We start from the raw sequence: 63936 nt of genomic DNA, 5'->3' as shown, positions 1-63936 counted from the left end.
AACAATTAACATCCCATCTTAGGAAAGCTCACTCCGTCATTGAAAGTGGTTCCAAACGCTGTTAAAATAATAATAATAATAATAATAATAATAATAAAGAATACTATTTAATTTAAAATAAGAAAAAATATAGTATTATTTAATGTAATTATATGGATATGAATAGAAAATGGACATTCAAAACCTAAGTTCATCATTTTGAAACACAATGACAAATCATTTTCATAAATATTCACTACCAAACAAATAAGCTAGTATCGTTAATTAATGGCCAATTCGTCAAAAATCCATTGGTACAGAAGAGTTTCTGTTGGTGATACTCCGTCTATAATATTAACCTTAATAATTTTGATAATGGGGGAATACACATGGTAACACCGTTGTCACCCCATGTGCGTAAGGTGAATGACTTCACGAGTTGATTCCACTGCAAAAGTTTGCTACATAAAATTGATTCTTAAAGAATAAAATAAATTATTAATTAAATCACACATAAATACCAACAACCTTTCACTAGCTTTTTTTTACTAAACTTTCCCACCATTTTTATTCACTTAAACCTTCATCTTTTAGTTTAAACTTTCGTATTTTAATTTTTTTGTTTGAATTGTTGTATTTTATTTTTCTGACATTTAGTTATGGAATATTTTTAAATTTAGTGAAATTTTAATTTTAATTACATTTAATTGTTTAATTTTAAAAAAAGTTATAGGGTAATTGTGAGCTAGGGTGCTGAAAGTCGGATATTCGGAGTTTCGAATAGTGAATTTCACTATCCGAATCCATATCCGAAACTTCGGATATCTAAAGTTTGGATATTCAAAATTTCAGTAATTGTAGTAAATGCTCTTTATATTAAAAAGTTATAAATTATCATAAAGTGGGTATAGTTACCCACATGAGAAAATATTAAAATAAAAAGAAGAGTTAAGTGTCATTTTAATACCCGTGGTTTGTCAAATTACGCAATTTAAGTATTCTTTTTTGAATTTATTGCAAATAGCTACCTTACTTTTCTAAAACTTGCAATTTTAGTAGTTTTTCAAACCCCGTCTACTTTGTCCGTTAAGTCAGGGAAAACTTAGTAATTTCGATTATTTTATTTATTTTCTCTTTTGTGCTAACTGTCATTTTCATACCTGTTGTTTTTTTAATTATGCAACTTTAGTATCTTTTTTTGAATTTATTGCAACTGAATACTTTGATTAGTTTTTAATAGATAGACAAACCAAAATAGACATTACATATTACAATTAAAAGGTAATTAAAATACAATATAGAAAATGAAAAACAACCATAAAATGTATAACATATTTTTTAGCCTTTGGTTTTTTATTGCCAATTTACTTTTAGTAGCTTAAGATCCAAGTTTATGTTAGCTATTTTTCTTGCATTTTCTTTATGTACACTGATTTTTTTTTTCTAAAAGTTCGGGTATGATAACAATAGCTATTTAACACATCGAAGGATCAAGTCAAATAACAATCACACATCTTCGCACCTCTTAGTATAACAACAATTGAACATGTAGATGAACGACGGTTGACGAATCATAATGGCAAAAACACCATATCGTAATTCAATGTACTTGAAGATGAACAATGGTTAGGGTTTGAAGAAACAATGTAATGTCTCTATTGGTTAGCCTATCTATCCAAAACTAATCAAAGTATCCAGTTACAATAAATTCAAAAAAGTACCACAGTTGCGTAATTAAACAAACCATAGGAATGAAAATAACACTTAGCTCAAAAAAGAAAATAAATTAAATAATCAAAATTACTAATTTGCCCCTAACTTAACGGACAAAATAGATGCTGTTTGAAAAAAGTACCAAAATTGCAAATTTTAGAAAAGGGAGGTAGCCATACGCAATAAATTCAAAAACAGTTTTAAAGTTACGTAATTTGACAAACCACGTATACTAAAATGACACTTTTAACTCTAAAAAAGAATAAAGAGTAAAGTGCTAAAATCGTCCTTGAGGTTTACTCAAATATATGATTTTCGTCCAAATAGTTTGTTTTTTGCAACAAGGCCATTGAGGTTTCTCATTTTGTGCCAATGTCGTCTAAATCACTAACTCTGTTAGTTTTCAATGCACTCAACAACCGACTTTAGCATCTCAACTTCAATTTCAACGCACCACCAATCTTTTCGCTAGCCCTAAATTCGTCGTACCCACCACCGACTTCAATTTATTCATCGGCAAAACTCGATTCATTGTTCCTATCGCCGTACGATCTGTTTTGTAAGCCCTAAATTTCCTAATACCCACCTTAGATAATCGGAGATCTGTAAACGAGATCGGAATCGAGGCATCAAACGGCGGCGGACGGTGGTCTGTAGCAGTGATTGAGGTACAAACCCTTTCCCGACGACCATCAGACAAAGGCGTCCGTGTGAGCGACGACGATTGTTCAAGTGTAGGACGAGCAGTGTTGGTGGTGTGTCGGCCGGACCAACGGCGGCGATGTGGAGGATGAAAGGGGTTTTCTGGCGTACAAGTTGTGTTATGGTGGTGGCGCTGGTTGTGTGGTATCCAGTCATGGGGATGAGGGAGGAACTGATGATGGTGGAGGGTGGGTTGTAATTTGTAAATTGATGATGGTGGGTTTAATTATTATAGTGTTATAAATTATTAATAATAATTTAACTTAATTTGTTAGAATTTGTATATTAGTTTTTTTAAATACTAAAATAAACTAATATGTTAAAAAGACTAAAATGTCCTTGACTTAACACTGAAAAACTAACAAAGTTAGTGATCTGGACGATAACGGAAATAAATGGGAAACCTCAATGGTCTAGTTGCGAAAAACAAACTATTTGAACGAAAATCGCATATTTGAGTAAACCTCAAAGACGATTTTAACACTTTACTCAAGAACAAATGTTATCCAAACATGTATCATTTTTCTTTGGATTCCTTTGGTGCAAAACAAAAAACAAGACATTGTTGCACTAAAACGACCGTTTTACTCAACCGGGTTTACACTAGATCTAGATATACATCAGCCGTTAATATAACCCTGGAAATGATAATATAAATATCCTATCCTCCACCATCCATCATCAGAACATTAAAACGGCAAACAACCTCCTTTGGAAATCACCCAAAGGCCTTCTTTGGTCGGTAGATCTGATTTAGTTGCTCATTTGGACGGCTACGATGATGTATGATTGAGTTTCGTATGACGATGGTACTTTCTCTCAACAAAAAGTTTACTAGACTAAAAGTGCAATAGTCTGGTAACATTGTGGTGGGAGAAAGTATCATCATCTTTTATAGCAATGGAAACATGTATCATATTTTGTCATGGTACCATTTGTGGTGGCTGTTATTATGAGCAACGAAATCAGAGCTGTCGATCATAGAAAGAAACTTTGGTCTTTGGGAGACTGTTCAGATCTGACATTTTTATTATGATAATATTATTTTATTAATTTCTTTTTTTCTTCTATTTATATGTTTCGATATTGATCCATGGAAGATTTAATATTTTTATGTGGTATATTATTTGTTTTTTATTTGCTTTACATCTGAGAATTGTAAGCGAGACGATGACATGTTTGAAATTAATTTGGGTTAAATGTCTATTTGTTTCAAATTTGTACTTCAGATCCACTTTAGAAATTAAGCAAGAACTCTCTAAAATTTGTTTTTTGAAAACTGTAGTTTGTATAATATGTTTGTACCAAATAGAATAGGGCTGTAAACGAACCGAACGAACACGAACAAGACCTTGTTCATGTTCATTCGTTAAGTAAATAATGTGTTCACGAACACTTACCGAACGAGATTTTATGTTCGTGTTCGTTCATTAAGGAAATTAATGTGTTCACGAACGGTTCACGAATACATACGAACACAAATAAAATTGGCAAAGCCTAGAGATTGAGACTGATGTATTCATCAATGTGAATAATGAAAGCCTGTAAACGAATCGAATGAACACGAACAAGGGCATGTTCGTGTTCATTCATTTAGCTTTAAAAGAACACGGACACTTAATCGAACAAATATTTATGTTCATGTTCGTTTATTTAAAAATGGACATTTGTGTTCATTTGTTTAAAATCTAAACTAACATAACTGAATAAAGATAAACGAACATGTATGAACAAACGTAAATAAACATAAAATATAAACGAACTTAAATGAACACAAATTAACAAATATGAACCTTTAAGCAGATGATTTATTCAGATAATATTTAATTATTTTCTATTAATATTAATACATAAATGAGCATAAATAAACAGACATAAACGAGCGTTCATGAATATAAATGAACGAACGAAAACATGTGTTCATGTTCGTTCGTTTAATTAAACGAACACAACTTTTTTGTTCATGTTCGTTCGTTTATTAAATAAACGAACATAAACGAACTTCCCGCCGAATGATTTACGATAGTTCATCAAACGTTCGGTTCATTTACAGGCGAATCAAAATGGCTATGTCCTGTCTTCTTTTGAGATGAATAGAGTTTAAGGATTTTTTTTTTTTGATAAAATGTATAAAATAACGTGTGGAAGATGTAATGTGTGTTTTTGACGAACTAAAAGATAAGGTTAGGTTGTGGGACAACTTATTCTTTTGCTAACACTATGTTGTATGTTGTATAGGCGAGATTTCAAATGAGAACCACTTTGAGTTTTAAGAATTCAGAAGAATTTAATGTAACAATTTTTTTTACACATGCTTAATGTATGTTGGCTACATACACGTAAAAAAATTACAGATTTTTTACGTAGCGAGTCGATTTATATATGTGTAACGAACGTAAAAATTAATGTAATCATTTACATCTTTATTCTCTCTCCTATTTTGATTTTTTAATCATATTTAATCTCAACAAAATTATCTAATCTATTTAATTAAATGTGTGGCCAAGAATGAAATTTTTATGAATAAATTTCTTAAGTTTTTAAAACTCAATAAGGTTCTCAAAGTATCCCCCTATGTTGTATATGTATATATATATTTTTTGTATCGGCTATTTTTGAGTTTAGACACAACTTGGGGACAAGGACCAAGGAGAACAACGGCTCGGTCCATATTTGTTGTTTGTTTATGAAGCTGTGAATTATGTCTATATGTTATTCTCATTGTGAATTTGTTCATGAGGATAGTTTTATCACATATGGTTTTGTACGTTTTGAAATTGCTCCGATTTACAGAAATCCTAACCAAGGTTTTGTTCTAATTATGATATCTATATCGGAAATTATTGCAGTGACGGATTATTCTTTTTGATGTTCCCATTGTGTTATTACTTTTTCTGTCATATTTTGCCATGGAGGGATAGTCAAGGATGATATTTGAGAAAATAATGGGTTTTTTCCCAAATAAAAAAAAAAAGATGGGTGGTTTAGCTTTTTGTATAGGGCCACAGAGCATGGGAAATAGAAGAGTATGCCAGTGAGTCACATGAGGACAAGTAAAACATATAGGGAAAACTTTTTTAGTTTTAGCTGGCATTCTTTGATTGGAAGGTCAAATTCATTGTGGACGACTTGTTAACGTAGGGATATAATTGGAATTTTATGATTTTGAGGACGTAAAATAAATCTCTCTCTAATAAAAAAGCTATTTTGAGAATTATCTAATAATAATATGATTCGAGAATTTATTTTATATATTAAATGAAGAATCTCAATTAAATCTCTACATATTTCAAACAAGTAAAATTTTTTCCGCATAAATACAATTTATTCATACGTTAAATTTTTTTCTATCCAAAACCAATTTCTATCAACTCAATATATCAATATCCATCTACAAGTAGTTACATTGTGATGAATAATACAAAAAACCATCTTATATATTACGGGTGTTCTTCGAGTTATTTATTCGGGTTTCGGGTTGTTTGGGTCGGGTTGTTCGGGTTTGAGCTCAAAACAAATTGACCCAAGAACCGACCCAAATAAGTTCGGTTTGTTCGGGTTTCGGGTTATACGGGTCGGGTAAATTCGGGTTGGGTTTCGGGTTTAACCAATTAAAAAAAATTCCATCTACAAGTAGTTACATTATGATGAATAATACAAAAAACCATCTTATATATTAGGGGTGTTCTTCGGGTTATTTATTTGGGTTTCGGGTTGTTTGGGTCGGGTTGTTCGGGTTTGAGCTCAAAACAAATTGACCTAAGAACCGACCCAAATACGTTCGGTTTGTTCGGGTTTCGGGTTATACGGGTCGGGTAAATTCGGGTTGGGTTTAACCAATTAAAAAAAATTCCACCTTTAACAATATCATAAATTAAAAAACCGTATTCCGAGCCGTTATAAAACCATATTAAAGCCATATTCAACAATAGCAAATATTATTTAGCAAAACATGAAATTTATCATACAAGAATGCATTAGACGGGATGAAGGAGCGTCGTAGCATGTGGATTAATACTTGCGTAGATTGAAGAAACATGCTCAACAAATATTGGTTTAAATACTATACTATTTAGGTTTTTGAATTGAAGATACATTCTCAACAAGCTTTATGGTTATTAATACATTGGGATGTGATAGATCCAATATTAATTGGAGTCTTGAGAACAACCAAACAATAATACATAAGGTCACTGTGTTACTTCACCGTTAAACTACCATATAAAATTAGGGATACATGCATCGATGTATTATACTTCGGGTTATTCGGGTCAACCCAAATTTGGGTATTTCAACTCAAATGCCGACCCGAATATTTTATCTCGGGTTCGGGTTATGAGTTTAATCGGTTCGGGTGAATTCGGATTGGGTTACTTGGGTCTCGGGTCGCTTTGATTCGGGTTTCTGATTCGGGTACGGTTAAAAAACAAACCCCTATTATATGTTTGCATTAAATGTCAATAAAAAATTTACAACATACATAATATCCGACGTATGGAGGGCACCGAACCCTTATAATATCCGAGATATGTAGGGTGCCGGACCCTTATAATATCAGAGGTATGTAGGGCAAAATGCTCTTTAAAACGTAGAGGTAATACGAAAGTAATGTAAGCATAAGTAAGACAACATTAATTATGAAAGAATGTATGAACGTATGTATGTATGTATGTATGAATGATAGACGAACATGTAAGTATTTAATACGTATCTCCGGACGCGTATTAAAAAGTAAGTGAATGTAATGTATGCTAATTGATTAATCAGAACTCACTTAGCGTAGCTGACTTTTAGTATGCAAGCAGGTGTATAGATAGAGGCAGGTTGCTTGATGGAGACACGTGACAGTAAGATGAAGACTGACATCGTCAAGAAGAAGATTCATGTGTTATTTATATTAAATGTTAAAGACTTGTGTTAGGTTGTTTTAAACGAGTATTTGATGAATGGTTGAATGTATGACTTTATATTCCGCGATTTGTTTTAATTAACTCTGATTTTCGAATTATGTGAATGAGTAAATCCAACCCGTACGATTATATGGCTCCCGGGACCGGGGCCTTACACAGATATTATTTTCTATTATTTCTGATGGCCTAATTATGTGTAAACATATTAAATTATCTTAATTTGTTGATTAAAATTTCAAACAAAAAGTCTTTTTTATAAACGCTTTAAAATTATTATTAAAGTGTACACCATATATATTCAATTTCTTTGGTTTTAGTCAAGTCGAATAGTAGATGGTTAATTATTTAAAATTGAATATCTAACAACACAAAACTAGAATAAAACATATGTGCGTACAAAATTTGAAATTAGTGATTGCATAACAAGTTTAATGGTTTTTTTGGAAACAAAACATCAACTTATATTTATTAGGATGGTTCGTTTAAAAAAAAGTTGTAATTTGCGTATTTTATGTAATATGTATATTTTGTATTGTGTAATTTGTGTATTTCATGTAATATGTGTATTTATGTACCTTTTCTATTATATGTAATTGACAATTTATATAATTTTGTGTATTTTATGGTCGGGTTAACTAATGTAATTTGAGTAATTTGTGTATTGTGTAGTAATTTGGATAATTTGTGTAATTGGGACAATTTTCGTAATTTATGTAGTTTTTGTAATTTGTGTAATACATATAATTTATATAAATCATGTAATTTGAGTAAATTATGTGTTTGTGCAGGTAAGTTCTTACATGCGTGTAGAGTGTAAAAAAAGAAAAAAAAGATTATCCGAAATAATCCAAAACGGTTTTTAAAAAGAAAGAGAAGAGTTAGCGAATAATGTGTTAATTTGAAAGGATCAGCTAAAAGAAAGAGAATCGTTGTTGTAAGAGTTATAGAGAGTGTTTTTATTTTTTATTTATTTATTTTTTAGTAATAGTTTTAGGTATTTTTATTTAAAAAATAAATTTATATTAAATTTGACATTCACTTAATATAATATTTTACATTTTGATTCATTTAAATTTTTAAAATTTGCTATTTTTTGTTAGAGATTATTATTATAACTTGTATAACTAAAAACGAATGTCAAGTTTGATTTGTCTAAGAAAAATATATGTACACAAAATCTTATATAATTTTGTTTAGGAGATTTAAATATACGTTGTAATGTCTTTTTTATAAACAGTTTATTTTTATTATTTAAAAATCTATTCAAACTAATTAGAAAATAGAATTGAAAAATTGATAACAGAAAAATAATATGATGTCAAGTTTTTTGTCTTTTCTTTTGAATATTTTTACCTTTATATTCTTTCTCTATATAATACTATTTTTTCTCTTTCATCTCTAAATATTAAATTTTGATTTAATCACAATCACAAAATACAAATGAATTAATTAAATGCGTGACTACAATCAATTCTTAAACTTCTTAAAACTCAATTGGTTTTTAAAACATCTCTCTCTATATGTATATATATAAATATAAAGTTCTTAATAATGTTCTTAAGAACCAATCGTAGCCACACATTTAATTAATTCATTGGTATTTTGTGGTTGTGCGCGCGCACACACACATATATAGTTATTATTAATTATTGAACAATATTTCATAATACTAACCGCTCATAATACCAACTGTGAGGTTGTGTGACATTCGTCAATTTTTGATTCGGATTTGTATTTGTAAACTCGACCCGTTGGGTCATTTCGATGTATCAATTATTATTGATAAAAATGTTCCCGGTATTTGTCGTTCAATGTTCGTTGTTATTCAAATGTTTATAAATTTCCAAACCTTAAAGTAATCGAGCCGTAAGGGTTAAATGCATAAATTATCCAAAACCAAAAATTATATAATTCATTTATAAAAGTCCAAGGTTAGAAATGAAAATTTAATTAATAATTTTCAACTTAAAAGATTATGAAATTTGAGGGGCTTAAAGTGTAAATATGAATTTTAAAATATAATAAATATATTAATTAACCTTACCCAGCCCCCCACCCCTTCCCCCGTCCACGCTTTTCCGGCGGGCCTCCGGCCACCGGAATCCGGTGCCGGAGGTGGCCGCCACCCCCTTAAAACACATTTTGTAACCGAATAACTTATATAAAACTCGATAATCGTCAATATAACATCCTAACAAACTAATTAATTGCGTATTAACACCGCGAATAACCCGTGATACTCGCCGGAATTTCCGGATAATCAAATTAATTACATAAACGCGTATACGCTCCTCTGCCCAGTATAAATAGATGCCTAAGCTCCTAAACAACTCGTTCACTCCTCTTAATTCCCCTCTAATACACGGATTTTCTGTAATTGGGAGCTTCTTTATTTTATTTTCCGGCAACCGGGTTTCGGCCAAAACAAAACATATTAAGGTAATTGTTATGTGTATTATAATGTCGATGAACCAATAAACAGAAACCCCAAGTTAATTATAACGAACATGGAACAGAAACCCCAATTGATAAATTAGGGTTTATGTTTTTGAAGATGAAGAAGATGAATTCTTATTATTATATATATCTAATTTTTTTCAAGTATAAAATGAATTTGATATACAGCCCAACTGGTTAGTCACTTGGTTAACACAAGACAGAACCCGGGTCATGCACCCTTTCTTTTTATAAACTGTTATATATTATTATTATTAATTAAACTAATTAGTATGTAAATATAACTGAAAACCATATCATAATGGATGACTTTCCCAGAACACTTGGTTAAAACACTTGGCATTCACAGCCAAGACCCGGGTTCGAAACCCGGGTCAATCACTTTTTTTTTATTTAAATTTTTCAGTTTATTATAATAACTAATTTATCCTTTTTAATCAATTAAAAATCAAAATAAAATTTATAAGAACCTTTTTGAATTAAATAAAAATTATGTAAATTAACTATAAAATATATCTCGCCATTTTACATCTAAAAATCAAGTTCCTCGTTTTCGTAAGTCGTTGTTAAAAATCGTTTAATAAACGTAAAGTAAACTTTAAATTCCTAAAAATTGTTTTGCCAACGCAATAATTGTAACTATAACTTATAATCAATAGTTCAAGCTTTTTAAACATATAAACTTCGTTTTCTCGCCGTTAAAATATTTAAATCATATTAATAATCGATTTCCATTAAAACATAAATAATAATATTATAATCAAAGAATAGAAAATAATATAGAGTTTTCATTACAAGTTATACAATAAAAACACCCCGTATGATTATCGATTAAGTCTTGTCCTTACTTATTTTAGATCACACATTTCGGCTTTCGTGACGCGTTTGGTTGCTTGCATTATTCAACGCTTTCAAGCTTCTTTTATTACCTTATTCATAATGTGAGTTTTTCACAACCCCGTTTTAATGTTTTGGGGTAGCATATGTATCCTTACAAAGATTCAAGTATTATTTCTTCTATTACAAAACTATAATTCGTATATGGACTTGTGTGTTACTTGTATTACTTGCACGAATATTACTTGCACGATTGAGAAGGCTCATTAAGTATGATCATACGCCCCCCTTTGCACATCGAGTGGAAAATGGCCTCATTATCCAAGTACGTTGGTTGTTACCAATTGGAAAGGACCTTACTTGCACGATTATCCAAGTACGTTGGTTGTACCAACTGGAAAGGACTTACTTGCTCGTTTACCACATGTCTATGAATTGTATGGTTTTTATGTACGTATTTAAACTGTGGAAACTCACCAGCTATATTTATAGCTGACCATATTTTATACATATGTTACAGGTACCGTGATTAGAGGTTGAAGTATTGAAAACACTTAGATTACTTAGGGTATCTCAATAAAAGAACTATTGTTATGGTTATGTTTTGGTTTGAACTTGTATTGTTACTTTCGAACTTGTGTTACTTGGCTTATTAAATGAATTAATGTTATTATGGTCACTTAATAGTGCCACGTGTGTTTGAGCAATCTGTACGTCACACTCGGGCGTTTCCGCTTAAGCCGGGGTGTTACAGGTTGTCAGTCGAATCTCAAGCCCACTTGGGTTTTCGTCATACTTTGTGTTACTTTAGATATTTCTAATCTTGTGGCGGTACAACAACCGTCAAATGGCAGAATGGAAGTTGGCGGCATGATTTCTCGGGGGAACGCTCAAACCAAACTCTGAAGACAACGTGAGCCTGGTTAAGATAAAATAGTCTTGCCAAATTGGAACAACAGGGATCTAAAATCCGGAGAGTGCAGTGACTTAAACATAAAAAGAAAGTCACCGTTCTAAAAAAAGAAATATTTACCTAGACACCTCAAATCTTAAATAGTAGTTTCTCTCATCACTTAGTAGCATTTGAAGAATTAGATTCATCTGCAAGGTTATTTTATAAATGGGGAAAAAAATGAGAAGGGTTTTTGGTCATAAAAAAACCACTCAAAACAAATAATGAAAAATTAATTAAAAAAAATCATAACTCAAAATTTAATAAAAAAACAAAAAATATGAAATCACAAAAATGTTTCCACCGCCTTCTTCATTCACAAAATAATAATAATAATAATAATAATAAACTTGAAAAAGACATAATTTTGATGAAAAAAGATCATTGTCTTTTTATTTGTAATCGTGTATTTATTTTCGTCATTAATTGTGTCTTTTTTCGGTTAACACTGTATCTTTTTTTCTTAATATTGTGTTATATTACTCAAAATTGTATTACATTTTTTTCGGGATTGTGTTATATTTTGCGACATATTGTGTCTTTTTTATTTATCATTCTATTGTTTGTTCATTTTTGGCATTATGTTTTTTCAGCGTTTTTTTTAAAGGGCATGACAGGGGAAACATTTTGGTGTTTTTAAATTTTTTTTGTTTTTATTTATATTTTGTATTATGATTTTTTTTATTATTTTTTAAAATCTTTTAGAAATTTTTTATGTGGCCACAAATCCTTCTGGCACTTATTATTTTTGTCTCCATTTGCATTATGAACTTTTCCTTTAAGATTCATATGATATTTTATATTTGAATAACCTTATTTATAATAAAGCACTTACAAATAGTATATACTACTATATATTTATTCCTTTTGCTTTTGACATTTTTAATTTCCTCACGTCTGAAGCCATGAAGTTACTTAGTTAACCTGGGTCTTGCATAGCAATCCTTTAACTCAAAGATCAGTCAATTTAATTTTTTAAAAAATGGGTTTTTAAAATTCAAAAAAAGAAAAAATGGGTTTTTACAATTCAAAAAAAGTAACGTAATCACTTTCAGTTTTTTTTGAACGACTAATTTGGATCACTCACGAACCACTGAAGTATCATCGTGCCACCAGTGGTACCACGCGATCATATCCACCACCAAGCCACCAATTCAGGAGGAAACTCAATATTTTGAGAAAAACCACCTCTTGTAAGATTCAAACCCAGAACCTTATGGTCACTAAGTCTTATCTCACCACCAAGATACCATTGGACTAGAAGCCCTTGGTAACAAAAAGTATTAATTAGATTAAACCAAGAGATTCAAACAATATGACAATAACAAAAAAATATTATTTAGATTAAACCAACAGATTCAAACATTATGACAATAACCTTAATCTCTTGAATCTAACTTATACTCCAGTTTATTTAACACTAACAGAGTTATTCAAGTATCTAGGATGAACCGAGTACATTAATATGCAAAGGGAATTTTAAACAAAAGATACGAAAATACATTTTATTTTTAGTACATGAAATTGAAAACAGCTACTAAAAACACACTGAAGACCATACACTCTCTTCCACCTCCTTTCTCCTTTTATAAGCCTTTCTTTTAGATAAACTTCATGTCATTTCTTTTGTCTTCACTTTTCACATGTCATCACCATGATCTAGTATATTTCTTTTTTCACTTTTTCACATGTCATCTCCATGATCTAGTATGTCTGTTGAAAATTTTTCTTTCGTTTGTATTATTGTGAGCCAAAGGCGTCTCCGCTGGAAGGCACCAACGAGGGACGGGTGGTGTTTGCCACTGGCACCGCTGGCCACATGTGCCGGTTGGACTGCAAATCGGTACCCACTCCGTATAGTCTTAAGACTGATATCTCTTCGTCAGACTTCATATTAGATCAAAATGTTCTTTAAAAATCTTGTGAATTATATATAATTGATATCTCTCTTTATCGGACTTCATATTAATTAAATCAAAATGTTCTTTAAAAATCTTATGAAGTATATAATCGTATCTTTAAAGTGAAAGACTTATAAATCTTAATCCTCAAATCAATGTTTTCATAACCAGACCGGACACTGAACCGGACAGCCAACCGGTTCATAGGTTCAATCGGTTGGACTGGCCGAACAACTTTGGTAAAAAAAAGACGAGGTTTGGCTGGAAATATGATTTCTCAAAAAATAAAAAACAATATTTTTTTCATTGAAAACCGGTTCAACCGGTCCGGTTTCCGGTTTGACCTGTCAAACCGGTTCGGACCAGCCGGTTCTCTTGTAGCCGAGAGAATATATAGAACCAGACGGTTCGGTGGACCGAATCCCGGTCGGACCGGTTCGGGTCTCAACAACATTGCCTCGAATCAACATTGCCTCAGAATGTTTTGACTCTTGAGAATCAAAACTCATATTATCCTTTTGTTTGAAAAATCTTAATCCTCAAATGTTTTTGACTCTTTTTTTAAGTATCAACACTCATATATATATTATTATCCTTTTGTTTGGAACATGCTCAACATACAAAGTCGTTAAATCAAGTAGGTTATTATCTACAAAATTCATGATTATATCTATAAAAAATCTTGTAGAATTAAGAGAACTTTTTATAATCTGCAAAAAAGAGAAGGCTATATATGACACAAAAGAGATTTTTATTTTTTTTAATTTTTTTGCGGTGATGCAGTCTGAAATTTATAATTTATAAATACAAAATTTCAATGTTTAGATTACAACAAAACAGAAGACAAGCGGCGCCACTACACCTTTTTCATTTTTTAAATTGTTTGTTTTAAAACAATATTATTATTATTTTGTTAGGAGATAATGGAGTATTCGTAACAAATCTACGACTTTATCTAAAACCTTTTTACCATTAAAATCTATCAACCAGCTTGTTCTTAACTTTATAAATCTAAACAATACTTTTGATTTTTTAAGACAATTTTATTTCTTAAGGTTCTTGCTTCCTGTCAAAAGCTATTACTTATTTTTCTTAATGGTTACGCACCAGAGCATTATATACACATAGAAATCAGTTTCGTTACCTTAACCTGTCAAACTGAAGTTGACAAAATTCTCAAAAGGCACAGGAAGGAGAGGTGCACAGAGGCTCAGGTTCCTGAAACATCTGGCGATCGATCTAAGGGTTATATGAAACCAAATCGTCTAGAAATTTGACTGTCTCCCTTTCGTTGTAAAGGGAGAGATTGGGCTGATCAAGCAAAAGTAGTGATTCCGTGTAGGGAAACACGGAAAATGAACTCTCTACTCCATCAATCCCAAGATTATCTATATGCTTTGAGGAAGGCTCATAAACAAGAAGTTTGTAAATCCCTATACTATCTTCCCAAATTTCAATTATAGGTTCACCACTTATTCGGATTCCACGTACTTCGAATTGATCTCGTATGTTAACATTAACATTAACATTAATAATGAATAGCTCTGTAAGTGATTTTGAAATATCATCCTCCATCTTCCATACACGATAAATTGGAATATTAGCCTCTATGCCTTCAATCACAACAAGAGATTCCCTTAATTTAAACATGGACAAATTATAATGAGACTCGTGGGTTAAACTATCAGAGAGCTTTATTTCTCTAAATTCTTCACTTGTCAAGTCAAAAGAAATAATCAAATTACAAGACCTAAATCCACCATCCATGGTAATCCTATCAATAGGAAGCCAATAAAGTATTCCATCTAAAACTATCTTACAATAGCCAAATTGAATCGACTTGCGAGGGAGATTGCTATGTGAACTTCTCCAAACTCCCGTGCTTAATGTGAAAACCTCAACTTGATAAGGGATGTGAGTTATACTATCTAAATCGTTGCACCTCATAATATGTGTGATCTTGACAATCTTAGGGTCATTAGTCTCACGACAAACACCAAAACCTAGTTTAGTTTCAAAATTTTCATATGCTACATTAGGCACAACTGCGGCAACCGCTTTTTTAATTGAAAGATTCCTAAGAACAACCATATTTGTTTTAGAGTAGGGACCACCACGGCCCCTTGGGTAAACACCAAATAAACAAAACAAGCCGTGAGAGCAGCCGATTATACCACAAAGCATAAGCATGTTAGCGAGCAAGGGAGCGGTCGTAAAAAAATTATTTTTCGGGAAAGTATCATCATCAACAATTGAAACAAATTTATGCTTAAAATCATATGGATCTACAAAGCTTACAAGTAGATGTTGCATCTGTGTGTGCTGCTTGCTATAGAGAGCAACAAAATGAGAGCTATCGATAAGATTCTTCCATGTTTTAGAGACTGACCGAAACTAATCAACTGTTTGACAGGAAGCTTTTTGAGGATTTCAACTTGCATTTCGAAAGGTATGTTATCTGACATTTTGATTTGATTATGGTATGGTTTTCTAAGGTTAACGAAAGATGATGAATATTTAAGGATGCACTTCGGACAGGGGAGTGAGTTGATATATTGCTTTTGTTATGTGATTTGTCATCATTAGTATCAGCCAGTTTTTGGACATCGGCTCGGTGTTACCTTGCTGGCAACTACAATCTGCATCTTATTTCCATGTGTCACTTTGTTTGTCCCTGTGTCAGTGTGCACAACTGCTTAGTCAACTTAAAAATGACTTACATCACTGTTCAACCGGTTATGCGCAATAGCACAATTGCTTTGTTCATATTATTTAAAATAATTACATAATTCTATAAAATGTTTTGTTTTTTGCAAAATCCATAACCGAAATTGTTTCACTTATTTCAGTTAGTATGTCGGTTTTCAATGCGGTTCGTTTAAAAGATAGTTAATAACCAAAATCAAATTTAGCTAAAATTTCAAACATAAAAATCCATATCAGTTGAACTACTAGCAGCAGCAGCCAAAATACATAACATAAATTTTTGAAACTGTAACAACACTGAAATTATCATCTTCAATCTTATACAAGCCAGCATCACCAATAACACTACCAACACTCAAATCATATCACCAACATGCAAACTATCATTTCAAAGTGCATAGAGAATTGATGTTGAAACAATAAAATCACTTTTTGAGAATTTATCAACCAGAGAACACTGTATTATTGAAGAGGTAGGTCCCAGCAGAGCCCAGTTGGACCCGCAAGACTCACCTTGAAGAGGAATGTCTGCGCAGAAACCAACTGGATCCGCAGGACCAACCATGCTCAGAGACGTGACGTCCTTACGCGCAGTACGCAAGCTGGTCCCGCAGGAAATGCCTCCCAATGGTGAAGGACTCCGCCTGTTCCCGCAGCCTCGGATACAAGCCATTAGGGAAGGCCACCCGCGCAGCATGGCTACACGCACAAGGCACTTAGCTCTCGATCCTTCAGTGTCACCTGAAGGAATGAGCCAAGCCGGGAGCGATCCCGCACAGAGGCGGGAGGGGGAATACTCCCGCCAAGCCAGTCCGTATACTGAAGGATCTTTTACTGTACCTGACGAGGTATGGGCGAAAGATCTGATCAGAGATACGACAGCTCACTGATACAGTATGGCGAGCAGCATGCTCCTGTACTGTATCACTATTAGCCGCTGCATACTCACCAACTACTGTCATACCACGTGCGTAGCCGGCAGTTGGTAGAAAGGGAATAGTGTGCAGCAGGCCTGGTCACTATCAGCCACTGCCTGCCCACCAACTACCAGCAGGGCACGTGCGTAGGCTACTGTTGATGAACAGGAACACTGTTGCAGCCGGCCATACCTCCTTGGAAACCTACCTTCGGCTATAAATACCCCAAATGGTATGACCATCTTATCTTATCTGGTATTATCCAATAACATATCTTACTACATTATCATCATATTATACCTGATATCTGCTCTAGCAATCTCTTAATATACTTTTATATTTAAAGAGCAATCTAGTCTGATTCTCACGCCGGAGGGTGGTCACAAGGAGGAACCCCCCCCCTTCTCAGTGACGAGCTCACGGTGTCTGTTTTGCAGGTTATCAGAAGAACCATCTTCCAAGGGTCTAACCCCTCGTGGGAAACAGCTATCCAACCCCCAGGTTACCAGTAATCTGCCCGGGGTCCGGTTAGTGTTTCTTCATTGGCGCCATCCGTGCATAAAGCTAGAACAATTTTCTCCAGTTTTTTCAAACTTTTACAAAGATGGTTAGAGAAATTCCGGTAACCACAACCCCAGCTACTGGGGGGAATACTGGCAACACAGTTTTTACAAACACTACTCCGGCTACCGAAGCCGGAGCAAGTGAAGTAAATTTTACGAACACTACCCCACTTACTAAAGCAGGGGCAAGTGCAGTAAATGACCGCCTACTGGGATCCACCGATACCCAGTTTGAGAAACGAAGACTCCCCCGCCAGACTCTCGATGAAGTTAAGGCATGGGCGGAGGCACGACAAAAGGAATTCCAGGCTGAGTTGGACGAACGCTTGCGTTCCGTGCAACAGGCCGACGAATTCGAATACTGGGAGGATGACTCGGGGGAATCCGACTCCGACGTGAACCCTCGCCATAGGGCAAAAGGGAAGCGTAAGGAAATGGAACCCCAACCGAAAAGGCATTTTGGACAAGCCTACAAACCAAAAAGCACAGGTGGAAGTCCACGAGACTTCTCCAAAACGTTCAGACCAAACGTTGCAAATGCAGGAACGTCCAAATTTGCAAGGGACATTGCTGAAGCAATCGCCCCAAGGAGTGCCAAACAAATGCCCAACATAGGCACATATGACGGTATATCTGACCCAGACGATCATTTGAACAGGTTCATAGCGGGGGCAACCGTTAGCAATTGGACGGAACCCACGTGGTGCTACATGTTCCAAATGACACTTGTGGGGGCTGCTAGAGCTTGGTTTGATCGTCTACCGGTCAACCACATCTACGACTGGGCAGACTTCGAACAGAAGTTTAGCCAACACTTCAGCCAGCAACGGAAATATACCGAGGAGCAATGAACAATCCTCAAATGTATACGAGAGGAAGATGAATCTCTGCCAAACTTCATCACTCGCTTCAACTCAAAGAAGCTAAGTTTGGGCAATATCAGCGAAGATCTTGTTTGCGCTGCCTTTATCCAGGGCGCGCATGACCCAGAGCTCATCCGCACCCTAACGGGTAAAGATGGAATGCCATCCACATGGGATGGCATCATGACAGCAGCAAAGCGCTATGCGGAAACGGAGAAGCAACTGGGTAGAGATCTCCCACAGAGCACAAACCTCTACACCCAGAGGACGAGAGAAGACAACGTCCTCACCGCCCGACTAAATAAAAAACGAAAGCTAGGCATTTGGCAGTCAAGGGTAAACTTTGACACCTCATCCGGCTTACAACATCGGTTGGGCGGAAGGGATAATGTACAGTCGCACCGGAACTCCAGATGGACGCCACTCACCAAAAGCGTCACTGAGATATTCGCCACTGAAGAGCTCCCATGGCCAAAGCCTCCAATAATTCGACATCGTCACGATGCTGATCGAAGCAAATACTGTGACTTTCACAAGACAAAGGGCCACAACACTGAAGAATGCATAGATGTAAAAGACATGGTCGAAGCATTTGTCAGAGATGGGACGCTCGCGCACCTCGTGGCGTAATAAAGGCTGAGCAGGCGAGTGCGTATAGAACCCCAGCTGGGGAAAACACGAATCAATTCCAGCTTCAAAATCGAGACTACATGCTGCGTAAAGAACGAGATCCCGAACCAGGTGCGTATCGGCTCGATGGCACTCCCATCCCAACAACATGGAAGGGAGCTCATTTACACAGTGTGCATGTAAATCAATTCCAATCTGTAAAGAAAAGGCCAAAGAGCCACTTCTAATGGAAATGATTCTCTTTAAGAACATCGAAGCTGATGATTTTACATTTGTACTTTTCTGAACTAATATGTCGGTTTTCACCGCATAATAACGTGAAGTCATTGCATGGGAAGGCGGTCCTACCCGCACGAACCCAGCAACGTGACAAACCTTCACGCAGGTCAGTTGAAGGGGAAAAAGTTCAGCACCCTAAAAATGAAAGTGCCGGTTTATCCGCATGAATCATTAAAGGAAACTGAATGAAAACCTATCAACAACCGCGCGTCGAACGGTTAAACTATGCAACACTGGTGACGGCATTCACATTACGTGAAGTCGTTGCGTGGGAAGGCGGTCCTACCCGCACGAACCCAATAACGTTGCAAACCTTCACGCATGTCAGTTGAAGGGAAGTTCGATTATCCCATTAAATGAAAGTGCCGGTTTATCCGCACGAATCATTAAAGGAAACTGCACTAACCTATTGACAATTGCGCGTCGAACGGTTCAAAACAAAAATTCTAAAAAGGATGAGGAAAACCTACACGCAGGTCAGATAAGGGTAAAGTTTTGCCATCCTAAGTGCAAGTGACGGTCCTACCCGCACAATCACGAAAGAGGAAGCAAAACTTACCTATTATCAACCACGTTCAAAGGTTAACTTATCCTCAAAAGGTGAGGAAAACCTACACGCAGGTCAGATAAGGGTAAAGTTTTGCCATCCTAAGTGCAAGTGACGGTCCTACCCGCACAATCACGAAAGAGGAAGCAAAACTTCACACCTATTATCAACCACGTTCAAAGGTTCAATTATCCTCAAAGGGTGAGGAAAACCTACACGCAGGTCAGATAAGGGTAAAGTTTTGCCATCCTAAGTGCAAGTGACGGTCCTACCCGCACAATCACGAAAGAGGAAGCAAAACTTACCTATTATCAACCACGTTCAAAGGTTAACTTATCCTCAAAAGGTGAGGAAAACCTACACGCAGGTCAGATATAGGTCTAAAGTTAAAGCCATCCTACTAAGTGCAAGTGACGGTTACACCCGCACAATCACGAAAGAGGAAGCGAAAACTTTAGTCCATTATCAACCACGTTCAAAGGTTTAACTTAATGCCTTAGAAATTTCGAAAAGGAAAACCTACACGCAGGTCAGATAGAGGTTAAAGTTTAGCCATCCTACCAAGTGCAAGTGACGGTTTTACCCGCACAATCACGAAGGAGGAGGCGAAACTTTAACCCATCATCAACCACGTTCAAAGGTTCTTATTCTAAACACTTGGAAAATTGCTAATTTAAACTAAGTATGCAAGTCATAAGTTTATAAAGCAAGGAACCCAAGGAAATAACAATCTTATACGCAAAAAGATTAATATTTCACAATCTATTACAAGAATGGCTGGGTAACTACCCGCCTAAAAAGAATAAAACTATACAAGTCTAAGCAGTGGGAAGGGATCTTCAAGATCAAGCTTCAGGGCCGCTTCCACTTGGACCCGCTCCGTCAGAACGGGGTGGTTCGAGGAACGCTTTGAGGACAGCTAACCCATCATCAGCAGCAGCTACTTCACTCACCTTCTCCACCACTGGATGCGGGAAGGCGGCGTACTGGTTCACTGCTTGGTCATAAGCAGCTTCAGTATTAACATTGAATAAAGGGAAGTTGGAGGGCGGAAAGCCTCTCTCAGCAAACCCTAGACCAAGCAGGAAGCCAGTCTTCTCCCCATCCTCATGAGAAGCGTTGAGGGCTGCGCTCATTGCATCGTCGTAAGAGGTCTCTGAAAAGACCCGACGCACAACCTACAAAGAAAATATAAGTGAACTTTATTTTACAAAGAAAGCGTGAAGACAGTTAAAAGTACCTGAGGCAACGCTTCTCGAAGTAGCCATTGGAGGGTAGCTTGCACTTCGTCACGGGCGCGTTCGGCTTCGCTTTGGTTCAGATTGGCAAGTAATACTTCCTTTGTGGCAGCCTCTTCGACGCCCTTAAGCTTCCGCTCGGTTTGGTCAAGCACCCCCCTCTGGTCAAGAATCTCCTGCAGCTTCTTGGCATCTTCCATTGCCAAGGCGTCATGAGCATGCTGAAGAGCCTTTAATTTGCATTTAAGCTGCTCATTCTCTTCGCGAAGAGGCTCAGCAACAGCTTCAGCCTTGGCAGCCCTCTCGGTTGCGTTTCGCGCAGTCTCCTTAGCTAGCCGAAGCTGTTCATTAACAGCTTGGGCAGCCTTAGAGCGGGCCTCGAGTCGCGCCTGAACTTCAACCTCGAGGGCCTTGAAGGCCTTCTCTTTGTTGGCAGCAGCCGCGGCCAACAGTTGGTTCTCCTCCCGCAGAGCCCGCGTTTCAGATATTTGCTTGGCATGAGCTGCTTTTAACTTGTCGTTTTCACGACAAAGCAGCTCGACGCGGGGCTGCATCCGGGCCTGGAGAACCCGAAGCTCATTGGTTAGCCTACCCTCCTGGTAGCTAGCCATGGCTTCCCCCAACGCACCATGAGGAGCAGCGTGGCGAGCCCAGTCCACGCACTCCCCAGGGGTGCGAAGGGTTGTTCCTCGGCGGATGTTCCATCGTGGAACATACACTTCATTGGAATCTGACACTGCAAAAGAAACAAAGGCAGTTAGGAAAAGATGATAAAAAATATACAAGGGAAAAAGAACCCTACGTACCTGTAGGGTCAATAACAGGCCGATAGCCGCCAAACCCATCACCTGAACCTAAAGGAAATCCATCCAACAGGTCAGGCAGACGGGAAGGTGGCATAGATCGGCGGGAAGTCCTGCGCGTACCTGATGGTCCGGCCGTCGGTGCCGGTGGCGCAGGCATGGTGGCAGCCGCCGTGGTTGCCGTTGTTGGCGCCGACTCATCATCAGCAGCAGCAGTAACCGCCGGCTCCGTGAAGGATGCTGTAAAAATTGCACTCACGGCCGGCGGTGACGTCTTCTCAGCTGGAACAGCCTCAGGAAGGCTGGAACCAGCGGAAGCAGGCGCAGACGCCTGGGTCGACGCCTCGGGAAGGCTGACCGAGCCTACCGTCATTGGCGGGGGAATACTCGCTCCAGCTTCACCCTGGAATGCGTCAACATCCACGCCTGCACAAAGAGTGTTAGAAATCTATTTGAAGCAGTAAATTTATAGACAATTATAATTGTACTTACGGGTTTTCTTGAGCCTGAACGTACGGACGAGCGGGGGAGAACCCGATGGAGCTGGCCTCTTGATACCGGTAACCGTCGTTGTCGCGGCCTCCCCGGAGGTAACACTGTAGCCCCCGGAGCAGTGGTCTCCTCACCACCGGGTCTCCCCGCCACCTCTTCACTATCTGACTCGGAGTCAGATAGGACTACCGGGCCGGCAGTGGACACCTTCTCCTTGCCCTTCCCGGCGGCAGCCTTTTTCTTCCGCACCAACGGAGGACCTTCTGCGGATTCCTCAGAAGAAGAAATGTCAAGAACTCCAGCAGCAGGCACAGCATTGAGGGGTTCAGGGTAGAAGATAGGCTTACCAGGCCGTCGGTGGCTCAGGATCTCTTGGCCCGGCGGGTAAACCTCCACGAACCGACTCGCAGTTTGCTCTAGGATGGGCAACTCGTTCTCGTCCAGAGCACGAGTACCCATCCGTGCGGGACCATCTTCCTCCCGCGGATTCAGGAGCGACTGTAGGTCGTTCCCCTCTGAAATAAACAGGAAAGTTAGAAAAAAGTCAAAATCAACAAAAAGAAACAAGACATACCATAAGGGACAGAGTTCGAACCATATTCAAGGACGATCGGAACCTTCTGCGCATTCGCCGCCTTCCACACTCGGCTCATCCCCAGCATTACCATCGCTGACTCCGGAAAACGGAAAACCGGGGATTGGACCCGGGATATCTTCGAGAACCATTCCGCCTCCTCGTAGTTGGGGGCGTGAAGGCTCTGAAGTGCCTGGCCGTTCTTGAACTTCATGGCAATGGGGATGGCGCGAGCGGATATGAAGAAGAACTCTCTTCTCCACGAGCGAAGACTCCGCTCGGTGGTACAAATCTTTAAACCCTTAATCCGGGTTGTAAGACTGTACCACCCCTGGATGCACCTCCAAGTGTAGAAGGTCATCAGGCGGTCCACATGGGGCTCGATGCCCAGAATCCGGCACACCCACTCAAAATGACGAATCTTGGCGATCGCCATGGGGTGCAGCTCGGTCAAATGAACGCCGTGCCTCTCAAGGACACGGTACACAAACTTTGTCAACGGGAACCTAAGGTTCCCGTAGACAAAGAATGCAGCATAAACCCCGATCTTGCCACTAGGGGCATCGTACACAGTATGGTGGGGTTCAGGAAACTCAGGCTCGAGAGACTCGAGCATGAACTTCCTGACGATATACTGGTACAGATCGAAAGGAAGAGAACACTGGCACTCGCCAGCAGTCTTCTGATCGTCGGCATCATGAGAAGACATTTTTGCAGAAAGAGAAGTGATTTCGGGAAAATGCTTGCCTGAAAAAGGGGAGTATTTGCCGGAAATCACTAAGAAGAAGAAGAAGAAAGGTGAAAGTGTGAATTGCAAATAACCCTCTTCCCCTTTATATAGTAATCGCAATTAATGCGGTGAATTTAATGCGGAGGAGAGAGAAATCAAAGGTGCAATGAAACTATGACACGTGGCAAAAAGCAGGCTGGCAACAGCTGTTGAAAGGACGTGTGCCAGTAATTTCGCGGCCACGCGCCCGAAAAATCACGCCCACGCGCCTGAAAAAGCGACTGGAATGACCATGTTCTGTCACGTCACCATAACTTCCTGCACGTCCTGACACAGTCAGAAGAAACTGTCGCACGACGTTTCAGAGGTTTGGACTGTTCTTATCTTTTCACCAACTCTTCGAATTTCAAAATTCAAAATTCGAAAATATTAAAAAGCGGGAAAATACCCCTTACCTTGGCAAACAAGTAACCATAAGCCGGGTGCGGGTACAGTGTAAAGGCAAAACCCTTCACATACCTAGCACCCGCAGGGAATTGAAGCCAAGAAAACCTTGGCAAAAAAGTAACCGTAAGACGGACGCGGGTACAGTGTTAAGGCGAAACCCTTCACATACCTAGCACCCGCAGGGAATTGAAGCCAAGAAAATCTTGGCGAACAAGTAACCGTAAGACGGATGCGGGTACAGTGTTAAGGCGAAACCCTTCACATATCTAGCACCCGCAGGGAATTGAAGCCAAGAGCCTTGGCAAACAAGTAACCGTAAGACGGATGCGGGTACAGTGTTAAGGCGAAACCCTTCACATACCTAGCACCCGCAGGGAATTGACGCCAGGAATACCTTGGAAGTAAAGTAACCGTAAGACGAGCGCAGGTACAGTGTTAAGGCAAAACCCTTCACATACCTAGCGCTCCGCTGGGAATTGGAACCAAGAGGGGTCTTCTGGGCAATGCTTGCGGAAACGGAAATAACATCCCCGCATAGCAGGAACGTCGAGAACTACGTTGTTTGGAGCTCCAGGACGGAATTGGTGGTCTTAACATAATTGATCACTATGTTCAAACCTACCAAAACCTCATGGAAAATCCATACAACTGGAACTCAATGCTCCTGACTTGCGAGAAGGTTACAGACCTACCCGCATCATACCCAAAGATCAAACAGGAAACTCGGGCATTTCTGCAAGTGACAAGGACTTCCGCGGAAAGAATCCCCATGGAAAACCTTACAAAACCCTTTTCAAAACCCTTTGCTTAAGTCCAAAAGTTCACCTCACTTTATTAAACACGCATGAGAAGAACATTGGACTGGGGGGACTTGAAGAGGTAGGTCCCAGCAGAGCCCAGTTGGACCCGCAAGACTCACCTTGAAGAGGAATGTCTGCGCAGAAACCAACTGGATCCGCAGGACCAACCATGCTCAGAGACGTGACGTCCTTACGCGCAGTACGCAAGCTGGTCCCGCAGGAAATGCCTCCCAATGGTGAAGGACTCCGCCTGTTCCCGCAGCCTCGGATACAAGCCATTAGGGAAGGCCACCCGCGCAGCATGGCTACACGCACAAGGCACTTAGCTCTCGATCCTTCAGTGTCACCTGAAGGAATGAGCCAAGCCGGGAGCGATCCCGCACAGAGGCGGGAGGGGGAATACTCCCGCCAAGCCAGTCCGTATACTGAAGGATCTTTTACTGTACCTGACGAGGTATGGGCGAAAGATCTGATCAGAGATACGACAGCTCACTGATACAGTATGGCGAGCAGCATGCTCCTGTACTGTATCACTATTAGCCGCTGCATACTCACCAACTACTGTCATACCACGTGCGTAGCCGGCAGTTGGTAGAAAGGGAATAGTGTGCAGCAGGCCTGGTCACTATCAGCCACTGCCTGCCCACCAACTACCAGCAGGGCACGTGCGTAGGCTACTGTTGATGAACAGGAACACTGTTGCAGCCGGCCATACCTCCTTGGAAACCTACCTTCGGCTATAAATACCCCAAATGGTATGACCATCTTATCTTATCTGGTATTATCCAATAACATATCTTACTACATTATCATCATATTATACCTGATATCTGCTCTAGCAATCTCTTAATATACTTTTATATTTAAAGAGCAATCTAGTCTGATTCTCACGCCGGAGGGTGGTCACAAGGAGGAACCCCCCCCTTCTCAGTGACGAGCTCACGGTGTCTGTTTTGCAGGTTATCAGAAGAACCATCTTCCAAGGGTCTAACCCCTCGTGGGAAACAGCTATCCAACCCCCAGGTTACCAGTAATCTGCCCGGGGTCCGGTTAGTGTTTCTTCAATTATAGATCTCCACACAAAAGATCAAAACTTTCCCAAAGTAAAAACAAACCCCCCACAATCTAGGATTCAGCTAGTCATTTCTAAGAAGAAAAATGAAATACCCATCAAAGATTAAGGTTAGTCCTTTTCGACCACAAAATAATTGACCTGTTTTGAATTTGAAAACTAATACATGGATTAACAGAGAATATAAGTTTGACCGTACCTCTACGGAAACCAATTGAAGACTCTAATTTGCAATGCTGTGATCAAAGAGAATATCTAATACGAAGTGATGTAAATTACAAACCCGAATCATATTAAACTATAACGTTTGGCTGATCATGCAAGAATATTGTTTCCATGTGGGATACAAAAGTTTTACATGTTGGAGGAATCTGCCAAACAATTGAATAAACGAAAGCAATAATAAAACTGAATCTGTGTCCTGTGTAATCACACAGCCTTAAAAGCGATTTGAGCACTACCTGGGTACAAATAGATGTTGCCAATGGCTCTCCAAGGTTAGCACAGAAATGAATTGAAGTATTCTTGTGTACTTAAGAAGAAATCAATGATGAAAATTAAATAAATGTATGATCAGAATGTTAATGGTGATTGCCAATCTAATTAGGGTTAATAATAAAAAGAAAAAGATAAATGTTTTCTTTTTAATAACCGTGGAAAACATATATGATGGTTTTCAAACTAGTTAGATATATTAACTTTATAAAGGCTCATCTGCATTTTAGTCTTAACATGAGAATGTAGGAAATAATACCAATTTATAAAAAAATGAGAACGTAATAAACAATACCAACTAAAATACCAATCTACATAAACAATTATTTATAATAACAAAGAAAAAAACCTAAAAATTACAACAAAAGAATCAAAATAAAAAAGAAAACAATAACAGCAAATACTAATATCAGCAAAAGAAAAAATCTAATAATAACAACAAAATATAATAAGCAAATGCTATAACGTCTCATAATCGAAAATTAGCAAATAGAACAAAAAATAACAGCAAACACTTATAAAAATAAACCTAATAATAACAATAAATTGGTTCTCACTGTTTTCATGTTAAGAATAAAATGTATTTGATCCTGTTTCTATATTTAATAATATTAAATATGCCTTTTAATTTCTTTTTATTCCAACAATCCCCCACGAAAAAAAATAATAAAAAATTAGTCACAACAGTTCAAAATATTCTGATCATATATTGAGTTTGTTTAGTACATAAGTGTTAATATCTTACGATTTGAATTAACACGTTGTGGAGTAAGGCAACATTAGAATTTCATTAACGCCTTGTTCTTGAGTTTTTTAACCAAGGAAAGAAAAGGAAAGGAGATGGAAGGATAAGAAAGGGAAGGGAATGAATTTTTTTTAATTAGGTGTGTTCTTGAGTTGGAAGGAAATTAGAGGAAAGGAAAGGATAACTATGTTCTTAAGTTGGATGGAAAGAAAAGGAAAATAACACTTTTACAATTTTACGCCTCATCCATAATGGATTAAAAAAAAAACAACACACACTTTTAATAAGCAATAACGTCTCCAAAAAATAACCAACTAGTTTTAACAAGAAATGCAACGTTCCAAAAAAGTTCAATTCGGTTTCCAAAAAAAAAACATGTTTAATCAAAAGTTTCAAAACAAGTTTCAAATCTCATTCTCATGCTCCCATCATTTTACGTAACATATTCATCCGCTTGTTAAGAGGACAACAAAAAAGAGCCTGTGCTTTTTCCGGGCGCTCAACCAAAAAAAGATACGCATCGAAGATTTCCTCCTCTGACACTATGCCCATAATCTCCAACTCTTTGTAGATTTCCTCCTCTGAGTAAACACACCAAAAAGAGCCTGTGCTTTTTCCGGGCGCTCAACCAAAAAAAGATACGCATCGAAGATTTTCTCCTCTGACACTATGCCCATAATCTCCAACTCTTTGTAGATTTCCTCCTCTGAGTAAACACGTGCACGAGAACCTTCCATTACCTTGCATAAATCCTAAAATAGTAACAAACTTGCATAAATCCTAAAATAGTAACAAACAACATGTATTAGGCAACGAAATCATGTGAAGATAAATATATAAATTTTAGAAAAAAAAGTAATATTAAAATTTGATTGAATACCTTTGTGCTTTTACCAATAGCATTAGCAACATAATTGAACTCATAAGTGTTGTTGTAAATTCATCATCCTTCTCAAGCTTTCTTTTCTTACTCTTCAAAAAACTTGGATACTTGGCTTGCGAATCAGGTGTCTCTGATACAACATGAATATCGTCTGCACTAGTGATATTCTCCAAGGTAATATCGTTGGTTTCCACCATTTGATCAATCTCATCAATTGTTTCCGGTGTATGATCATTTTCTTTCAGTCTCTTGTTTATCTCTTTTGCAGTTTCTGCTCTAGCACCTGTAGCTCTATCTTTGGCAAACAACTCTAGCATCTAGTGGTAATGAAGAATTGGTTTATCCCTCCATTTTGCAGCTCCGGGACTCTCCTGTTTACAAAATCATAAAATTACAGATAAAGGATAATTAAAAAAAATTAATGTCCAACTATATGCAAGGTCTACCTTGATCAATTTTTCCCAGACTTCTTCCTCTGCACCAAGTAATTTGGTGCTCGGATCCCATGAAAAATTGCTCATTGAATTCCCTTTAAGAACATCATAGAACTTAGAAAAATGATCTTTGAGTGTTTTTAGTCTATTCTTTAGATGGTCTTTTGTGAGGTCCATTCCAAAAGCTTTGCTTAGTTCCTCCACCATGTTGGTGTAAGCTTGAGGAGTAAACGTGCCATCAATTCTATTACCGTTGTCTTTCTCCGTAATCATTGCCTGCAAAAATGCGGTGTCCATTGGAGTGGTCCAATGAAATCTTGTGGACGTTCCATCTTTTTTGCTCATGGCTAATTTCTGCATAAACATATGAGAGTTTTATTCACAAATATGTATTATTAGTAAAATGTCTAACATAAACACTCATTATAAGAAACAAATATATGCTAAAGTATACAACTAGCAAATCCATATGCTAATAATACCCATTACCATTTCTGTCATTAGTGTAATCCCTGCAACAATTTTGTTCCATACTAATAATAGCCAAATATAAAAATCTCATAAAGAAACTGAATTATCACTAACATTTTCATAAAGAAACTGAATAACAGTGAGTTTTCAAAGGCCCAACAATATCTATGATTAACAAATTTCAAGTTCCAAAAACTCCAAAATAGCTTATAATTAATTAGACATGTTAATTTCATTGTTTGGATGCGACAAATATTGACTCCACATTTCATTTGCTATAGACTCTCTTATTTGTTCCCCTCTATCATCCATGGCGTTTGGAGCATGATCCTCTACATCTTGTGTGGCATTTAACACCTCTTGTGCAACTTCATCTTCAAGTTCTCGATCACGATCAACTTCAAGTAGATAATTGTGAAGAATGCAACAAGCCAAAAATATTTGTGATTGTGTTTCACATGAGTAGAACGGCTCGGTTGTACTTCTAATTATTGGAAATCTTCTCTTTAAAATGCCAAACGCCCTTTCAATAGAGTTTCTTAGTGATGCATGTCGAAGGTTAAACAATTCTCTTGGATTCTGAGGTGCACGTTTTGAGTATTCCTTCAAATGATACCTAACACCTCTATAAGGTGCTATGAGTGTACTTTTGAGTGGTAGACCGCCATCCACTAAATAAAATTTACCATCTGGAGTATTTAATTTATCTTCCCTAGTAAGTGCATCTTTTAAGACTCTTGAATCAGACGCTGTGCCTTCCCAGCCACTTAAAACATATGTGAACTTCAAATCGAATGTGCAAGCAGCTAATACAGTGATAGTTGGATATCCTTTCCGACCTCGATATCTCGAAGCATCTTTACTAGGCACTTTCACACGAATATGTGTTCCATCAATTGCTCCTATACAATCCTTAAAAAATGGATAAAATCTTTTTTTGTCTTAAATTTGTTTTTGCACAGTATCACCGATAGGTTGAATAAGATACTGGTCTTCTAATGATATAATTGCATTTAATACTCTATGAAAATGCACGCTTGTTGCTGACCCAGATCGATAATAAAACCAAGAGACGAAACGATTTCTAAAATCATTTCCAATTATATGCAAAAATCTTGCAACTTGTTCTTCAATAGTCATACGTTGAGTTGATCGAAGACCACCATCACTTTCTAACTTTTGACATAATATCATAAATGCATTCTCACTCATACGAATTATTTGTCGGCATTTTCCACCTGTTGCAAGTTCATGCAACATCTCTTCACGTACTCGTCGTCGATGTAACATCTCTTCTCCCCTAACACGATTTCCACTGCGATGTGTACGATGTGCTATAAGAGCTACCACTAGACAAACCAAATGAACGACAGCTAAATGGTGTTGTCTCACCGCAAGAAATAGGTTATCGTCCATTATAAAAACAAGATCAAAACCTGTCTCGGTATAGCATATTTCTATGTAAACCATTATAATACAAGTACATAAAAAAACCATTATTAACTACTTATAATACTTGTAACAAGATTAACCCATCACATACAAAATGATGGCATGTATCTTTGTTTGGTTTATTTGTGATAATGTGTTGAAAAGTCAAAGACTATTTGAGATGCAATCACATGTTTCGCTGTACACACACCTCTATTTGGTTTATCTTTATAACATATAAAAATAACCTAATGATGCTATTCAACTAAAGGATCATAGAAAGTCAAAGGAGATATATATTTACAACCTCTGATGCAGTTCACTTATTAAATATCAAAAGTCCGAATGTTGCAAAGGGTCAAACATATGAAATTCTTTGTTTACGATAGAAATCTAGCAATAATGAAGAATAAGATGAATACAAACCTGGAGCCTTTGATTTTGATAGCAGCGATTTTGAAGGCAGCGATTTTGATAGAATCAAAGGCGTTAGAGAAAGAAGCAGAAAATGGGTTGAAGTAATGAAGAAGATGAAAAGATTAGCTGGTAATATTGTAATTTGGTTTTTTATCCTTAGTTATCCGCCCATTTGTGAGAGGATAAGTTATTGGGAAAAAACATCAATTTAATCCCTCCTAACTCCTCCTACTCCTTTCCTTTCCATCCTAAAAAAACTCAAGAACACCCATTTTTTAACTATCCTTAGTTTTCCTTTCCTTTCTCTCTTTTAAAAAAACTCAAGAACAGGGCCTAAGTGAATAACTCTTGAACTTAATGAATTCAGATGAGACCCCCACAACACGTACCAAACCCAATATTCTATTCAGTCTTCGTTGTACTACAACAATTTGTGTGGCAATTTACAAACCTTAGAACTCATGAGTGCACAACAAACAAGCAACAAATTATTTGGCAAATTATTAACCAAATAGTATTTCTAAGTCTGATCTGTGTTTTGAAAATACTGTAAGAGAAGTAGTTTGCAGGTTACTTGCACAAAAAACAAGCAACTTTTAGAAACCAATGCTGTGATAATTGCTGAACTGGCTGTATCTGCCAACAAGAATAACAAAATATAATGTTTCTGATCAGTTGCTGGCTGAATATAGTGGGTTAAACTATATGGCAAGACATGACTAGGTAGGAATGATCAGGGCTGCAGCTGTACAGCTACTGTGTTGAATTAATATAAAAGTCAACTAAAGTCAAAGAGTTGATAATAATAAGCCAGATTTGCTAATTGAAAATCAGGGTTGTTTATGTGCTGTTGGTCATTTTTTAATGTGCCAAATTGTGCTGATCTCTCTGTGTTCTAATCTTCAAAGTTTATACAGATGTGATTATTTTAGAAGCGTTCAAATTGGTGCATCTTGTCTATGCTAACGAGTATATGAATGATAATTAGTTTACTGTAATTTGTTGATCATTAAATTTATGATGGAACCCTGGTGTGTGGGAATGACTATATATGCTGCTCTAAAACATTGACAGACACGTTGGATTATTAGTTCAACCATTTTTTTAAACCAACGTGTCTTGACCTGAACCAAAATAACTCCTGACCTGAGCCCTTCCTGATCCATTACCCCCGCCCAACCCGATGGTCCATTTTGCCAGTGTTAATCAACTGCCACCCAAGTATATACTGTTGACTTCCCTAAACCCCATTGTATTTACAATCAATGCCGTCTTAGCATACAACCAGTATTAAGGCCCTATATAGATCCAATATTCCAATCTCCATTGATTTTTAGGTGCATTAATTGAGCAGTAATCAAATGTAGAATTGGTTAATACACTAGTTTTAGATATTTATATTAAATCTAGATGTACAATTGAGCTTAAGCTTTTTATCTAATTTAACAAAAAAATAAAAATAAAATTTTACGATTTGCGGATATCAAGACTTAAAAGAAAGAAATACAAAAATCTCCCGGATACTCTAACTAATTACTGTTACCATAACTATTGAAGAAGTAACAGACATTCTAGTAATAAGCAAAAGACCTATGGTTAAATTTATATTTATATAAAACCTAGAATAATTGAAATTCCATGGGTGATTCATGATCGAAGGGCATACCAAACATGAAGTAATGCAAGTTATCATCATCTTTAAATTTGAAGATCATCTTGCATTGCATAAATAGCGTACGTGAAGTATTTCCAAACTATTGCTTGTATTCTTCGAAACCCTTACGTTCACTATGTTGTAAAATACATCGTTTACCTTCGTTATAAATAATCAAATCTGGCTGATCAAGCAGCAGTAGTGTTTCCATATAGGGGTACACAGAGAATGGAAACTTAATTACATCAAACCCTAGATCATCAACGCGTTTCGAGCAGGGCTCATAAACAACAAGTTGTCTACGACGATAATCATCTACAATTTCAATTATAGGTTCACCTGTCCTCTTAAACCCTCTACTTTTGCGTATGGTACGTTAACATTCAAAGTGAATAACTTTATAAAGGAATTTGGAGCACCATCCTCCATCATCCAAACACTGAAAACTGGATTATTGGCCTCTACATCACATTCAAGCACAACTAGTGTAACGATTCCGACGAAACCAGGTATACCCTAACCGGTAGACGTTAGTTACGTCATATGTAATGTCGGGTACATGAGTTACCATGGTAATTATACGAGAATACATGGTTCATTGTATTGATTGTATGTGAATATATAATTCACCGTATTGAATATGCGATCAAACGATCGATAGTTATTGAAACCCGAATGAATCGAGGGTTCAATTATAGACGAGATATATGATATTTAGTGATGTTAGGAAGTATTAAAGCTTCGGGGTAAGTGGATTAAAGCACAGAAAAAGGATTTCGATTTAATAGTACGTCGGTACGTTAAACGAAACCTTTAATACCAAACCGAGCAAGAGACGATCGATCAAGCCGAAAAAGATGCGTAATAACTAATAATATGACGTTTTAAGTTAATAAATGTCATGGTTTAAGTTTTTAAATCGGTTTAATATAAATTTCATTTTTAAGACGAAAAAGACCGTTTTAGCCTCGTTTTAAGCCGACTTAAACATTTAAACAAAAAACGAACTGAACCAGTTTATCCAAAACATTATCCGGATTGCGGATATCCAAATGAGTGGCCAAAAATAAACTTGTGGGTCCCACCCCACCCCCACATGTAGACCGATCGGCCTCTATGGCCTTTACTTTCTTTTTTTTCTTTTTTCAATTAACAATCCACAAACTTCATCAAATCCTCTCAACTCCTTGATCAAAAACCGAGACTTTTAACAAGAAAAACCAAGGTAAAGATCGAATTATATACGTTCCATCTTCGTTTCTTGAGTTTGTTTGCAAGAAAATGAGGTTTCAAAGATGAAAACCGATTCTTGCATGATCAAGTGATGTATACGGGTTATACAAGGGATCTTGGTCCAAGAAAGGAGTTAAACGAATCAAAAACGAATTTTTACGGTTAAATCTTTGTTTTAGTATCATAACCGTAACCATGAAAGAAATGGCTTGATCGTGAGTGTAACTAGCTTGGTATTGTGGTATGTTGTTTGTAGGCTCTGTATTTAGTGGTAGATAAGGCGGAAAGATGAGTTTGTAGCTTGTAGTGGCGGAAAACGAAAGGTATATTCGGTTATGTTCGGTTATGGGAAATTTGGACAGATTGTTGATGCTTTAGAGTTAGGTCATGAAATTTTACAGAGGTGTTAAACACATGAAAATATGAGTTCTGTGAATTTTTGGTAATTTTTGGATAAAGGATGAATATTTGGTGAATTTAATGCTCGGTTTTGGCCAAAAATGGTGAAAAATAGTTAAATATCATGAAAAATTCTGGAAAATTTCAGATAAGCTTTTCATATCATGTATAAGTTACACACAAAATTTTAGGTCCGTTGGAGAAGTCTAAGTAGGCTTTTTGGTTAAACGAGTTCAAGGGATTTCTAGCTCGGTTTTGGAAAAAGGGCATGTAAAAGAAGATTTTGGTTCTGGAAAAATTACAGGGGACTATGTGGATGGCAGGGGACATCCAGGAAAAATTTGGGATTTTTCTAAGGTCGTTTGGTATTTACGACATATTTAGTGTTTAAATGGTGTTTAAAAATTGATAAATAAATTTTAAATATAAGAATTAATTCTGAAAATATTTTTATAAAATTCCCCACTATTAAAAAGTGATTTGTGCAAAATTTCAAGATCCGAGAGTAAACGGATAATTAATCGTGCTAATTATCAAACTTTTAAAGTTAAAACGCGTAAACCGGTGAAGTTCGCTTAAGCGAGCTGACTGGTGTATAAAAACCTTAAAAATGGACTATTTTCATATAATTGAGTTAAAAAAGTAAAAATGAATCATCCGAAAATAAGTCGAATGATTTGGGTATTTTTAACCGATTTAACAGTTTCCGGTACGCCAAAGACGGAAACGGGTCCCGCGGCCAATCGGGACGTCTAAACCGAGCTATAATTTCACATTTTAAATTAAATTATCAGACAACCACTATTTTCGAGTCGTGTGTGACCAAACTCATTTTTGAAACATAAAACGGATATTCGTGCTAGGCACGCAAAACGAGAAAACGACTAATAGAAATTGTGACCATGGAACTCTAAACGACATCACAATCTGAGTCCAGAGAAGTATTTCTGGGTTAACATTGCCCCCGGAACAGGTACAGTCCTGGGTTAACAGTGTCCCCAGATGTACCGATTGATAAGGTTAAAGATTATATAAACAATAATTGTATAATAACGATCGTAGGGATCATATTACAGATTGGACGTGTTAATTGATAATGATTGTTGTTACCTGCTTGCATGTGCTAAGGTGAGTTTCACGAGCCCCTTTTTACTGAAATGTTTTAAATATTTTTCCTGGGCGGAAAGCATGTTTCTATCAAAATGATTAAGTACATGCTGAACGCATGGAAATGAATGTATTTATATAATGTTTATTGTACGGGAATCGTACGGTAATGTATTAAAATGGTAATTGTTTGAGTTGTTAATATTGTGAGGTTCCGCAACAGTGTTCTGGGTTAACAGTGTCCCCAGAGGTTATTGGAAGTTTCTGGGTTAACAGTGCCCCCAGAGGTTAGTGGAAGTGTTCTGGGTTAACAATGTCCCCAGAGGTTATTGGAAGTTCTGGGTTAACAGTGTCCCCAGAGGTTATTAAATGTATTTATGGGTTAACAGTGTCCCCGGATAATATTATATTATGATATGGATTTATCATGGTTTACTAAAATTGTGAAACTAACCAACTATTCGTAGTTGACCCGTTTTCTCACATGTTTTTCAGGTACAACTAAGATAAAGTGATTGATTACGTGCTAAGTGCTTGATGTGTGTAAGGTTTGCGTGCTGGACGTTAGGATACATTATAACAGATAGAATTATGAATCGTATTGTATGATGTGTGTATCACCTAGACGGTAATGAAAGATGAGATAATGAAATTTTGAAGTATATTAATGCATTCAGTTTTCTTTATAAACAATGTGGTTGATATCAGAGGTGTCTGTCGCATCCCGTTTACGTTTCCGCTGCGGTCACGGGGTGTTACAGAACTTGGTATCAGGGCCATTGGTTATAATAGAATTAGGATGTCTTTAAAAGATACCTAAAATATAACCAGTAGCTCAAGTATTATAGGATCTGAATATCAACTAATAATTTATAGTGACGAGGTCTGGATGAACTTGGATGGACAAGTGAGTTATTATGGTCCGGAACATAATAACAGACTTGTCCGCACGAGGGAATTCAGGGGAAGTCACGGGGTACATTAATAGGTAAAAATGGCAACATATGTGTAAAGTATATAGTATTATTTATACGTGCTAATGTGTATATATATATATGTACATATCTTGTGGGTACATGTATTGAGAAATGGGACCCGGATAAGGAACCGGGGAAGGAAATAATAAAAAGTACCGAGGATGCCGAAATTTCTAGAGCATTGGTTGATGATAAGTCTGACTTATCAGGCCATAGTTATGATAGTACCAAGTTAGATCTCCCGTTTGACATTAACCAGGAATATCTAGTAACCGTCACTCCCAACCAAAATTGATGAATCCCTTACCCTACCAACACCGGTACCGTATATCCTAATAACCCCAGATGTTCACCCGAACCGTCGACCCTCACGTACGGACGGATCCGTACCTGAACCCATTCTTATTCCATTAAGGTAAATAAATAAATAAAATAATAATAATAATAAATTTGATAATAAATCAGCAGATAAAAATAATATATAGAAATATATATATGTATTTCTCACTCTCAAACATTTGAGTCATACCACCTCCAGATCGAGAATTACCGATTTCAACGAACCTAGAACGCCTGAGGACATTGACTGAGCAAGTGATAGAGTTTCCCATAGTAGTAATTAATAATATTTGAAGGCAACCCATGTTGCGCAATTACCTTGAACCTTGCAACTCCCTATGTTATCCTTACATCCGTTAGATGTTTACACCATGCATGCTCGAATAGAATGATTACCTATACACAAAGAAGTGTTGGAATCATTATAGCATAGTTGGTTGTTCGTTCGTAGGTGGCATACTGTGTATGCCGGATATACGAATAAACACGGATATTATAACTCCGTGGTATGTAATCGTTTGGTGCTCACGGTGAGCATGTATCGGTTATGCTGACATGCAGAAGGATATTGAAATCAAGTATATTAAACGTTGATCTTTGTGGAGAAAGATCTATATGTCGGTTGGTGACAAGGGTTATGAAACATATTTAAACGTTAACCGACGTCAGGTTAAGTCCAAGTGTTATTATATTTGTGGGACATATATACTAAATGCTGGTATGTGTAATATGTGTGATAATATTTGGTGTGTATGTGTACCTGCTGTTATGATTGAGCTGGTAACGAGATATACGGTGAGATTAGTGTTGATTACTGCGTACGGGATGAATACGGCAAAATGACATAAAAAGAGTAACTCCAATGATGGAGATTGATATGATTCAGTTGAATGCTCATAGATAGCAGATGATGATACCGAATGTCGTATCACAGATCATTGCTAGTATTGATGCAAATGTGATCGCGGAATTATAGATCGAGAAATCGCATGAATATGAATATTTAAATTCTTAGTGGTATTACTAAGAGAGGTAATGTCCCACCGAATACAATTATGATTACAAGTATTAGTTATAAACTAAACATGAATAGTAGTCGTAATGAATTAGATCCGGTATGAAGGATATGTTTGTTGGTTGTGTTAAGGAAATTATTAATGGTTTACTGATGGTAAAGGGAGGAATAGATTAGCGAGTGGATAGAAAAGATCGAAATGGTCAAGGACTGTGGTAAGGGCCTAGAACATTGTGTAGTGAAATATGCTACAGATATGTTGGTAGATTATGTTGTATCGTGATGGAACACGATGGTACAAAATTATAGTTAGAAAATTTTTACTCGGATGATATGGTCAGAATTTGAAATTCTTGTGCTAGGGCACTTTTAATCGAGTAATTAAGTTCAGAGATTGGGAACTGAGCTATGGAAGATAGAAATGTTGTGTGCTGATCACTTAGAACACGCTAATTGTTTGAAGGAATTGTCGTGTCTGGTAACATGGTTAATTACTCCCGAAACTAAGCGAAGTGAGCGCTATATTGGGGACTAACTCCAGCGATAAGGAGTATAGTCAATCCTGTAAATATACGACCCTTGGAAGGGTGGTGTCACAAGCCAGCATGATGAATTTGACTCTATGGGAAGCGGACTGGAAGGACGTTGGGTGAGACGTCGAGTGTTAAAGAAGAGAAGTGATAAAGGTATGGTGCAATATAGACTTTGAATAAGTAGGAAGAAGAATGTTGAGTGTTAGTAGGCCACATGTGTGGTAAAGATGGACGTAACGCCCTAATTGTAGAACCAAGTGAAGCCATGTGAACCGACAACCCCAACCCATTCGTGTACAACCACTTCGAAACCAACAACTTCAATAACAATCCATTCAAAGAAACCAAATTATGCCAAACAGTTGTACTTGCTATGAATGTGGCAGTACAGAACGTTTCAAGAGAAATTGCCCAAAGTTGAACCAAGGTGTCATTGGAAGACGAACCTCATGACAAGCATCAACCTCTGATCAAGCAAGGAGCCGTGCTTTTGTGAGTAATTCAAATAAAGCACGTCATGATCCAAAAGTAGTATTAAGTACGTTGTAGTTTTAAATCAATAGGCTTCAGTGATACTTTTACGGTCGTCGATAGAAGTTAGTTCCTGCTAACCTCCTACCCTTTGGAAAGATACCGATTAGTGAAACTATAGAACCCTATACTGTAGGATCGCTAACGGTAAATCCCTAATGGTTAACTAAATTGTACGGAATTGTCCTATTATTATGAACGATTAACCTTTCCTTATTGACCTACGACCAGTAAAGCAAAGAAGTTTTGACGTAATAGTTAGCATGGATTGGCTAACTCAACATGAAGCAGAAATCAAATATGAAAAGAAGATGATTAGAAGCTCTCTTTCGGACGATGAAGCGATTAAATACAGAGAAAAGTGTACGGTATTATGTTGCCACTCAAATCTCATCTTGAGATGTTATAATATTTACGACAAGAAGACGTGGTGTATTTAACAAACGTGATTGCCTAAGTATTTAAAAGTAAACATATAGAAGATATCCCGGTGGTGCGCAAATTTCCACAAGTTTTCCCAGAAGAACTCCCTGGATTACCGCCAGCCCGACAGGTCGAATTCAGAATCGATTTAATGTCTCAAGCTGGCCCTGTTGCTAAAGCATCCTGCCGACTTGCACCGTCCGAGATGCAAGAATTATCCAATCAGTTACAAGAATTGTTGGATAAGGTTTTATACGACCTAGTTAGTCACCATGGGGTGCACCAGTTTTAATTGGGAAATGAAGGACGGAAGTGTTAGGATATGTGTTGATTAGGGAGAATTGAATAAAGTGACGATCAAGAGTAGGTGCTCACTTCTTCGAAGTGAATGATCTGTTTAACCAACTGCAAGGGACGATTTATTTTTTTAGAAAAATTGATCTTAGATATAGTTATCACCAAATGAGAGATCCAAGAGGAAGACGTTGCAACAACAGTGTTTCGGACTCGCTACGGCCATTATGAATTCTTAGTTATGCCTTTCGGGCTAACAAATGCGCCGGCAGCATTCATGGAACTCATGAACCGAGTCTGTAACTTTATTTTGACAATTTTGTCATAACATTCATTGATGATATTTTAATATATTCGCAACGTAAAAAAGAGCACGATCGACGGTTAAGGAAAATTGTGGAAGTGTTAAAGCAAGGGGAGTTGTACGCGAAGTTTTCAAAATGTGATTTTGAATAAAGAATGCATAATCCCTTGGTCATGTTGTAAAGCAACAAGGATTTCACAAAGATTCAAATAAGATAGAAACCATTAAAATTGTGCCAAGCGCCGATTTTAAGTCTCCCCGATGGAGACGATGGTTTTTCCGCGTATTGTGACGCATCGCGTAAAGGGTTAGAATGCGTGTTGACGCAGTATATTAAGGTTATAGTCTATGCTTCCCGACAGTTAAAAGTACACGAGTAAAATTACACTACTCACGACTTAGAACTGGAAGGGGTTATCTATGCACTTAAAATGTGGAGACATTGTCTCTACGATACGAAGTGCACCATCTTCACCGATCATAAAAGTTTGCATCACATATTCGATCAGAAAGAACTAAATATGAGGCAACGAAGATGGGTTGAGTTGTTAAACAATTATGACTGTGACATCCGTTACCACCAGGCAAGGCTAGCGTCGTAACCGAGGCCTTGAGTAGGAAAGATCGGGTTAAGCCATTGTGAATGAGGGCGTTGGGGATGATAGTCCAGTCGAACTTTTTGGATCTGAGTCGAGTCGCTCAACGTGAGGCGTTGAAAGAGGGACAATTGGAAAAGGAGGAACTTTATGGCAATGAGAAGAATTTCGAACAACGCGTGGACGAAATTCTCTACTTCAAAAATTGGGTTTGGATCCCGACTCTCCATGACCTTCGTGAATTAATCATTGACGAAGCGCATAGATCGAAATAATCCATACACCCGGGATCGGATTTGACTATTGATGATACGGGTATCTGAAAGGATTTTTATTAATGGTGGAGTTTGGAGAAAGATATGGTCACGTGTGTTGGTGAATACTGAGTTATGCAAGAGATAAGGCTGCACACCGAAAACCCTATGGAACGCCACAACGACAGAAAAATTCGCCAATGATAGTGGGAATAAATTACAATGGATTTCGGGACGCAAATTCCCATGATATATCAAAGGCATGAGGTAAATTAGGTAATCGCGGATCGATTAACCAGTCCTCGCATTTCATCCCAATCTATGACGATTGCCACAATGAATTCTCGCCCAAATTCATGATGTTGAAATGGTAACTCGTCGTGGAGTACCATTTTCAATGATCTCAGATCGAAATAGTCATCCTACTTTCATTATTGGAAGGAGGGGAAGGAAGCATCGAGAGCTTGAAGCTTTCTATGGGTGAAGTAGTTATCACCAATTAGTTAAATTGAAAATGAGCGTCGATCGAGCCATAAGATTTGAATTGATCCGAGAAACAACCAATCGGGTTTATAATGTTTAAGAGAAGTCGAAAGTAGCGCGAGGATTGGCAAAGGATTTATGTCAACGTTCAAAGGAAACCATTGTCACTAAATAGAGGTGATAAGGCATTTTAAGGCATCACCTTAGAGAGAGGTGGTATGAGGTTTGGCCAAACCGAAAATAGCTTCTTAATATATTGGACCCCATGAGAACTATCTCCATGGTTGGTCATTTAGTCTATCAATTAAAGTACTCCAGGGGCTAAGTACTATACATGATATTTTGCCATGTATACGGATTGAAAAGTGCCTAAGCGATGAGGCAACGAGAGTACTAGTAATAGAGGTACTCATAGAGGACATGCTTGATATCATAATTAATTCCGTAAAGATAGTAGACGGGAAAACTAAACAGTTTGGACATACCAAGCGTTATTAATTAAGATTAAGTGGAAATTCACAGCGAGGACCAGATTATACTTGGTAACGCGAGGGTGAATTCTGAAGGAAAAACCCCCCACCTTTCTCTCGAAGGGAGATTGTGGGCGTGTAAAATTTCGAGGACGAAATTTCTTAACGGGGAGAGAATGTAACGATTCCGACGAAACCAGGTATACCCTAACCGGTAGACGTTAGTTACGTCATATGTAATGTCGGGTACATGAGTTACCATGGTAATTATACGAGAATACATGGTTCATTGTATGATTGTATGTGAATATATAATTCACCGTATTGAATATGCGATCAAACGATCGATAGTTATTGAAACCCGAATGAATCGAGGGTTCAATTATAGACGAGATGTATGATATTTAGTGATGTTACGAAGTATTAAAGCTTCGGGGTAAGTGGATTAAAGCACAGAAAAAGGATTTCGATTTAATAGTACGTCGGTACGTTAAACGAAACCTTTAATACCAAACCGAGCAAGAGACGATCGATCAAGCCGAAAAAGATGCGTAATAACTAATAATATGACGTTTTAAGTTAATAAATGTCATGGTTTAAGTTTTTAAATCGGTTTAATATAAATTTCATTTGTAAGACGAAAAAGACCGTTTTAGCCTCGTTTTAAGCCGACTTAAACATTTAAACGAAAAACGAACTGAACCAGTTTATCCAAAACATTATCCGGATTGCGGATATCCAAATGAGTGGCCAAAAATAAACTTGTGGGTCCCACCCCACCCCCACATGTAGACCGATCGGCCTCTATGGCCTTTACTTTCTTTTTTTTCTTTTTTCAATCAACAATCCACAAACTTCATCAAATCCTCTCAACTCCTTGATCAAAAACCGAGACTTTTAACAAGAAAAACCAAGGTAAAGATCGAATTATATACGTTTTCATCTTCGTTTCTTGAGTTTGTTTGCAAGAAAATGAGGTTTCAAAGATGAAAACCGATTCTTGCATGATCAAGTGATGTATACTGGTTATACAAGGGATCTTGGTCCAAGAAAGGAGTTAAACGAATCAAAAACGAATTTTTACGGTTAAATCTTTGTTTTAGTATCATAACCGTAACCATGAAAGAAATGGCTTGATCGTGAGTGTAACTTGCATGGTATTGTGGTATGTTGTTTGTAGGCTCTGTATTTAGTGGTAGATAAGGCGGAAAGATGAGTTTGTAGCTTGTAGTGGCGGAAAACGAAAGGTATATTCGGTTATGTTCGGTTATGGGAAATTTGGACAGATTGTTGATGCTTTAGAGTTAGGTCATGAAATTTTACAGAGGTGTTAAACACATGAAAATATGAGTTATGTGAATTTTTGGATAAAGGATTAATATTTGGTGAATTTAATGCTCGGTTTTGGCCAAAAATGGTGAAAAATAGTTAAATATCATGAGAAATTTCAGATAAGCTTTTCATATCATGTATAAGTTACACACAAAATTTTAGGTCCGTTGGAGAAGTCTAAGTAGGCTTTTTGGTTAAACGAGTTCAAGGGATTTCTAGCTCGGTTTTGGAAAAAGGGCATGTAAAAGAAGATTTTGGTTCTGGAAAAATTACAGGGGACTATGTGGATGGCAGGGGACATCCAGGAAAAATTTGGGATTTTTCTAAGGTCGTTTGGTATTTACGACATATTTAGTGTTTAAATGGTGTTTAAAAATTGATAAATAAATTTTAAATATAAGAATTAATTCTGAAAATATTTTTATAAAATTCCCCACTATTAAAAAGTGATTTGTGCAAAATTTCAAGATCCGAGAGTAAACGGATAATTAATCGTGCTAATTATCAAACTTTTAAAGTTAAAACGCGTAAACCGGTGAAGTTCGCTTAAGCGAGCTGACTGGTGTATAAAAACCTTAAAAATGGACTATTTTCATATAATTGAGTTAAAAAAGTAAAAATGAATCATCCGAAAATAAGTCGAATGATTTGGGTATTTTTAACCGATTTAACAGTTTCCGGTACGCCAAAGACGGAAACGGGTCCCGCGGCCAATCGGGACGTCTAAACCGAGCTATAATTTCACATTTTAAATTAAATTATCAGACAACCACTATTTTCGAGTCGTGTGTGACCAAACTCATTTTTGAAACATAAAACGGATATTCGTGCTAGGCACGCAAAACGAGAAAACGACTAATAGAAATTGTGACCATGGAACTCTAAACGACATCACAATCTGAGTCCGGAGAAGTATTTCTGGGTTAACATTGCCCCCGGAACAGGTACAGTCCTGGGTTAACAGTGTCCCCAGATGTACCGATTGATAAGGTTAAAGATTATATAAACAATAATTGTATAATAACGATCGTAGGGATCATATTACAGATTGGACGTGTTAATTGATAATGATTGTTGTTACCTGCTTGCATGTGCTAAGGTGAGTTTAACGAGCCCCTTTTTACTGAAATGTTTTAAATATTTTCCCGGGGCGGAAAGCATGTTTCTATCAAAATGATTAAGTACATGCTGAACGCATGGAAATGAATGTATTTATATAATGTTTATTGTACGGGAATCGTACGGTAATGTATTAAAATGGTAATTGTTTGAGTTGTTAATATTGTGAGGTCCCGCAACAGTGTTCTGGGTTAACAGTGTCCCCAGAGGTTATTGGAAGTTTCTGGGTTAACAGTGCCCCCAGAGGTTAGTGGAAGTGTTCTAGGTTAACAGTGTCCCCAGAGGTTATTGGAAGTTCTGGGTTAACAGTGTCCCCAGAGGTTATTAAATGTATTTATGGGTTAACAGTGTCCCCGGATAATATTATATTATGATATGGATTTATCATGGTTTACTAAAATTGTGAAACTCACCAACTATTCGTAGTTGACCCGTTTTCTCACATGTTTTTCAGGTACAACTAAGATAAAGTGATTGATTACGTGCTAAGTGCTTGATGTGTGTAAGGTTTGCGTGCTGGACGTTAGGATACATTATAACAGATAGAATTATGAATCGTATTGTATGATGTGTGTATCACCTAGACGGTAATGAAAGATGAGATAATGAAATTTTGAAGTATATTAATGCATTCAGTTTTCTTTATAAACAATGTGGTTGATATCAGAGGTGTCTGTCGCATCCCGTTTACGTTTCCGCTGCGGTCACGGGGTGTTACAACTAGAGACTCTCTAAGCTTGGAAACTGACAAATTCCAAATAGAATGGTGTGCTAAACTATTTGAGAGTTTTACTTCTCTAAATCTTTCACTTGTAATATCAAAAGAAATAATCAAATTATAAGACCTAAATTCACCATAAGATCTAACTGCATCAGTAGCAAGCCAATAAAGAGACCCATCTACAACCACCTGCAGACCGACAAATTCAATTGATTTACGAGGGGGATTGTTATATGGACTTCTCCAAACTCCTGTGCTTAATGCAAAAACCTCAACTTGCCAAGGGATGCAAGTTCCACTTTCCAAATGGCTCCACGGATAAATATGTTTAATCTTGACAATCTTAGGATCAATAGTCTCACGACAAACACCAAAACCTATAACCGTCGTATATATCTCATCTCCAACATCAGGCTCAACAACAACAACTGCTTTTCTAATTGAAATATTCCAAAGAACGGTCATGTGCTTTCCAAGAAAGGAAAAATCATGGCCTCGACGAAAATAACCGTACAAACACAATAAGCCATGAGAGCTGCCGATTATTCTGTAAAATTTAAACAAGTTAACGAATAGGGGAAGCGTCAGGAAAACTCTATGTTTGGGGAAGCTATCATCATCAGCAATTGAAACATGTTCCGGAAACCCAACCGAACCCACATAATACCTTACACATAGATGTTGCATCTGGCCGCTATAACAAGCAATAAAATGAGAGCTATCAATAAGAGACTTCCATGCTTTGGAGACCAACCGGAATTGAATCAATGATCTGACAGGAAGTCTTTTCATAATTTCCTCTTGGATTTCGAAGGGCAACATTTTCGAAAGGCATGAACATGTCCGGTAACCTTCTGTTAACAAAACCTAATTAACTTGTTGGTCAATCCTTGGTTTCATAAGAATAAAAGGTGGTGTTAATCTAAAGTTTATGGCCAAGATTTCATTCATTCAAGCATTTTATGGAACGCTTTGTTTACAAGATAGATAATCGAAAGTAATGGAGGAGAGAAGAAGAGAGGAGATTGAGATTATTTTATGGAGGTGGATGTGAATTCTTAGACGCTGGTATATTTGGAAAAGGAAGCCAGAAATCTTTTAATTTTCATTTGATTTTGTGTTGCTCGACACAAAACCGATTTTAACAACAAATTAGATAATTTTTTCCTTTTTTCTTTTGGTGCGTGGAATGTGGAAAAAAGCTATTAACTTGCTTCTCGTGACATATATATAGGGCTTTAAGAACTCGAAATAACTTAACGTAATATTTTTTTTTGAATTTTTTTATATATATGTATTATACGTAGGTTACACGGACGTAGAAAAATGACAACATTTTTTATGCACCGAATCGACTTTTTACATAAGTGTAACGGACGTTTAAATTAGTGTAATCACTGTACATATTTATTCTCTCTCCTACTTAAATTTTTAATCAGATTTAATCTCAACCATATAATTTAATATATTTAATAAAATATGTGGTAAGAGTGAGGTTCTTAAAGTTCTTAAAACTCACAAGGTTATCAAATTATCCCTCCAATATATATATATATGTATATATATATATATATATATAGGGAGAGATCTTTTGAGAACCATGTTAAGTTTTCAGAACTTAAGAACTCAATTCTTTGCCACACATTTAATTAAATTGTTTTATGTGGTTGAGATTAAACCTGACTAAAAAGTCAAAGTAGGAGAGAGAATAAAGATGTAAGTGATTACACTAACTTTTACGTCCGTTACATATGTGTAAAAAGTCGACTCGGTGCGTAAAAAATTCTGTAATTATTTTACGTATATGTAACCTACATATATTACGCATGTGTAAAAAAATTTCAAAAAAAAAATTGTTATATTAAGTTCTTTTGAGTTCTTAAAACTCAAAGTGATTCTCATTTGAAATCTCTCCCCCCCCCCCCCCACACACATATATAGGGGATGGATCTTGTGTGAAGTCAAGTTACAGTGAGAAGTGCGAGAAGTCAATATGGGAGACTCATCTAATTTTCAATCTTTCATCATTAAAAATATATGAAAAATGTATTAAAGTTATATAAATGTATTATCTCTCTAATTAATATATATAATTAAACCACATGAGTTATATTTCTAACCACTATATTAATCTAATCACAATAATTAAAAGATTTAAAAAATCAATAATCTATAATACAATAAATTTATCTTTTTTACCCAATCTTTTGAGTTCACCTTACATAACTATAATTTTTTCTTACACCTCTTCAAAATTTTCATACATATCTTTAATTTTTTTATACATGTTTTAATTTTTTTTTCCTATACATTTTGAATTTCTTCGTACCTATGCTTTTCGTCTTACACATCTTCAATTGTTTCCTACGCATATCCAATTTCTTCCTACACATCTTAATTTTTTTCCTACACACATTTTATTTTCTCAAACACAACATTTTTTTCCTACACAACTACATTAACTTTAATTGTTTACTACGCATATTCAATTTCTTCCTACACAACATTAATTTTCTCATACACATCTTAATTTTTTTCCTAAACATATTTAATTTTCTCATACACAACATATTTTTTTCCTACACATCCACATTCGTCGTACACTTTTTTTTCGTCCTACACATCTTCAATTTTTTCCTACGCATATTTAATTTCTTCCTACACAACTTCAAATTTTTCCTACACATCTTTAATTTTCTTATACACATCTTTTTTTTCCTACACATTTTCAATTTTTTCGTACACATTTTTTTCCGTCTTACAAATATTCAATTTATTATTTTTTTTTCAAAAGAGTAATCAATGATAAAGATACTATTTTGCTTAAATCTTATAAATTAAAAGTTGTTTATTGGTGAAAAAAGAACAAAATTAGATCTTACACTAACATATAATGAAATAAATAAATTGTAACTTACAAATAATAATTTTTGGATATTTATGCTTTGAGCTTTTATTTAGGAATAAATGAGATAAATTAAATAATTAATTATTTTATTCTACCTAAACTAACATTTTCATACTTATTTTAATGTCTTTCAAATTTTATTAATTACAATAAATGCAATAATGTTTCAACCATTGATTTATAATCTAATGGCTGAGATCACTTCTTGCACTTCTCGCTATAAGAATCACTTCTGAAATGAACCTAATCCTCTCTTTATATATATAGGATTATGTTCATTTCAGAAGTGTTTCCTATTGCGAGAAGTGCGAGAAGAGATTCTAACCAATCACATATTTCTTTTTTATTTTCTGATTATTTATATACAAAGGTATATTAGTGAAATACAAAGTGCTTTATTTTGTAACTCTTGCTCATTAATGGTTTAATAATTAATGATAAATTACTAGCAAATGGTAAGTTACAAATTATTATTATTATTATTTCATCTAAAATTTGACCCATTATAATCTATTTGATCTAAGATCATTTTATTCTAACACATAGCTTATTATTATTATTATTATTATTATTATTATTATTATTATTATTATTATTATTTGATTTCAAATGTGATTTTTTCACCTTTGATTTTAATCAACTAATGTAGTGTAAGCTTATCTATGTAATGCGAATATGGATACGTAATGAGGTGTAAGCACACTTTAAAACGTTGTGTAGTTATAATTAATGTAGTGTAGACATATCTAATTTAGTGTAGGCAAAATTAATGTAATGTAGTGTAGGCACACTTTTCAAATGTTGTGTAGTCATAACTAACATAGTGTAGTGTCGGCACAGTTTCAAATGTTGTGTACCCAAATACTCATAACTAATGTAGTGTAGGTACGTATCGTTTAACTGTTTGTATCTAGACAACGACGTATATTCGTACATGGGTATGTATTTACGTACGTATTTAGGTGTACGTTTATGTGATAGTATATATGTATGTACGTAAGTGTTTAGGTATGTACGTCTGTAGTTAGGAGGGATGCATGTGTGTTGTTGTAAAGTTTCATATATATAGGGTTTTATATAGGTATGATTATGTGTAAGTACATCTGTGTCCCGGTATGTACCTGGGTTATTTAGTACGCATCACGCATGTATCGATGTATGTAGGTATGTACGTGCGAACGTAGGTATGCATGTATGTACATTTTTAATATCCAAATAAACAGCTTTAATTATTATATTGTCTTTATTTTAAATTCCTGTGTAACATCCAAATAAACAGCGAAAGCGTGAAATGAAAAAAAGATTAAATTCCGTTGTAAATATCCAAATAAAAAACTTTGTTAAGTATTATGTTTTCATCATTTTATTATAAAATTTATTAAAAACAAGTTGTATCTAAAAGTAAAAATTTTATATTATGTATCTGAAAAAAATAAAACACATTAAATGTTTAATTTCCGTTTCTTTTTGTTAGCTACACACTAATGACTTTTTTGCCCTTGTAAACAATTAATATATGGTAACAAATTCTTGATATTTACTAATTTGCCGTAGTGTAACGTAAACCACTGATTTGTGTAATCAATGGTTGAGATTTACTTCTCGCTATAATATCACTTCTCGCAAAATCATCCCATATATATATATATATATATTCATTTTGGTACTATTACCTTTGTTCGGGGATTTATATATTTAGCTTTGGGTTATTGTATTTAAATAGTCCCAACTTTCATTCGTTGACCGGAAATACTCTCAACTAACAAATGTTTACCACAACTCCCAACTTTCACTGTAACACCTCAACCCGGAATACGCTGACGTGTCACTATTATAGATATCATAAACCAAACACAATCTATTTAAATGGAATAAAAATAATCCAAGTGCAACCAACGAGTTAAAACCAAAATGAAAGAAATTCCTAAGTCCAATTTATTAAATACGAAAATAAATAAAAATCCTTATTCTTGAGCTTCATTTTACTCTCATCACTGATTTCCCGAATTATCTGTCAACAAATAAGACAAACACAAACAAGAAAAACCGGCTGAGCCAAAAATTGCCCAGTAACGGAAAGAACAATAGTAATGACGATAACATGAATGAACGGAAGCAAAATAATAACCAAAATCTATCGTAACGAAAATAAATATGATACTGAAATATGATACTTTTAGAACATATGACCAAAAACCGATACTAAACATATTACTAAACATGTAATGGTGGCTGACTTACACGACAGTTGACGTTACAAAAATAAATCGCGTAATTAAAGAAGTACCCAGAGCTAAAACATATAACATATAACTTGTAACATATAACGTTTGACATATAACGTGTAACATATAACTGAATTAGCATCGATCCATACGCCTCTAAACGGCCGAAGTACTAACAAAGTACTAGTTAGAGACGCTGTGAACTTTTAAAACACATTGTCACGAAAAATGTTGTGCTCGGGTAACAGAGTACTAAACCTGAAAGGCAATATAACTGCCTAGCATATAACATATTAACAGAAATTCATATTATTATCCATAGGAACATGTAATAATGAGTACGAGTTTATAAATCTATTGCATGCTACAATTCTTTCTAATCAAAACTAGTAACCAAAACAAATAGTTGAACAAAACTAAATAAAAAGTTGACGACGTATAAAATGTTCAAAGACCAAATGGGTCGTATCAATAGAGACAACTTGGTGATACTAAAATATAAAATACCGAAAGTCCGCACTACAAAGTAACGGATTAGAATTAATACTATGAGTAAACAAAAACAGAATCCGTACTCTGAAGTAACGAAATATAATTAATACTAAGAGGAAACAAAAACAGAAACCGTACCTCAACCACCTCAACCAAAAGTGAAAGCAAAAATAAAGTCAACGTCGCCCGCAAAGTGTATGAAACCTAGATGGAGCTTCAAAAGAGCCAGATAGCAAATTCTGAGCCGGTATACCGACGGTGGTGCAGCAGCGGTAGCAGTTATTGTAGGCGCGCCGTGCAAGTTGGAACCGAAACGATATGCAGATGTGAAAATTCAATGATTTTGGATTTTATGAACAGATCATGTATTTAAACGAATCGTATAAGCCCAAATTTCGGTTTATTCGTTTGAAATTGGATTAAACTCACATGGAAGAGAAGCTCCGTTTCCGCCGGAGAAGGAGACGTAAGTGTAGCATATATCAAATTAAGTTTTATGACTTGGCAAGATTGGTCCCTAAACTTTTATTCCAATTAATTCACTTATTTTCAAATCTAACCTTTTTCTAAATAAAATATTAAAAGCACCCCTATACTTATTAAAATAATATTCATATCTAACATGTTTCGGTCATTAACGTTAAATTGGTCCTACGAGATATTAGCTCTTTTAATGATCGACATAACTGTTCGACTTTTAATATTTTATTATTTCAAATTTTCGTATATTACATTCACCTTATTAATTTTCTTCTTGCGCACCCAAGCTAATGTAAAATTTTTTTTATGATGTGGCATTTTTTGAAATGGCTCGGGAGTGTAAGAAAAAAATAAGGTGAAAGTTGGGAGTGATAATAAACATTTTGTTAGTTGGAAGTGTTTCCGACCAGCAAGTGAAAGTTAAGAGTATTTAAATTCAATAACCCTTTAGCTTCATATTAGAGAGACTGAAAAGATTGGAGAATGTAGAAGTGAGAGTTAGGGGGTGTTTGTTCTTTTAGAAAAAGTTTTCTTGACTTCTTTTGTTTGCACCGTGCAGACCGTACAGGTCAATCTGCGCGCCCTCTTCCTGTTACAGATTTGGACCATAAGCTTATAAGATCTTCTAACCTCTTTCCATCTCACATCATATCATTTTTCATCAAACCTTTTTTATTAACCACTTTTATAAAACACCTATCAACCCCTCCACCCTCTTCTCTCTCCACCCTCACACCTCCAGCGCCCCATCCTCCATCGGTCGCCCTAAACTAACATAGGCACCCCACGCCACTACCGTACCTTCGTCCCCTCCCCTGCCTTTGCGGGCAACCCTATATAACGCCAACCATCCCACGCCACCGCCGACCTCCCTATCGCGCCTCTACCCTCTCCTCTACCTCTGGCGGCAGCCCTATGCTAATGACGGTCACCCTGTACGAATTATTATTATTATTTGTTGAAATTGATTTGCTGAATACTTGTTAGTTTTTAGAAATTGAATTGATGAATTCTTATTAGTTTTCTTTTATAGAAATTGATTTGCAGACGTTAAAAAAAGTCTTTTTCTTGCAAATTGAAGAGGTTTTGTCCACCTCTTATTCTACATATGTCTGCAGATGTGGTCTGCACTGCAAATATTTTACCTCTGAAAAACAAACAGCACCTTAGTTATTATAAATAATAAATAAAGATGAAAAAAAATGTTAGTCAAAAGCTTAATTGAAAAAAAAAATATCCTTGAGAAATTGCCAATAAACAACAAAGAAATTTGCGTTTCAAAAAAAAGTTCCATTGAGAAAATGAATATAAAGAAGAAAAATTAAAATATCAAATTTTAAATATAAACGGTTTTAAATAACACTCTAAAATCTAAATATTTTTTTAAATTATTAAAACTCATGTTTCTTTTACATGATATAATCAAGTTAAGAGCAAACATGGAAAAAAAATAAATTAATCTGGTTAATGAAGTGTATGAATTAATCAAAAGGTGAAATGGGATGATCTAGGGGTGACAAAACAAACCCAAATGGGTTGTTTTGTGTCAACATGCATAACTTTTAAAATTGAAATGAGTCATGATCGATTAAAAGAATTTTTCAAGAAAGTCAAGATGGGTTTGGCCGGGAGAATGCTAATGACTTTTGTTTATGGGTTATAATGGACTAAAACAAGCTCCATTCTATTTTATTTCAAAACAAAACCCACGAAGTCGAACATAACCCAAAAAAATTGAAACCGAACAGAAACCGAAAACATCAAAACCGAATAGAAACCGAAACCGATTAAAACGAAAAAAAAAAACAAAATCAAACCGAAGAAACCAAACCTAAACCGAGACAAAACCGGGGTATTTTTTTAATGAACAAGGACGACGGGAAAAACATTTTTGTTGTTTTAGTTTTCATTTTTTATTTATATTTTAAATTATTATTTTTTTATTAATTTTTTAAGGGTTTTTGAAACCCTTTTGTATTTTAACCTTTACATGAGTCAAGATAAGTTAACTTTACCCATCTTGACCCATATATATTCTAACCTTGTTTTTTAAAACCCATCCTAACCCAAACACATTCTAACCCATCACCCAATCTAACCCTATCCATTCATTTTGCCACCTCTAGGACGATCAATGTTACATTAAAGACCAAGGTGTAAACATTCGTTACTTTTCAAACCCGAAAACACGACCTGTTTTAAATGTTCGGATTTGTTTTTATTTATAAATATATTTTTTATAATGTTTTGATTATCTTGGTTTTGAATCCATTAACATCTCTTAATCAATTTTCAATGTTACAACTTTCAATTTATGATTTTATTCAAAGTTTTAAAGACATGTTCAATTATATTAACTTCTTTGACTAATTTAACCAAGTTGAAACATCCTTCAACTATTTCTTCTATAAATTGAGCTTCATATTTTTGCCTTTCACTAATTTTGGTCAAATATCATTCAATTGCATTCATTTTTACTAGTCTTATGCCTTTTGAGTAGCCACTTGACTAGCCATCCAATTAATTCATTTTAACCTTGTTTTTAACGATTTTTTGGCATATATAAACACCACTTCACTTCTACAAATCTTGCACCACAACTTATTTCACTCTCAGTTATGTTATAGCTTTCTAATTTGTGCAAAGTCCAAGTTCGACCAAGAAAAGTCAAACCGCCCAAGTTCAAGTTTATTTTTTTGTGTGTTCACTCCTCGGGTTAGTATGTTTATTTTTCTGCGAGTTTAGTTTGTTTAGAATGTTATGCTTTATTAAAAATATTTTTCAAACGACATTTGCTCGGCTAAAAACGAACTCGACTCGCTTAAGTTTATTTTGGACAAAGTTTGGTTATTTTTCTACATATAACTTTTGAAACATAAACTATTAAAGTTTTAACCAAAGGATAAAATTTTTATCATGACGGAAACGAATCCGACATAAAAACCAGGTTCGGGTCCAACTAAAAACGAACCACTCGTTTAAACCGTTTTCTTACTTTTTAGGCCGTTTAACTTTCTTGAACGATTGAACTCATAAAAATTGATTCACAAAATCGCAACCCAAATACTTAATAAATTTTACCAACTTAGGTATTTTTATGTTAAAAACATTACTAAACCAATTATATAGCAAAAAATATATTTTTCCGTTATAAACTCTAAAAAATCCAAACTTTGAACAAAATCTATCGCCGTCTTTGATATTTTATGTCCACTATTTTGAATCTAAAGTTTATTATCTAAGACCACTCGTTGAACCAAACTTGTCCGGTTCAACTCGCTTAAACACTTAGTTTGCTTTCACTCGCTTACTTTAACAAGTGAGTTTTCATAACTCCTTTTTCATCTTTTAACATTTTAGGATGCAGTACGTTACAAATTTTTATTGTTATTTCATGTTTCATGTTGTTAACCAAAATTCACATATATGTGTCTCGTATGTATTTGTTTAATATCATAATGCTTGTAAATTATGTGATTACGTGTTAGTTGTGTTGTTTACTGTTTTTTTGGTGGAAGTGACTCATATGTACACATACACATACTCATGGTGGGAGGGTCTGACGAGACGTACTTGCGCTGCCTAATTCTTCAACATATGTTGGAATGATTAGTGGTCTCATCTAATACTCCTAGTGGGTTGGCAAACGGGGGTTTCCTAATAGATCTGGCTTATGCCAAGCGAACGGGAACATCATGTATTTATTTTATTTTACTTTATGATTGAGACGTTACATCTTGACTTGTGAATTTTCTATTTTTCATATTATATACATATGCAAAACTTTGTGAATTCTCACAAACATTATTGTTGACAAAATATATTATTTTGCACGTGATGTAGGTTGAAGTTTAATTTAAGGATTGAAAACTAGATAGTTGGACCATTAGGTTATTAAAACATATCATAATGAAATTCAAAGTTATTGCATTGTTAGTTGATTAATGCCAAATTGTGTACTTGTAATTTAATAAAATGAAGTAATTATATTTGTCATTAACAGTATCATGAGCTTATGAGTAATCTGTACGTACCGCTCCGACATATTCCACACTGGCATATTACGCCCAAGGTCGAGGTGCTACACAAGGGGTTTGAACATAAAGTCCGTTTGTGCAATGAACAAATTCTCAATTCATTCTCTGTCTCCAAATATAAAATTACATTAAAAATCACTACATTTTTCTCTTCTTTTTCAATTAAATAATACTTTTTATTTATTTATCATTACATTTTCTCTTTCCTCTACTCACAACCACTTTTAAAAAATATTAAAAAATTTTAGAGTATGAACAATATTTCTCCAAATCTAACAATAAACAGTAAATTTATCTCTCTCATTTACTCACAACCAAACTCTAAAAATGAAGAATACACTCATATAAATTTGGAGAACCCATTAGGAATGCTCTTAGAGCATTCCCATCTCTTACCCTATCTTTAAATTCAAAATTACACTAAAAATCACTATATTTTTCCACTTATTTTCAATTAAATAATATTTTTTTACACCTTTATCATTATCATTTCTTTTTCTTTCACTCAAAATCACTTTAAAAATATATTAAAAAATTATAAGACATCTACAGTAACTTTTCAAATATACAGAAAAATGTCCTCCACTCACAACACACTAAACCACTCCCTACATTATAAAAACCTTCACTCACATATTTTGATAGATTGGATGTGAAATTGTGAATGCTCTTAAAGGAGTTCACTACAAAAGTTGCATATATGAGGAATCATATATGGCTGTTTCGTGTTCTAGAAAGATTTGGTTTATGCAACACACTCCTAGGCATACGTTTGTGCTTTAGATGGGTTTCCGTAAGAAACTCCTAACTCAATATAGTCTCGACGTGAGGTGTGTGGTGTAACCTTGAGTAGATCTGGCACAAGCGAAATATGAGAATGTTCCACACCAACAAAGGGCACCATCAAGGGCTGCCCACTGGCTATGGTTTTACTAATTTGCATTATTAGCAGTTTAAGTGGATCATGCAAATGCAGAGTTGAGTGAGGGTAGAGTATCTTTAGCTAGCACACTTGTTAAGAGTCGAAATATGTCATTAAGAATGGTAAGGAATTGAATATATATATTTATTTATTTTTTTAGTTCAGAAGCTTGTTTTTCGACAAAGCGAACAAATGAAGACACGTTTTTAAGTAAATCAAATGAGCTCAGTTAATGATCCATTTTGATTGATGAAACAAATTTTCTCATGTACATTGTAAACTTGCAATCTGTTTCTTTTTGTTCTTGTTATAAGTTTAAGAAATTCTTGGAAATATGTGACCGGTTCTTGTAATAAGTCTATGAAATTCTTGATAATATTTGACCCAAATAAAGAACCTCAACTGAATATAATATCCAAGATAAACACAACTGCATTTGTCCTGTTGACTTTTAAGGCCGGTTGTTTTTTTATTTTTACGTGTACCATTATAAATGTTTAGATTTATGGTTTAAGCTTTGTATTATAAATGTTCATAGTATTCTCGGTTTTGTTTTCGACTTTGTAATGGGTACACCAAAATCTAAAGTGATTTTGTTGTGGGCTTGGGCTTTGTATTACACCCTATATAAACACATGTATACCTCAAGATGAGTTCTTAAGGTATGTATGCCGTTTTTTTAGGTGGTGCAGGTTGGAAAGGGTATTTGAAACGAGTCGATTAGGGTTTTCGACTTGATGACACTTTGATCATATCACTTGATTGTGGTCTAGATGTCTTCAGTTTCACTTGATTATAGAAACCAGGATTTTGGTCTCAATTTTAAGCTTGTGTGTTATTTAAGGGTGCAATTGAAGGTTCTTTAGGATGATCATGGCACATTCTTGGATTGGAGAAGATGATGCATGGAATTCGAGGGGTTTTCCGAGATCTTAGGGTTCTTGGAAACTTGAGAACCCGAAAACCAACATAAATCCAAAAACCCACATAAAACCGAAAACTCCTGAAAGGACGAAACAGTTGTGATCTAGTACTCAAGATCCATTCAGACACCGAATACTCATGGTTTCTCAAAACCATTGTGAATCTTAATTGAACTGGTTCAGTTGCAAAGTTTTATCATTTTTTGAACTCTTTGAACTTTTGTTATTCAATATGTCTCACTTAGAAAGTTTTGTGCAGATTATGGCAGATCAAGCACCTTTAAAATTTGTGGATACTCAAAATATTGCTGCACATTTTTTTGATCCTCCCAAGGCACATAGAGAGTTCAAGTCATTGATCGTGAGGTTAAATACTTGCTGTATTACACACGCTATTCGAGAAGATCCAATAATATACAAAGATATGATCAATGATTTCTGGAATTCTACAAGTCATATTCCACAAGGAGCTGGGAGCAGGCACTATTGAAGCCACTATCAGAAAACAAAAACTTATCATTTCAGAGACTACTATTCGGGAGGCCTTATTTTTGGAGATTCACTTGGTCATCGCACAGAATATCCTAAGGAAGTTGTTACTGAAATTTTACAAAGAATAGATCGACTATGAAGGAACCTAATTAACGTCTAGTTTTAGGTCCCATCTTTTGCAATTTAGTCTTTTGTATTGAAAGCTTATGTATTTGGGCTTTAGTTGATACTTTTGTATGTATTTTGTATGTATTAAGCCCAAAGGGAAATGGCCTAAGGAAAATATAATCAAGTCCATTGGGCATTTGGAAATAAAATAACTTCTCATGCATGCTCCTCTATAAATAGGGAGCATGCCATGAGAATAAAAAACCTTTTGCAAAAACTTCCAACTTATACATATTATCTCTCTTTAATTCTCTCGTCTTTTCTCTCTCTCTCTCTAAACCCCAAAATAATATCTCAAGATTCGAGACCTCTTAGGTGGCTTAGTGTGATTTCCGCTAGCACTAAGCTCGGTTGATCCAAGAAACGTTGTTAGATCCACCCGCGTTGGGACCTACAATTGGTATCATAGCTTCGGCTCACTAGTTGAGGGTTTTTGGATTACAACCTTGGGTTTTGATCTTGGGAAAAGAAAAGAAGTGTTCTTGCAAAGAAAAACCAAAAACAAGAAAAACTACAAAAACCAAAAGGATTCGGCTTGAAAAGTTCATAAGCATGTCCTAGAGTGTGATCTTGGTGAAAATAAAAAGAATACTAGCCTTAGATCTGAAAGTTGTGGGTTTAAAAGTGTTAAAATTGAAGTTACGGGTTTTAAAATTGTTAAAAGATGACAAGTAAAAATTTCGCATCGCTTGACATGAAAATCAGTGTACCAACCTTTGACCAGAACTGACAAGATTAGGTGGACATATCCCAAGAAAGATTGCTTCTGGAAGATTTGAGTTTTTTTGCTTCGCACAACATTTTCGCTTCGCATAGCATTTCGAATCGCATGAAATTGTTTCGCTTCGCATGAAACAGTTTCGCTTCGCATAACTGTTCATCAGAGTTTTTCGCTTCGCTTGGAAAAACTTTTCGCTTCGCATAAGCCTTTTCGCGCGAAATTTTTGTATGTGTTAGAATTTTGAGCTTTTTAAGAACTATTAAGTGTTTAAGATTGCATGAAGAGTACTGATTCTAAGTTGTTGAAGGGCTATTTGTTGCTTGAGAACCAAGTGGGAACCCCTACAAAACCTCCAAAATACATGACCTTAGATGATAACTTTGCCGATTTTAAATGGAGGTTAACTATATCTCGTTGACTGAATCTGACTTAATGAGAAGTTTTGAACAAGGTCCTCATATTCCCATGACTGTTACTCAAGCTGGGGAACAACTAAAGACTCCTAAAAATTATGATCAAAATGATAGGGACTTGTTAGAACAAGACAAGAAAGCATTTCTCATATTAACCGTTTGTCTTTCAAATGAGATTACTGAGATTCTACGTGAACACAGAAGTGCCAAGGGTTTGTGGGATGCACTTGTTGAGAAGGTTGAGGGCGATGCTGAAATTAGGGAAAACAAGAAAGCCCTATTGAAAGAAGAATTCAATATGTTCAACCATCGTCAAGGTGAAGCTGTGTTGGACTTGGTTAAGAGGTTTGAAAAGATGATGTTTAGAATGAGAGCTGCCAGTGTCAACATCACCAACTCTGAAGTCAATCACAATTTGAAGAACTCCTTGCCGTATAGTTGGAGTACTAACACTATCACGATTAAGAGAACTACCAATTTGAATGCTATGACAAACACAGATTTAATTTCAACGATCAAATCATTTGAAATGGATGAGCAAATGAGAATGAACAATCATTTGAGTTCTCTGAATCAAGCAGGGGTGAGCACTGCATCATCTATGCCAACCGCCTTCATTAGCAAAACCCAGCAGAATGTGTTCCCCGTGACCACTCCAAAGTACTCATCAAGTGTTCCATCACAGACTACTGCTTTTATCTCAACGGGAAGTCAATCCGGGTCATCTGAGTCTAGCTCTTTTCAAAAGGCAGTTGATAGTGCAGTTGAGCAAGCGTTGAAGGCTTAAGGAATTTCATCTTCGTCTAAGAATCAGCCAAGCAAAAGCTCAAGTTACTCTGAAGCCCTTCCAATGCTGAACGATACAAACATAATTCTGGTTCATGCATTTTTGTCAAGTCACGAAGAATTGATGCAAGGAAAGTTGTTGCCTCCTCAATTTGAAGCTGGAGATTTAAAAGACATTAACCAAAAGGATCTCGAGAAGATGGATATCAAGTACCAAATGGCTATGGCAGCTCACAGAGCCACCAACTTCATGAAGACATACGGGAAAGATAGCTTCAAGGATTCTGATCGAAAGAGAATTGGTTTTGATAGAGACAAGCTTCGGTGCTACAACTGTGGTGAGATGGGTCACTTCGATAGGGAGTGCACAAATCCTCTCAAACCAGCAAACGAGATTCATGTGACTGAGGTGACCGATGAAGAAAACAACAAGGCAGCTAGGAAGAAACACGAAGTGCACAAGCCAAGCAGCTCAACTCCAAGAATTGGAGGTCATCCACACAAGGGCAACCAAGGATCAAACTTAAGAGCCCTTGTCTCTCAAAAGGAGGTCCAAATTGTGGATTGGGATGATCAATTTCAAGAGCTGAAAAATCCTCTCAACATGGCTGGCATGGCTTTCTCTTCCAATCATGAAGCTTCTTCATCTTCAGCTGCAAGTTTTGATGCATCACCACTCGATGAGGTAAATCACAATCTCTGCTCTCAGGCTTGCATTGATAAGGTTACATATTATAGATATGATCAAAACGAAGTTTTGAAAGAAAATGCAAAACTTCGTCAATTAAATGCTGGATATGTAAAGGCTGACAAGATTTACGTTGAAAAGATTCAAACTCATCGTGATGATGTGGCAAATCTTAAACTTAAAATTTTTCAAAAAGAGCATGACGTTATATATTATAAAAAAATAATTAATGAATTAAAATATGAAATTGAAAAGTTAAAACTTGATGCTTTCGATAAAAGGAAAAAAGAAAAACAAGTTGAAAGATTTGAGGCATCATCTGAGAAATTAGATGATCTTATTGGAGCCAGAGAAGTACTAAAGTGAAAGCGGGTTTGGGGTACGATTACACTGCCGTACCACCACCTCTTAATGATAACTACATCAGTTTGCCCCACTTTAGCTATAATACTTCTCCCGAGGGAGAAATGTCATATGGGGTTGGTAGAATACCAAAACCTGTGAAATTTGTTCCTACAGTACCAAAAGCTGCTGCTCCAATTCAATCATTTGATAAGTCTAACGTCAATGTGTCTTGTGGAGCAGGTGATATAATTGATGGTGATTGTGGGAAGGTTAACCAGGGTTGTAAGCAAAATGGAGAGTTAGAACCCCGTTTTGAGTCTTGTGTGGGTCTAACAAAGTCAATTAACAATCCTGTTTGTAATAAAGTTTGTGAATCAATGTTGGGAAGTCTAATGTCAGGATCAAAAGCTATATTTTGTGAAACTTCTAGTGATGACAGTTGTAAAGATGTTTGTAATGAAAGTGAATGTTCTTCTTCTGATTCAGAATGTGAAACTGTTTTTGACGAAACCATTGAAGCCAAGGTTGATGAACAGACTAGTCCTAGTTGCTAATCAATTGATCATGATATTGAGAACTTAAGAAAACAAGAGTCAAAATTTGAAAAAGAAAAACCAAGCACTTCCTGTAAATATGTGCCACCAAGGAAAACCACATTTTCTCAAAATACAAATTGTAAAAATAGTTCTCAATTTTATGATCAATTTGATAGTGCCTATTAGTATTCTCGACAGAAACTTAGGCAATCAAATTATTTTGCAACTCATCGTTCAAATGTTTATAGTTATTAATCAGATAGAGGTCACCAATATGTTAACCAGTCCATCTCACCCAATCCCACATATCTCAGTGATTATGATGTCTATATGTGTAACCAACGAAAGTGTTGCTTCGTTTGTGGAAATCCATCTCATCTTGCAAGACATTGCAAGAACTGGCACAAGCAACAAAGAGGACTAAACAGTGCGTTCGGTCAGACATTTCCTAAGGATAAGGTCAAAGCTAAGAAAATGTCTAACCAAACTCACTCCACTGCCAGTGAGACGAATTTCAAACCCAAAGGTGATAAGAAAATAAAGAAACCATTTTGGCTAACTCAAAGAGAAAGAAAAAGGTTAGCAAAGGGTTCGGAAGCTGAAAAGCCGAAGGGCCCCTCAAATGTTTTCCACAAGAAACACACCGAGGATTTTATTGTTAAGCTCAAACCCAAGAGAAGGCAATCCAAAAAACCGTTTCAAAACTGAGGAAATCATAATTCAAGTTCCTCGAGGGATTGTTCTTCTGATTCCGATTCTCCAAAAGATTATATTTGCTGGAATCATAAAATTAAACTGGGTGATTTTCTGTTTAATTTTCCCGAGATAAATATGTCTCGAAAAACCCTCCACTAACTAGCTGTTCATGTGTGTAGGGTCAGCCTGGAAGGCCTGTAAATAGTATTTGGTACTTAGACAGTGGCTGCACCCAACATATGACAGGAAATGAGTCCCTGTTGTTTAACATCAAACCATTCGACGGTAGGCATGTCTCTTTTGCCGGTGATGTTGGAGGAGAAATAACAAAGCAAGGCAAGGTCTCCAATGGTACTTTGACCTTTGATGATGTCAATCTGGTGGAACAACTCAACCACAACCTGCTCAGCGTATCCCAAATTTGTGATAAGAAATTCTCTACTCTTTTTACAGAAAACGAGTGTCTTACTCTTGAACCAGGTTTTAAAGTCCCTGAAGAGTGGATCATGTTGCGTACTCCGAGGCACAATGATGCATACATTCTGGACATGAGAAGTAATTATACAATGCGGACTACCTCTTGTCTGATGTCCAAGGCCTCGGAGAACGATTTATCCTTATGGCATCGACGATTAGGTCACGTCAACTTTAAAAACTTGAATAAGTTAGTTAAAGGTGACCATGTGAGGGGTTTGCCTGTAAAATCCTTTCAATGTGTTGAAAAATGTTTATCTTGCTCTAAATGAAAACAACACAAACTCCCTCACAGACCCAAGACTGTCAATTCCATAAACTCTACTCTTCAACTGTTGCATATGGATCTTTTTGGTTCAATTCAACCATTGGCAATAGGTCAAAAAGCCTATTGTCTGGTTATTACTGATGATTACTTGAGTTTCAATTGGACTTTTCTGCTAGGTCATAAAGATGAGACATCTCAGTTTCTGCTCAGATTCATAGTGTTGGTTGAGAACCAAATAGACAAAAGAGTAAAGTGTATCAGAAGTGACAACAGAACAGAATTCTGCGACAAAGTGGTCAATGACTTCTGTCACAACAAGGGAATCCTTCGTCAATTCAATGCACCTTACACTCCCGAACAAAATGGGGTGGTTGAACGACGAAACCGTACACTGGTTGAAGCCGCTAGAACAATGATGTCATACTCCGAACTTTCATTGATTTTCTGGGGTGAAGCCATCAACGCAGCTTGCTTTACCCAGAATCATGTGCTTCTGAACAAAAGATTGAACAAGACTCCGTATGAAGTCTTCTATGGAACAAAGCCGAGGGTATATTTCTTCAGAGCGTTTGGATGTCCTTGCACCATACTCCAAACCAATGCTAGTACAACTTCCAAGTTTGTTGAAAAGGCGGATGAGTGCTATTTTGTTGGTTACTCTGCTGAAAAAAGAGCTTATCGGGTGTACAACAAGAAATCCAGAGTGATCTTGGAATCATTCAACATTGATTGGCAAGAATTGAACCCTACTGATGCACACAATGGTCCTGATTGGATGTTTGATTATGATAGTTTGTTCATGAAGTTTCGTGGGATGTATGTGACGCCGATTGTACCAACTGTTTCCCCTGTTGTTTCTACACAAGTTCAACCTGCTGATGATCAGTCCATCTTGATGCAAGCTGTATTGAGAGGTCTTGAAGATGTTAGTGTAGCTGCTCATGCACCAGTGCTAAATGTACCACCCGTGGCTAATCAACCAGCCCCGGCAAACAATGTGCAGCCCTCTGCATACACTATAGAGATGCTCGTTGTTGAAGACTCCGATTCAGATACGGATTCGTACGTATCTTCTGACAATGTGGAAGATCAAGTTGAAAATATCCAGACTGATCAAGCAGTGGATCCTCCAGGAGAACCGAGTGTGGTGGAATATGTTCCTACACCTCCCTCTGAAGAAGAAAATCATGGTAATGCTGAGGAGACTGATCAAGGAAACGTGCAGATTGAACCTGTTCAGAACAGAGCTTTTGGAAGCACCGACTCAACGTCAGTTCTGGCCGTAGTGGTGCCTTTCTATGACAACCTATGGGAAGGTTCCATTGCTCAAGAGCATTTGGTTGATCAAGATGTGGGTGTAAGTGATCCTCAACCAATTGCTCCTGTCAATGTGACTACAGTCTTTCATCCCATAGAGAGCTTGACCATTCAGCTTGAGGCAACACCAGTTGAGCATGTCGAACAAATTCCACAGTTTCCGATCCATCGTCGACATCCGACTGAGAACATCATTGGAGATCCGTCCGCTGGCATCCAAACACGCAGTACCTCTGGTACTATTAACAGATGTCTTTTTGCTTGTTTTATTTC

The 63936-nt window shown here is 36.2% G+C and overlaps 2 protein-coding genes and 1 pseudogene across 2 annotated transcripts; all 3 read right to left on the bottom strand.

The window, feature by feature from the left end:
- Positions 1–14639: 14639 nt before the first annotated feature.
- On the bottom strand, positions 14640–15918 carry LOC143621832 (putative F-box protein At1g30920; annotated as a pseudogene).
- A 12591-nt stretch (positions 15919–28509) lies between these two features.
- LOC143621831 (L10-interacting MYB domain-containing protein-like) lies at positions 28510–29969 on the bottom strand. Its single transcript, XM_077093136.1, has 2 exons — positions 28682–29969; positions 28510–28606 (listed from the first exon to the last, which is right to left on the bottom strand). Exons 1-2 carry the CDS (start codon positions 29033–29035, stop codon positions 28553–28555), a joined length of 408 nt encoding a protein of 135 aa, XP_076949251.1. The 5' UTR covers positions 29036–29969; the 3' UTR covers positions 28510–28552.
- Positions 29354–55857, bottom strand: LOC143621898 (uncharacterized). The gene is made up of 3 exons (XM_077093184.1): positions 55759–55857; positions 44743–45639; positions 29354–30052 (listed from the first exon to the last, which is right to left on the bottom strand). Exons 1-3 carry the CDS (start codon positions 55855–55857, stop codon positions 29354–29356), a joined length of 1695 nt encoding a protein of 564 aa, XP_076949299.1.
- Between the last annotated feature and the right edge of the window lie 8079 nt (positions 55858–63936).

Source organism: Bidens hawaiensis, unplaced genomic scaffold (genome assembly GCF_021521415.1).
Source record: "Bidens hawaiensis isolate Kalapana, Puna unplaced genomic scaffold, B.hawaiensis_p1.1 tig00002977_1, whole genome shotgun sequence".
Taxonomy (NCBI): Eukaryota; Viridiplantae; Streptophyta; class Magnoliopsida; order Asterales; family Asteraceae; genus Bidens; species Bidens hawaiensis.
This window is presented reverse-complemented; position numbering and strand designations above follow the sequence as displayed.

What these genes read in the sequence shown, in the direction of transcription:
- LOC143621831 (XM_077093136.1), bottom strand. Translation starts at nt 29,035, where the DNA reads ATGTTTATGCAGAAATTAGCCATGAGCAAAAAAGATGGAACGTCCACA. An exon ending in TCTGGGAAAAATTGATCAAG is followed by an intron (nt 28,607 to 28,681) that starts GTAGACCTTGCA and finishes TTTTGTAAACAG; the next exon opens with GAGAGTCCCGGAGCTGCAAA.
- LOC143621898 (XM_077093184.1), bottom strand. Translation starts at nt 55,857, where the DNA reads ATGCAAATTAGTAAAACCATAGCCAGTGGGCAGCCCTTGATGGTGCCC. An exon ending in TTGTGCCAGATCTACTCAAG is followed by an intron (nt 45,640 to 55,758) that starts GTTACACCACAC and finishes CAAGTTAATTAG; the next exon opens with GTTTTGTTAACAGAAGGTTA. An exon ending in CCCGTGACCGCAGCGGAAAC is followed by an intron (nt 30,053 to 44,742) that starts GTAAACGGGATG and finishes CCATTTTTTAAG; the next exon opens with GATTGTATAGGAGCAATTGA.